This window comes from Spinacia oleracea, chromosome 4 (genome assembly GCF_020520425.1).
Source record: "Spinacia oleracea cultivar Varoflay chromosome 4, BTI_SOV_V1, whole genome shotgun sequence".
Taxonomy (NCBI): Eukaryota; Viridiplantae; Streptophyta; class Magnoliopsida; order Caryophyllales; family Amaranthaceae; genus Spinacia; species Spinacia oleracea.
In genome coordinates this window covers 148,308,631-148,380,719 of record NC_079490.1, presented here as the reverse complement: position 1 = coordinate 148,380,719, position 72,089 = coordinate 148,308,631, and the positions used below count along the sequence as shown (strand labels likewise).

The 72,089-nt window shown below is 34.0% G+C and overlaps 2 protein-coding genes across 2 annotated transcripts; one reads left to right on the top strand and one right to left on the bottom strand.

The window, feature by feature from the left end:
• The first annotated feature begins 26,641 nt into the window (after positions 1-26,641).
• LOC110776027 (uncharacterized) lies at positions 26,642-29,058 on the top strand. The gene is made up of 2 exons (XM_021980605.2): positions 26,642-26,737; positions 28,525-29,058. The coding sequence occupies exons 1-2, from the start codon at positions 26,642-26,644 to the stop codon at positions 29,056-29,058; spliced, it is 630 nt and encodes a 209-aa protein (XP_021836297.2).
• A 15,715-nt stretch (positions 29,059-44,773) lies between these two features.
• Positions 44,774-47,198, bottom strand: LOC110776026 (protein FAR1-RELATED SEQUENCE 5-like). Its single transcript, XM_021980604.2, has 2 exons — positions 47,192-47,198; positions 44,774-46,026 (listed from the first exon to the last, which is right to left on the bottom strand). The coding sequence occupies exons 1-2, from the start codon at positions 47,196-47,198 to the stop codon at positions 44,774-44,776; spliced, it is 1,260 nt and encodes a 419-aa protein (XP_021836296.2).
• Between the last annotated feature and the right edge of the window lie 24,891 nt (positions 47,199-72,089).

The following is a 72,089-nucleotide window of genomic DNA, read 5'->3' as shown; positions in this document are numbered from 1 at the left end:
AGTTACATATGTTACCCATAAAAATTACTCCGTTGCCCTGGTCCACGCTAAGTTAGCATGGACCAGGTTTATATTAGTGTAAATATTTGAACATACCTCCATACACTTTTTCTACTTTTTCATAAATCATGATTATTTTTTCTTACACGTTTTACACTTTTTCATTTTTCAATCCCCATATCCACTTTTATTTATACTTTATCAATAAATAATTATCTACTTTTTTCTTTAAAAAAAACGTTTTCAATCATTCCTCTTACACACTTCTCATTTTTATAATTACGGCTTCACCCTCCATAAGTGACACTCATTTAGAAATGGAGGGAGTATTATACTTAACTTTCTTTTTTTGTCTGATTGAGTCATCGGACCATCATAAATTGCAGTTGGGAAATGAGTTCGAACATCCGTAATGTTTTTTAATTTTTGCGGTCAAGTGAACCTAAATTAGGCATAGGAAACTCAGTTTACTGAGGATTACAGATTTACAGTCTCGCAAATCAGCTGATGAAGTAATCAAAATAATACCATCAGCATAAAAAATAGAAAAAGGAAACTAAAATAAAAATAAAAATAAAAAGAGATAAGTCGATTGTCATCTTAGAAAGGCTTATATAGTTTAATGTGATAATGCCGGTGTAATCTATCTTTACTCATAGCTAGACCTGGGAATACTGACCCGGTCTGAATGATCCGATCTGTTACCCGATTTTGACCTGAAATTGCTACCAAAATCAACTCGAAATCCAAACTTACCCGAACTGAAACCAATCCGGAAATAATTTAACCCAAAATGACCCGATACCTGAATCGATCCAAACCGATCTTCATCCTTAACCGAAGTAACCTAACTGAAAATAACTATAAATTTTGAATCAACCCGCAATCCAAATCGAAGATCGTAAACCAATCCGAACCAAAGAACAACTCAAATGTATCAATTGTTCAAACTAAATAACACAAGTTTTTAAACTATTATTATTATTATTATTATTGGGAAAATTTGCCAAATACAACCTAATAAAGTTCTTTATTTGCCAATTACAACCTCAAATTTCTAATTTTGTCAATTAACACCTTAAACTTGTACATCTATTTTAAATTACAACCCGAAATCATTTTCCAGCAAAAATCACCTGAAGATGATGTCATAACATTATTAAAAAAAAACATACGAAATACTTAATATCTATAAAAAAAATTGTTACTCCCTCCGTCCCAGATTAAGTGTTACACTTTCTTTTTTCGTCTGTTCCAGATTAGTTGTTACACTTCTAAATAAGGAATGACCCCACAATTATTATATTGTCTCTCTCTTCCCACTAAATTTTTTTTGTCCCCACCCCCTCTCTCATTCAATTAAAAAAATACCCCACTAACTCCTATCACATCCACTTTTTCAATAAAATAACAATTGATAACTAAACAATCACTTATCACCTAAAACTTTGTGCAAAGATAAGTGTAACGACTATTATAGGACGGAGGGAGTATAATAACTTCGGGTGGTAATTTAAAATGGATGTATAAGTTTAAGGTTGTAATTGACAAAATTAGAAATTTGAGGTTGTAATTGACAAATAGATAACTTTATTAGGTTGTATTTGACCAATTTCCCTTATTATTGTTGTTATCATTATTAACATTAATAACCACATATTATCTATGAAGTAATCCAAGAGTTTGGTCTCGAATACTAGTCGATCACTTTACAAAATCATGATAATCGTTTATTAATTAATCACTAATATACATTGTTATATTTTTCCATATTTCATGTTTCATCTTCTGGACCATACATTAGTAGAAGTAAGACTAGAGTCCCTAAATTATCACTTGCAACAATGTGAAAATGTAATCCTTATTGTTTACTAAAATTCTCATAGAGTAAACCAGTAATCTCGAACATTATATGCTAGCTTATCCCTTAATTATTTTGTAAGAAATATAGTTACATGATGATAATTAATACCCCGTATTAAAAATAATTGAATATTTTATGAATGATGATCCAATCTAAAGAGAAATTACCAAATAAAACTCAAAACCTGAAAAGTCCAAAATATAACCCGAAAATATCCGATATAATCCGGAAAAACTGTTCTAATATGATGCGATCCAATATGAACCGAACCGCTAACGATCTGATCCGATATTGACCCGAAATCCTGACCCAAACATTTCCTAATCCGGCCATAAAAACTGAATTAAACTTGAAACCCGAATAGACCCGACCAATATTCGCACCCAATCCGAATAAAAAGTGACTCAAATGACCCGACCCGACCCGATGGACCAAATCTAAATCCGATCCAAACGACCAATTTTCCAAGTCTACTCACAACCTATATACATATTAAGGATAAATGGATGAAAGTTGTGTTATGCCAAGTACGTGTGCTTAGGTTCCTTCCTAGTGTCAGTTTCAAACATAGGTTTTCCGTGACAAGTACTTTCAAATTTTAGAAACAATCTTATAATGTATAACCTCCTTCGTAGAGGTGTCAATTCGGAAAAACATATTGCGTTCGGATGAGGTTTATCGCTTCGAGTTTAAACGGGTTCATTTGACTATCTAGTCGGATCGGGTCGGGTTGAAAAATTAATGGTTCGGTTCGAGTTGGTTGATACGGGTTCATATCGGATCGGGTTCATGTCGGTTGGGGTTAATATCGGATCGCGCCGCAAGGGTATAATAGGTGTTTATGCTAATTTCGTCTAGGGGCGACACTTGGCTTGGGTCGACACTAACTAAGTAAAGAATGCAAAAAACGATAAAAAGAGAGACGACACAAGGAGGTGTTGACGCGGAAAACCCAGGAATAAGGTAAAAAACCGCGGATAGCTATGAGGCTATCAATCCACTAAGTATCCTAAGAAATACTAAGTAAATGAACGTGCTTTGTAAAAGAAATAAACAATTACAATGATTGCTTTAATGGTTAAAATATAATGCTACTGTATTGCTTGAATGCTTGAGTTAACTTGTTCCTTTTAGAGTCGCTGCTCCTTGCTTATATAGGTAAAGTCCAACGGCACGATTAGTTGAGAGGATCTCCGGAAAATAGGAACCAATTGATGATCGTTGTCCTCACGTTCTCTGCTCGTCTTCAACAGATTCCGAGATCTTTGGAGGTTTCCTTGACCTATTCTATTTACTTGACGGCGCTGTAAATCTTCATCCGACACGACGCTACCTGTGACACGACAGTACCTGGTCGACACGACATGATTAAATACCAAAGCAGTTATATCGTCAGTCCAAAAAGTTGGATAACAATAGGGATAGGTCATATCAGGTTGGGTTGTAAACGAGTTTAGTCGGGTTGTATTGGGTCGAATTTATGTCCGGTCGAATTCATATCGTGTCGGGTCGGGACGGGTCAGATGGGTCGGATTATAGTTGGGGTCAGGTCGGAGCACGTCGGGTTGTAAACGAGTTTAGTGAGTTATAACAGGTTCATAACATATCATATCGGGTCGGCTCATGTCTAGTGAGGTCGATTCGGATACAAATTATAAACAATATCGGGTTATTACTATAATCACAATTTTCAATAGTTTATAATATAATATGGATGTCTCAATTAAGAGACAAGGGCGATAACTAAATTTTAAAAGTGTTAAAATTTTAGGACCAATAGAGTTAGTGAGTGTATAGTATATTATTTAGTTTTATCATAGATAAGATGAACTAATGCCTAATAGAATTTATCACTTTGTATTCATGAAATATTTATTGATGGATCAATAACCAATAACGTAGTAATTAATAATAGATAATGATAAACTAATACCTAACGAATTTGTAAAGTTTGTAAATACAAGTTTATCATATATTCATATTGGTTTAAACAACAACGAGACTAACATGTTCAACAACAAAACAAGACAAACAATTCAATTGTTAATGAATTAAGTCGGTTCAGTTAAAACAACGTAGTTTTTCTGATTAGTTCTTTGGTTATACTTATAATAAGGTATAACGTATTGGATTAGATCAATTTGGTTTAGTAATCGATTAATCAGTTGAATATAAGTCAATAAATGAGTGCAAGGCTAATAAAATAATACAAATTCATAATTAAGTTTTATAACATTGTCAAGAATTAACGAATATAACATTCTACATTTGATTACTCTAATAAACGGATTACGGGTTGTAAACGGTTCGGGTAATAAACGGTCCAGGTTGAAATAGTTCGGGTTGTAAACGGTCCGGGTTGAAACATTTCGGGTTGAAAACAGTATGGGTTGAATCAGTTAGGAATGTAAACGGGTTATTCCCGGGTTGAAACGGTTCTGATTGAAATAAATCGGGTCATTGATGTTTTTTCTGTCCATTCGTTTCGGGTAGATCGAAACGGTTCGGGTTATCGCATGAAGATTTGTTATCGGGTATCGGATCTTAATCGGGCTAATATTTACGTGACGGTTCTTGTTTTGGTTGAATATTATCGGATCGGATCGAGTTTTGGGTTCCAGCTCACGGGTTATCAACGGTTCGGGTTCTTAACGATCGGATTAATCCAACGGATTCAATGGTTCAGGTTGAGAATTGACAGAGGATTCACTGCCATGATATTGGGACATATGATAGGGGCTTCTTGTGATCCAAGAGGTGTGTTTAGAGTAGAAATAATCCATTTAGATAAATTTTAGCAAAGTAGAAAAATAGAATAATGTCATGCATGCGCAGTAGCGATGTAGCCCTTATTATCTTAAAACAATACTCCGCTTCATATCTAATTTCTAGATGTACTATAATGTTTGCTTTGTGGACTATCTAATTTCATATCTAATTTCTAGATGTACTAGATCTCATTTATAATGAAATTCAAAGAGTATTAATAATACTTTTAAAATATAAATTTGTTAATAGCAGTACATTAAAAATACACTTAGCTTAAAAGTTCATATACCAAGTATATATTTTCATCAAAGCTTTTTCTTATTTAGAGTAAAATGTTTATTTTAACTTTGGTATTACCATTCAATTCCACTTGTATGGACCCGGTCCACCATAAGATTACCATGGACTAGGGTAATTAGGTAATTTTAACAGTGAGTAATTATAGAAACTGTAGGTTCTGTAAAGTAACTATATCTCCATAATAATAACTATGAACATAATAATGATAAGAATAACTATTCTATCCAAAGAGTAACTATATCATATAGAAAAGTAATTTTAACTGTAAAACAATTACTACTATACATTCATTCTTGCAGACAAAAAGTGTAAATTATAGAAACTATAGGTTCTGTAAAGTAACTACATTTTCAGAATAGTAACTATGAAATAAATAATAATAATAATATAGTAATTTCGATGAGAACAATTATTCTATCCAAAGATTAACTATATTATATAGAAAAATAACTTTAGCTGTAAAACAATTACTATATTATAAAAATAAACAATATGATATAGATGGTTTAGAGGTCATATAGTAACTTTTTTTATTATATATCACATAATTACTGAAATATAAAAGAGTAACTATATCAAAAGTAACAGTAATTATAACTCTTGAACAATAATAAAGAAAACATTAACTACTTGGTTAGTTGTTTTAGCTACGACATTCTAATTCTTTGCATCTATTAAATAAACCATGTTAAACTCAAATGTAGACCTGATCAAATTGCGGGCCGGGCCGGGTTCGGGCGTAAAAAATCAACCCGTTATGCCGGGCCGGGTCGGGCCAAGATTCGGGCCAAAATTTTGTGCCCAAACCCGTTATTTCGGGCCGGGCCTACCGGGCTTTTCGGGCCCATTTTCGGGCCGGGCCAAATTTATAACTAAAAAGTGTATTTTTGTGTTTTCCAAACCCGCCCAAAAAAATAAAATTTTCGGGCCGGGCCCGGAAACCGGACCGGAAAATTCTGCCCAAACCCGCAAAAATTTCGGGCGGGCCGGGCTCATCTTGATCTGGTCTACTCAAATGTTTTTTGAACTAAAAAATACTAATCGACACGTCCACGTGGACCACGTCTCTTTTCTCCACCAACACATCATGTGTTTCCTCTACCACGTTCTTGGTTTCCATTGTTGTCAGGATTTTCTTCTTCTCCTCCTGCTTTTGTTTTCCTTGCAGAATTTATTCTTTGCACGATTTTAATTTTGGGTGCATCATCTTTGTATTTCTGAATCAATAATATTTAAACTAAGTTAATAATTTAACCTTTAAATATGAAAAAATAACATAGTAACTATGTAAAACGTGTAGTTTCTATTATGCATCATATAGTAACTCTTACAATTAACGATGATAAAATACTTGCAGAATTGCATATATAGTTATTGTTATTGTTATAGTCATATAGTTACTGTCAAAATAATATAGTCACTTTTATTAATAATAATATGGAGTACAAAGAAAGATCATTAAAAGAACATAATGATAAGATAATAACTATTAAAAATATATAGTTATTATTATACATGATATATGAACTCTTAATATTAATGATAGTCATATACGAGCAAGGTTGTAGATGTAGTTATTGTTATGATAATATAGTTGTTGTGATCATAACATAGTAACTCTTATTACTAATAACATAGAAGACAACAAAGAACATAAAAAGAACATTATAATATACACAAAAAACTATACCAAACATATAGTTACTATAATACAAGATATAATACCTATAAATATTATTGATGGTCATTTAATGACAGAGTTGCAGACATAGTTGATGTGATAATAATATAGTAACTCTATCCATAATACAGTAACTATATCATTAAAAATATAGAATAACATAAAAACATGCACATCACATAATAAACTAACATAGTACTTATTTCAAAAATATAGTAACTATATAAAACGTACAATAACTATTAAAGAAAATAAACATATGGTAACAAGTCATGATAAAATAAACATAATATCTATTTCAAACATATAGTAACTATTGAAGAAAATAAACATATGGTAACAAATCATGATAAAATAAACATATATATAGTACCTATTTCAAACATATAGTAACTAATATAATAATATAGTGACTATTGTACACATATAGTAACCATTATAATCACACAACAACTAGCTTAACATATAGTGACTATTATTATAATATAGTAACTATTGTACAAATATAGTAACCATTATAATCATATAGTCACTATCTAAGAAGCAGACAAAAATATAATCGAAATAACATAGTACATAATGTAATCGTATAGTAACTATTATTTATCAAAAAGTCACTACAAACTGTTCTTAACATAATAACTATCTTAAACACATAATTATTGTTTTAAATTTATAATAACTTTCTAAAAATATAGTAACTATTTTAAACACATAGTTACTGTTTTAAAGTTATAGTAACTTTTTAAAAAATATAGTTACTCTAAAAACTACTACTAACATAAACACAACGAATATTCCAATGACTATTAAAAACATTATTTCGCAACATAAATTAAAGGTAACTATATCATTTATATACTAACTATATGAAACACTAACCCTAATTTCACCCAAACAACAAACACTATTTCTACCTCTTGTGCTTTGTTGCATCAATTCTTAAAGTTCACAGCCTTTGTCTCTTTTTTCTAAATTTAAGGCATTATTTCTTCTTATACAAATGATATTGTAAAGTATTTTTGGAGATTCGTCACTAGATAGTGCAACTTTAGGACCTGGAATAACATGTGATTGATACTTCGTATTATTTTCTTATACAAATATCAAATATATAGTAACTATATAAACCATATAGTAACTATTATTAAAATATAGTAACTATTATTAAAATATAGTAACTATTGAACACATATAGTAACCATTATAATCATATAGTCACTTTCTAAGAAGCGGACAAATACATACTCTAAATAACATAGTACATAATGTAATCGTATAGTAACTATTATTTATCAAAAAGTCACTATAAACTGTTCATAACATAATAACTATCTTAAACACATAGTTACTGTTTTAAACTTATAATAACTTTCTAAAAAATATAGTGACTATGTTAAACACATAGTTACTGTTTTAAAGTTATAATAACTTTAAAAAAAAAAATAGTTACTCTAAAAACTACTACTAACATAAACATAACGAATATTCCAGTGACTATTAAAAACACTATTTCGCAACATAAATTAAAGGTGACTATATCATTTATATACTAACATATGTGAAACACTAACCCTAATTTCAACAAAACAACAAACATTTCGAATCACTCAACAAAATAATAACTATTGTACACATATAATAACTGTTGTGCACATATAGTAACCATTAAAATAATATAGTAACTATTGTACACATATAGTAACCATTAAAATTACATAGTACCTCTTTAAACCATTAGTTACTGTATTACTCATATAGTTACTATTTAAAATCGTGAAGTCACTGATCGAATTCGCGAAGTGAAAACGATACTTCGGTAAAACACAAACATTAATTTCTTCAAAACAACAAATATTTTCAATTTTAAGTAAAAATAGACTTAAAATTCTTTTAAAAACAACAAACCGAGATGTGATCTCTAAAAATTCTTGCGAAGATTTGTAGGCGAGCGCAAATACTTCGATTCGATTTCGGTAACGACGAACCTCCTTCTTGATCTACTACTTCCTCCAACTTTTCCTCATCTAATAGATCCAATCATAAGAATTATAAGATAATTACGAAGAAAATCGAACAAAACCTAGAAATTTGGGCTAAATTTTGAAAACCATAGAGAGAAAATGAAGAGAGAGAAAATGAAAGAGAATGAACAGATTGTAGATCTGAAATTTTGAAAAATAAAAAAGTTTAAAACGTATATAAAGTGGGCTAAACACAAATCGCATTAAAACTCTTCAAAACACATAGTTACTCTTTAAAACACATAGTTACTGTAATACGCATATAGTTACTATTTAAAATTACAAAATAACTGTCACGTGACAGTTACATATGTTACCCATACAAATTACTCCGTTGCCCTGATCCACGCTAAGTTAGCATGGACCAGGTTTATATTAGTGTAAATAATTACCAATTAGGTCAATTAAAAATACAATTACCTCGTATAAAATATAAATCATTGTATTTTAACTAATTGTATTTTGCCGTGCAACTCAAACAAGTCCGGATAAATGCGCAGTTGTAATCCACTATAAAATATCGTCAATGAAAAAAGTTTCACAAAATCTAACGGATTGAACGATATTATGGATTGTGGGTGGTCCATGGAGATAAGGTTTGTTGTACTATTATCGTATAAATGTATGTCTATATCCTCCTACATTTTTCTCTTCTAGACGCTATTGTGATAGGTGCATCCTTTTTTATCCTATATGAACTTTAATTTCCCTATCATTATCATTTTGTCCAAGGAAAAAATAACTGAGGAAGACGTCCTTGTCTTATGAAGAAGTTCTTAATCAGAACTTCGAATTTAGAAAGGGAGAGAGAATTTTATTGAGAGAATTAACTCTTATTACAAGCTACAAAAGCTATCAATCAGCTTTGCTTTTATACTAGATGTATAGCATACATGAGGCTTTGATCAGAATGATCAAAGTTAGTTATAACTAACTACTGCTTGTAACAAACTACTTAGTACATGTCAGCAATCCATGTACAATGATTACATGTCAGAAATCTGTGTGCATCGATCTTCAAGATAGAGCAGTTGAGTCACCAAAGCAGCAAGCAATGCACTGCTGTGTTTGTTGTGTTTGTTGATGCTCGATGCAGCTGCATCATGTGTTAGTGTATCCATGCTTGCATCTGCATCATGTTCTCCAATAGAAACAAACACTCCTGATCAATCTGCTTCTCATTCTTCTATACCTCAAACTGTTACAAATCCTATACCAACAAGACAATCCACTAGAAATCACAAATCTCCAGCTTGGCAAAATGACTATATCTGTGTAGCCTCACACAACAGTTGGTGCAATGTTGTGGCTTACAATGATTTACCAGCTTTGCACAAAGCTTTAGTAAATCAGATTGTTAAAGAAATTGAACCAGTTAGCTATTTTGAAGCTTCTCAATCTGATGATTGGATGTTATCCATGGATAAGGAGCTTGAAGCTCTTACTTCTAATCATACCTGGGAAATCTGTGTTCTTCCCAAAGGCAAGAAACCAATTGGTTGCAAGTGGGTCTACAGAGTAAAAATGAAGAAAGATGGGTCTTTTGAAAGGTACAAAGCTCGACTTGTGGCTAAGGGTTTTACACAAAAGTATGGAGTGGATTATGAGGAGACTTTTTCTCCTGTGGTTAAAATGGCTACAGTAAGGTGTCTCATTGCTTTAGCTGTAACTAATGCCTGGACAGTACATCAACTTGACATCAACAATTCTTTTCTACATGGTGATTTAACTGAAGAAGTGTATATGAAGGTTCCAGAAGGTATTCCTAACCCAGATAACAAAGTGTGTAGACTTAAGAAGTCACTGTATGGGTTAAAACAAGCCAGCATGCAATGGTTTGCCAAACTCACTTCTGAACTGCTCATTCTTGGTTTTCTTCAATCAAAGAATGACTATTCTTTGTTTATCAAAAGAACACATAACACTCAGACCTTGGTGGCTGTATATGTTGATGACTTTTTAATCACTGGTCCAAATGATGCAGAGATTACAGCTTTGAAAACTCATTTACACCAGAAGTTCAGTATCAAGGATTTGGGAGAACTGAACTATTTTCTAGGCATTGAAATTTCAAGGGTTCAGAATGGTGTTATTCTCACTCAGTCAAAATTTACAAGAGAACTTCTCTCGGATTGTGGCTTGGATGTCTCAAAAATAGCCAAAACACCACTTCCAGTTAAGCTAAAGTTGACTGCATTAGAGGATGAACCTTATACAGACCCTACTCAGTACAGATGTTTGGTTGGTAAGCTCAACTTCTTAACACACACCAGACCTGATTTATCTTTTGCAGTACAAACACTAAGTCAATTTATGCAGTCTCCTAAGGTATCTCATCAGCAAGCATTACATCATCTGCTTAGGTATGTTGCACATACAGTGGGACAAGGCATCACTATTACTTCTTCTTCACAGTTAACTCTGCAGGGTTATTGTGACTCTGACTGGCTGCTTGCCCTGACACCAGAAAATCAGTCACAGGCTATATCATGCTTCTAGGAAATAGTCCAATATCATGGAAGCCAAAGAAGCAAAGTACCATATCCAGATCATCTTCTGAAGCTGAATACAGAGCCATGGCTGCAACAGCTTCAGAAATTACATGGCTGGTCAGGTTGTTACAAGAAATGGGGTTATCTAACCTTGCTCCTATACAATTTAAGTGTGACAATCATTCTGCCATACACATTGCTAAGAATCCTGTTCACCATGAGAGAACAAAACACATAGAGTTGGACTGTCATTTCACAAGAGATAAGGTTCTTGAAGGCCTTATTGAACTAACTTATGTTCCTACTAGTGCAATCAAGAATAAGGTTGGTTTCATTGATGGTAGCTTGCCTAGGCCTTCAGTTGGTCATGCTGATTACCAAGCCTGGGAAAGATGCAATATCATGGTTGTATCATATCTGTTAAGGTCTTTAAGCCCAACACTAGCTAAGAGTGTAGTGTTTTTGTCTACTGCAAATGAAATTTGGAAGGATCTGGAGGAACAATTTTCAATAACTTCAGGGCCACAATTCTATGGGTTACAGCAAAACTTGAGTGAAGTTTCCCAAGGTGATAGCAGTATTACTGAATTTTTTTACCAAGATTAAGATGATTTGGGATGAATTGAGCAGTGCAAAGGCAATTCCAGCATGTACTTGTTCTGGTTGTTACAAGGGTTTTCAACCAAGAGTCCTGCAAGGTCCTGGTAATCACAAATTTGCAGTGTCAAACAAGAGAAACACTTACAGCTATAGTCATTGCAACATGACTGGACACACAGTTGATAAGTGCTGGAAGCTTCATGGCTATCCACCTCATATCAAGAACAAAAAGTTTGCTGGAGTAATGCAGAGTAATGATGAGATGGAACAAGATGAAAATGTCACTCACATTTCAGAAGAACAATACCAACAATTTTTGAGTTTGATTAATAATCCAGACAAGCCATCTGATTCCAGAGTAAACATGGCAGCAGGTACTTGTTTGATTACTTCTTTTAATTCAAAGTGGATTATTGATAGTGGAGCCACTGACCACATATGTTCAAACCTAGATTTATTTCTTTCTCACACTGCTGTTAGCAAAGGCACAAAAACCATTACTGCAGCTGATGGTAAGAAAGTTTGTGTCACACACATTGGAGATGTTAAAATTGGTAGTGGTATCATCCTTCAAAATGTTCTTCATGTTCCTAGTTGTCATTTCAATCTGATATCAACCCATAAGCTATGCAAAGACTTATCTTGTGATATTGTTTTCACTCATGACAAGTGTTTAATCCAGGGTCCTTCTCAGAACAGTACAATGGTTCTTTGTGAGATTGAATCAGGGTTGTATGCAGTTGTTGAAGAAGGCTTGGAACATGGAAAAATACAGAATAAAGCCACCTCTGAAGTTCTAGCAGCAGTTAGTGAAGATGCTAAGCTGTGGCATCTAAGAATGGGTCACTTACCTTTTGACAAATTGCACCTAGTTAATAAGAATTTGCCATCTATTAGCAAACATTGTGACACTCTTTGTCTGATCTGTCCCAAGGCAAAACAGTGTAGACAATGTTTTACAATTAGCCAAACTAAGTCAGTCAAGTGTTTTGATCTGCTTCACATAGATGTTTGGGGATCTTACAAGGCACAAACACATGACAATTGTACTTTCTTTCTTACAATTATAGATGATTTCTCAAGAAATACATGGACTTTTCTCATGAAACACAAGTCAGATTCTGTTGATATTTTGAGCAATTTCTTGAACTATATTCATACCCAATATGGTACCAAAGTTAAGTGTTTTAGGACTGATAATGCCAAAGAATTATGTGAAGGAAGAATTCTTTCTTTATATCACAGTCAAGGCATTAAACACCAGAAAAGTTGCACAGACACTCCACAGCAGAATGGAGTGGTTGAAAGGAAACACAGACATCTTTTAGAGACTGCCAGAGCTCTTTACTTTCAATCTAGACTACCAGTGAGGTTTTGGGGGGAGTGTTTGCTTACAGCAACACATCTTATTAATAGGATGCCTCTGAGTAGTATTCAGTTTGAGATTCCTTTTGAAAGATTAAACAATACATCAGTTAGTCTAGATCATTTAAGAGTCTATGGCTGTCTTGGTTATGTGTCTACAATTAAAGCACATAGATCAAAGTTTGACCCTAGATCAACACCTTGTGTTCTGATTGGTTATCCACCAGATCAAAAGGGATACAAAATGCTGAACTTAGAAACAAAACAGATTACTATTTCCAGAGATGTTGTTTTTCATGAAAAACATCTTCCATTTCATGCTTGGTCAGATACACTAATTTCGTGGTGGATTGTTATAATAATTTTTAACATGTTTCACTAATAATGTGTCTGTGACATTGATATATGTTACCATGTAAAAATATAGACATATTAAGATATATGCCATATGCCATATTCAATTATAAATCCTTCTAAAAGCAAGAAGTTCCTCTTTGGAACAGTGCATTTACTGCGTTGTTAGTTGTTACTCAAATCCTTTTTATTAAAAAACCTAGATTTCTCTTAAGAGTTAAGAACATTGTAATGGTTGATTTACCTTTATACACTAATAGTTTAGTACCCTTCCTTCTCTTTCTTAATTTCCAGTTTCTCGACTTTCATCTGCAATCTTTTACCAAGAAAACATGTACATGTATTTGTATTAATTAAAATGTTTGATATCTTTCTCTTTTTGTATTATGCATTTTTATAAACGGAAAACATAGGATGATTCTCTTATAGTTATTATAGTTGTGTTTGCATGAATTCCGGTTAGAGTAGTTGCATTAGAAATGCTTAATAAGTCCAATTATAGTGCATAATTACCATACGACAAAGTTTGAACAACAATTCCAATTTACATATTAATGCCTAATGAAATTTATAAATAATCGTTAATCAAATGGATGAGTACAAAAAATAATTTTTAATATATTTTAAAAGTATTTTTTACCTCAAGATACCGTACGCAAACGACACTAGTTCTTTAAAAATAAGGTGATTCCGATTTTAAATCTGGTAATTTACTTTTCAAGTCAGATGATGATTTAGAAATTGAGTAATTACTGATTCATATACTTCATATAAAAGACAATTGAAAGTTTGGGTCTAAAACCCTTTTGAACAGTGTTGTCTTTTTATAAAATCCCTTCCAGGTCCCTCCAGCTGTCATTCTGCCATTCCACCATTTTTGTTTCTCACCAAGACAAACAGCCCCTTCCATCTCCTTCCCTGTTACCAACCTACACCGCCACTGAAACTTGCCCACCAGTCATCCCACCGTACTCCCTCTCCTTTCCACGTTGCTCAACAACACAGCAACAGATCCAGAATCCTTCACCATCGTCATCAACAACAAATACAACTCCTAAGCAACATCACGCAACAACAAGACAAATACCAGCCTTAAACAGTAGATGAGAAATAGAGTAAAAAGAAGAGTATTTATGTTAAGTTCCTCCCTAAGTTGGGTCTGACCGAACCTCGATTGGGTTCGACCTAACCTGTTCTACACTCAAATGGTACGGATTAATGAAGGCTCGTGGCTGTCACGTAGTTGCGGGAGAAGATCGACTGCCGACGTACAATCTCGATTAATGTTGAGTAGCGAGAAAAGATCAAGAAGCCACGATTGATTGAAGAGGAAGGCGAAAGAGATCATACGGGCACGATGATGATGATCATTGATGATGGCTGATGGTTAATGATGGAGATGATGATGATGATGCGCGGAGGCGGAGGCGGAGGCGGAGGCGAAAGCTGCGGGAACAAAAAGGAAAACAAAGGGTCTGATGTTCTTTGGGGGGTGTTTATCTCTTTATTTCCCTTTTTCCTTTTTTCTTTTTCTCAATTTTAATTTCTTTTCATTTTATTTTACTTATTTCCAATTGCCCTCTTTTATTTATTTAAATTAGTTTAATTAGCTTGTAATATTTATACCCCGTTTTGGGTCATGAGTTCATGACCAACCTATGTACATAATTAGACAATTTTTAAGGTTCTTCATTAGTTTAGTTTATAGAGAGAAAGCTTGTGGTCTTCGCATGTCTCTTCACACACTATTATTTAATCTAACTAAAAACGAATTTACTTACCCATTTGCTTTTGATTATAAACAATTCTTAATAAATTTTTTCCATTGTATAGGTATGACCAATGGCGGAGCCAGGAATTCAACGTTGAGGGGGCGAGAAAAAAAAATGGAACTAAAAAATAAGGGGGGGCGAGGAAAGAAAATGAAACTTAAAAAAAAAGGTATGGTATTAGGATTCAAACTCTAAACCAAGGAGTACACATGAATTAAACTAGAAATAACCATTGAGACAAGTACCATTTAGTGATATATTTTAGTACTTCGTATTTATTACTATATATAACTGTTTTTTTAAAATTGTTGGGGGGCGGCCGCCCCCACCCGTCCCCCCTATCTCCGCCTCTGGGTATGACAATCTCACCTCTCACTCTTGTGAATTGAAATTTCTTCATATAATGTAACGTAAAATAATATACATAATCTTAAGAGTTGTATATAAAAGTTATAGGTATAAACATTATACATTAACTTATCATCCTTAATAATCGACCAGCTAAATTGGGATTTTTGTCTAAAAATGGAAAATCTCTTATTGACTTCTACGTTAATTTGAGAAATAAAATAACTAGAGTATCTGTGACTCCCTCCATATTTAGAAGATTTCCTTCCGGCAGATTTTTGCTTTGTTATGTTTTGGTTGTTTGTAATTGAGAAGAGACAAAAGTGGTGGTAGCATGTGTGTATTTTATATAAGAGTAAAGTTGTAATTTTCATCATCATTTTTATTTTGTAGTATTGAGAAATTCTTTTATTAATGGCCCAAAACGGAAAATTTAAAATAGGCTAAACATGCAAAAATGGACGATGGGAATATTTAAGTGCGGTCTTATGGATATTTTTCCTAAATATATTTTACAAAAAAACATACAATGAGTTGAGAAATAAATAGTCATAAGTTAAAATATAAACTTTTAATTTGATCGACTTATGAATATATGACTTCAGTTACACATTATAATGAAACGGTATAAAATTTATAATTAGAAAGCTACACTTTTTAAACAGTTATACTTTATGATAAAATTGTTCTGCTTTATATATAAGTAGAAAGTTATATCCTTTTTGTACGGGATCTTGTTTAAATTGACTCAATCTCATGAAAATACTACTTTTTCAACAAAAAAATATATTTTTTATTTCACGAACATTATAAAAGTTGATAACCCTTGAATCTTAATATAATTAACTTTGAATTGAACACTTTCCCTTTTAGTTTTAATTGACATATTTCTTTAGTTATGCTTTTAATGCATAAATATTAATATCTTAAATTATCAATAACCAAAATTTATGAAACTAACTTCTTATTTAAAAATAAAATCGAGTTTTATTAGAATACCATGTTATTTACAGCCTGCGTGATACTCGAAATAAAATTTCCAATACAACTAATAAATATTTGCATCCCTAAAAGAAAAAGGCACCAATTGCAAGGAGAACAACTCTAATTTTGTACATGGGTGTTTTTATATACAAATTTATGCACATTGCAACATTGATCAAGCTCATAATGAAAATGCGGCAATAAATATTCAAATAGAGGTATATATTGTACTGCCATTTTTGTCAACCAACTCTTAAGGTGAATGATTGATGAAGTGTACGTAGTTATTCATAAACTTATACCATCTCCGTTTCAAAATGATCTTTACACTTTCCGTTTTAGTTTGTTTCATAATGTTCTTTACACTTTGCTTTATTCTATTTTGGACATGAAAATTTACTACCTTACCCTTCTTACCCCAAAATATTTACATTTTCCCACTCACTTTTTCTTACCTTATTAATTTGGTTTTCTTACATCCACCACCTTTTTACACATTTTTCTTACGTTATCCATATTTTATTATATTCAACCAACTTTTGTACTTTTGTCTTAATATTTGTGCAAACAGTAACCGTAAAAATATTTATGAAACAGAGGTAGTATATTTATTCAATATACCGTCCATGTAGATTTCAATGAAGTTTGTTCTCTTGAAATGTCAATACCATGTTAGTTTATAATGTTGCCAAGTATTAAGTTAATACTCTTAACCAAATAAAATACCAAGTGCTTTACCGTCAATTAAGCTTCATACTTTAGGAAAAAATAACTCCAAAGTTAAAATCCTTTATGATTATGAACTTCGTAATTCACAAGAGCGTAATACAAATATTCATAACTCTTTGTGTACGTGTTGCAAACTATAAATATCGTCTTGCTATAAAGTCAATATGTCATGCTCATGGAACTTTATTTGACTTACGATCAAAATTCATTAATATTCACCTTAAAAATGTAAATAATATTTCCTTTGTTCTTTATTTAACACATAATTGAACTTATACTTTTTTCAATGCACAAATTTGATCTTTAATATCTTTAATTATAATTTTATTAATATATAAAATAATTACTATTTTAAAATTATACATTGTAACGAATCTAATAAAATCATGTAGAAAATAATTTATGCTAAAATCATAATGCATGGTCAAAAGATAATGTGAAAATAAGACAAACCCGAATTGTTGTAATAAATTAAGAACAATATTAGAAGTATCTTTAATTAAATTGGGATGATAAGAGTAATAATTTAGCTCATAGAAATGTGTTATTACATATGTAACACTTGAGTTTGCACGTAGTTATATGAATATTTATGGATAATACATAATAATGAATAAATTAATAAATAATCGAGTAATAAAATATCAAGTTGACTGACGCGTGCGGTAGCACGCGACGATTCAACTAGTTATAAAAAAAATGAAGGAATATTTGGGCACTAGAGCTCATCTAGATGGAAAAGAGCAAAGCAAAGACAATTTTAAAGAAACTAGTGAAAAGCACGTGCCATGCACGTGTTGGAGCTACGCACATTTATTAATTTTACTATTCATATTAATTAAGTTGTTTTCTATAACATAAAAAACATTGTTATAATGTAATTAGACAACATGTTTGTGTGAAATTTCTAAATTTGTCACTGCATGCATATTAGCATATGTTTAAATAATCAAGATTACAAGTCCATTTAAATTTGCTAATTAGGCAACACGCTTGAAATAATGCCTCAAAATTATCTTAATAACTCCCTACATTACATTGATACTTAATTAATTACAACGTCATGAACTTTTTTGGATGAACTCTTATCTAATACAGATTACACTACTACAATATCTCAGAATCTATCACAACCCTCCGTATATTTTTAGTAGTCACAATTAATATTCACGGTGATACTTTTTTAGGAGTCATAATTACATCTTTGGTAACATACACTCACTCCCCAATTGTTTATTATTTTTTACTTTTCCATGACCCCACTTAAATCATAAATAATTCCATTTTTGTTAACTTTTACATACCACTTTTTTTTTTTCCTTTCTTTATTGTCAACTACTCCCTCTTATTCCATGATGTTTCTCATGTTTACTATTCACATGTTCAAAGTTTAAAAACTTTAACCGTAATTAATAGTATAACTAAGAGTAAAATATTAACTTGTGGAATATCATTGATTCGTTTCAATATAAATTTTCTAAATATCATTTTCTTACAATTTTTACTAATGCGAAATTAAAACTTTTAACGGTCAAAGTAGTGTATTGGAGACCGCACATGGAAAAGTGAGGAATATTATGGAACGAAGGGAGTACCTCAATTGCACCATTATTATACCAAATCCAACTATGATTCATTAACACTTGTGCCGATCAACATGTGGCTTATAAAAAAAATACGAATAGCATTTGACAATCATGAAAAATAATGAAATCAACTAAAAAGAGTTTGTTTTCAAAAAAAAAAAAAAAAAAAAAAAAAAAAACTAAATTGAAATTGTAATAAGCAATTGATTGAAGGGCCAAAATAGGAAAAAGAAAATTACGACAAAATCTTTCAAGCCTTTCGGCTTTTTATATAGGTAAGAGTAAGAAATAAGAGCAGCTGGGTTTGACAGAAGGTAATCAGTGTACAGTTTACGTGGGCTGATCAAAGGCAAGTTGTCCAATTTATAAAGTTCGTGTCATCATAACGTTTCATAGGATAATAGGAATCCTGTACTCCCTTATCCATATTCGTGGTGGGTGGGTCACACTTGTCACGTGATATGCCGATTTTTATCTTTAGTGAATCTAATACTTCCTCGGTCTTATTTATACTCCCTCCGTCCCTTAATATGTGTACTACTTTTCTTTTTGGACCGTCCTTAATATTTGTACCGCTTTTATAAATAAAAATCTTTATTTCTCACACTTACTTACTAATCCACCTACACCCCTACTCCCTACAAAATATCATTTAAAAATTCACCCCCCCACTTACCACTCCCTACTCTTTACACATTTCTCACTAAATATATTAAAAAAAAATACCCCACACTCAACTACTCTATCCGTCCCTTAATACTCGCATCGGTTTGACCAGTACGGAGTTTAAGACATTTGAATTGACTTATTAATTTAATAGATGTTAGTTGATAGTGGGGTATTTTTTTAATATAGTTAGTGGGAAATGTGTAAGGGGTGTGGAGTGGTGAGTGACGGTGAGGATTTTTAAATGATTTTTTATGTAGAGTAAGGGTGTAGGTGGGGTAGTAGGTGAGTGTGAGAAATAATATAATATTGATAAAGATTTCCATTTATAGAAGCGGTGCAAGTATTAAGGGACGACCTAAAAAGAAAAACGGTGCGAGTATTAAGGGACGGAGGGAGTAACACCCATTAAATTAATAAATCACTAATTTCACGAGCATTCATGTTTATATTTATGTTTATGCGGTTATTTGCCAAAAGAATAAAGGACCGTCTTGAATGGATCTCTCAAAATTGTTCATGGTGGTCTCCTGAGATACGTAATGGGCCTCACAAGAGTTGGTAATGGTCTGCAATTACAGTAACACATGTTTGGCCCATCAGATTCGAACTGGACATTTTCTTTCTCCTAAAGAATAAATATACATTGTAAATTTGGAAATTACAACCTGATAAAGTTATCTATATTTGCCAATTATAATCTGAAATTTCAAAATTTTCAATTACAATCTTAAATTTATACATTTATTTTAAATTATAACCTGGAGTTATTAACTAGCAAAAATCATCGGAAGATGATGTTATAATGTTATTAAAAAAAATTACATAATATCTATAAAAGAAATTATTTTTTGATTTTTTTGAATTTTTATTTTTTGGTTTTTTTTGTATTAATTCTTATTTTTCAATTTATTTTTATAGAAATTATGTAATTGCTTTTTTTTAATAACATCATCATCTTCTTGTGATTTTATGTATGGTCTAGAGTTTCAGGAGCGTGCTCATACTCAAGGTGGGGTTTTAATTACATACTACGTATGTGAGACACTTTTTAGTCTTTAAACTCTACTTTGTTTAATTTCGATGTGCTTAATCATCATTAGCATACAAATAATACAATTATTCAAGTCATATTCAAAGCATTTCATCATAATCACATATACTACTCCGACACTCCGCGCCTGGACTATAGGTCCTTAGGCCCATAGATAGATGAATGCCTCCACCAGGATCAACCAGCTATATGACTAGTTAGCTTGCAAACCTATGTATTTTTAGCGCGAGCTATCGCATAATGTTACGGTACTTTTAAGTTATACTTCCTCCGTTTCGTAATAGATGCATCATTTCTTTTTTTTTACGTATCCCAACATGTTTCTTTGAACATTAATATCTCTAATTGCGTGTAAATAAAAATTATAAAAAATTGATATTTGGAATCCTCGAATTGATGTGAATTTAACAAGATCTCTCTTAACTATGTTTGTTTTTACATAATGTGAAAAAAATTATTATCAAAGTTAGTTAATAAATAGTGTCTAAAAGAGAAACGATGCGTCTATTGTGGAACAGAGGAAGTACGTAGTACGTACTTGAATGTAAACTACGTATCAAAATTTTAATATTTAGAGCTTCATATTGAGAAATATGAGTGATGAACTTAATTATTGATAATGGAAAAGGCTGGTATTGAAGGGTTTCGGTTAAGAACACAATTTACATGTGAGTATTGGACAAGCTAATCCACATTGAAGAAATAGAGAGAGATTAACTAACATAAAGTATATAATTGGTGATTTATTCCACATATCATCAATTGGTTTTATGATGAAAACCCATTAGGCTTATATGTGGTTAATCTCTTCTTTTGTATTGGCTTGTGTTATACCCGATGAATTTATCAGTTTCCAATTAGAATGAAGGAGGCAGACCCAACTATAAAGAGGTCCTTCATGTCCCCAACTTTTTTGAGACCAAAAAATAAAATATGTCATGTATTTTTTTTAGATGATACAATTCTTTAAGCACGTTTGTGAGTGTACGATTTCAAACATTAATATATTCAATAATAGATAAGAAAAAATTATAAAAAGTTGACATTTAATAAATATTCATTTAAACGAATATAATAAGACCCTACATGAGTATGTTTTTTCTTAAGTATAAATCACAAAAGCAAGTCAAATGAACTTGTATGAATAGTGTCAAAATCAAATTGTGTCATCTAATAAGAAACGGAACCAATTGCCTGTTGGTTCAGTGGTGATTGGGGTTGAACTTGGTCGGGAGGGCCCCGTGTTCGATCTCCCACAACAACAATTGGGAGGGGAGTGGAACATATGTTGGAAATAATGCAAAGAAAGAGTATTACCATATTGTGAAAATGTCCCACATTGGTAGAAATGAAAAGGAGTCTTTTCAAGTGGAATATTTAAAGAAAATGACTTTGTCCCACATGGAAAGAAAACAAGCTTTTCCCTTTGTTTAAATATAGGGAAGTAATGTTTATACTTTGAAGTACTTCCCCAAGTGTTGTGGGCTAGAAGGGGGAATCCCCGCGCGCCGCCGCCGTCCGGCCGGTTCGTGTTCGTGGCACGTGCGCGGTGTGGTGGGGCCTCCTTTTTGGGCCAAGTCGTAGCTGACGGTCCAGTCTTTATGAGGCCGGTCAGTTACGTAGCTCACTCCACAATCGTAACGGTCGTATTTATTACGTCCCTTGATTTTCGCTTCCGTTTTAATTACTCAAATCAATTCTGATTTTCAGTTATCAAAAGTTTTATTACATGATCAATTCTGATCAGCGGTTACAGGTGCTTTAATTACCCAATTAAATGTTAATTTTCGGTTACAAAATCTTAGTGGCTTTATAATCAGTTTGGGGATCAGTTTTGAAAGTACACCGAAAATCAAACTCTCTCTACTCCTATTCTGAGCATTATTGTGAGTTCCATGTTTCTCCTTAGTTGAGTGCACATTTTGGAGAGACGCTGTGTAAAATCTTGGGGGGCAACGCCTTTTCCGATTGCACCATAGTCGGGGCGAATTTTGCTTCTAAGACAGTGTTTCGTAACACGTCACAGCTTTATTTACATCAAATATTCGGCCCACATTTTATTAACATTTTCGGATTTTACAGTCTTATTTCCTACAACATATATATCCACTCAGAACTCGCCCCGAATCCGGATTATCCATAAGGGGTGAATCGGGTGGTACACCAAAAAGAAAAAAAAATCTAATAAGAAACGGAAGAAACATATAGTAAATCGTGCAGGAATAGAAGACACTAAATTATCTCTTGATCAACGGACACTCTTATTATTTTGTAGGTTGCGCGATTGAGTCCTTGCTTATATACAATAACTACATTAAAATGGTAGCTATTGTCTTTTCTTAGGTTGCGAAATTGAATCCTTGCTTGTGTACAACATCTACATTAAAATTTTAGGGGATTATAAATGAGAGTACTCAATCGTGTAACCTATTATACTCAAAATTGCAATATTTATTATCAAGCAAGACCTCATTAGTATGTAAAGAATAAAGACAGATTCAAGGAAAATAAGAAATTATATATTTATATAAAGTTACATAAATTCAGGCTCAAATATAAGCATTGTGATGTAAATCGTGATATTTGCGTGACTCATTTGGCTCCAAAAGTAACATACGAGTAACATGATGATCACGATCACCATTCACCATTCACCAAAGAGTTACTCCCTCTATTTTCCTGAGTCCTTTTACCATTTAAGTGTTCAAAGTTAAAAAGATTTGACCATCTATATTTATATGAATACTACGTATAAGATAAAATATTATCTTATGATCTGGTTAGAGTTATTGTGTTAATTTATTCTTTAAATATCCCATTTTATTTTTGTTTGTCCATTCGTTTTCAGTCCTTTTCTTAGACGGGAGTAGAGCAGTTTGGTAGCTCGCTTTTTAAATTATTTATTAACACTCAATTAAAATTGTTAATAGCTAAAGTAATGTTTTGGAAATCGCTTAAAATACAAACGAGTATTCGAGTATTCGAGTAGAACTGTGGAAATGGAAAACAGAGGGAGTATATTAATCTAGTCCAACTTCATCATATAGGCTACAGCTAGGAGGTTGGCTAGGATCGATGTTTCCGTAGAAAGCAGCCGTTATTTATGGAAGTTTAACAACGTGGGATTTATCCCAAAATAAAATTGAATAATCAAAGTCTATGTAAAATGTAAAATCGTCAAATGAAGCTCACTTTGGTGCGTGGGCAGAACAATGAATCTTGAGATTCTTGACGGCTTTCTTACTTTTGTTTTAAAAAGCTAACAGCACACTTTTTTTTTTTTTTTAAGCACCCGATTCACCCTTAGGGCTAATCCGGATTCGGAGCGAGTTCTGTGTGGATAGGTTACAGTCCCCTCCCAATTGTTGTTGCGGGAGATCGAACACGAGTTATCCCTACCAAGTTCAGCCTCAATCACCACTGAACCAACAAGCAATTGGTAAACAACAGCGCACTTTGACTATATTTTACTTCTTTAAGTTACGTCAGTAATAATCAACACTTCAATCCTAGTTTGCTATCGGAGTACCCATAATTAAATTATACTCCTTCCGTCCCAAAATTATAGTCTTGTTTTCCAAATCGAACGTCCCATAATTATAGATCTATTTTCTTATTTGAACACAAAAAAATTTCCATATTACCCTCATTTGGGACCACAAAAAAAAAAGGTACTTTATTCATTTTTACATGTACTATTTTCTCTTCCCCATGTACTTTATTCTTTTTTACATGTACTATATTTTACTTTTTCATCATCAATGTACTATATTTCAATTTCTCACACACTTAATTTCACTATTCTTAAAATCCGTGTTTTAGTCAAACAAGACTATAAATTTGGAACGGAGGGAGTACTCGGATACTCCGTCCTTAATTGTTCGCCGTAGATATATTTTATTTTTCTATCATCATTTAACCGTAACATTTGGACTTTCATGCTTGTGAATGTCAAAAATCTAGCCTTGTAACTAAGGGAATGTTTGTGAATTTATTTTTGGGTTATGATAAAGGTCGCAAGTTGCGATAATATTTAGTTGTCGCAATCATATCATGTGTCGGATTCTAAATGATACACATGGGCACCATGTAAACCAAGCGTCATCAAAATATTTTACTATCAATGCAATAATTTTACTATGAAAATATGTAAATAACGTAGTCAATACAAAGAAGAAAACAAATATTTTGTATATAAATCATAAATATTTTTTTGAAATAAAAAATTATATTATTCAATTTGTAATTAGAATATTACGATTTTCCTACATTTTTTGTAACGTGTATAATACGTTATATAAGTTAAATATTTTAGTTTCCAATTTAAATCATGACACATAAACATGTCATGTCATCATTGTAGCGCAACTTAAAGGTCGCATGTTGCGACCTTTACCATTTTCGTTTATTTTGACCCAATTCAGCAAAAATAAGTTCAAATAATATTATACATTTTCAATAAGTTCAACAAAAATAAGTTTTTTCATACAATAACTAAGCACACGAATAAGTTATTTTCAACAAAAATAAGTTTTTTTTCCGACAATTGTATGGTTTGATAATTTTAGATAAGTTCATGAAAGATTAGATAAGTCAATTCAAACAAGGCTGCCTTTGGATACTATTTCATTCGAAATAGTGGAATTCAATTTCTGAATTTGAAATGATGGAATACAATTCCAAATTTTATGTTTGGGAAACACTAGAATTTCAAATTCTAGTATATTATTGTTTGAATAGAATTGGAATTCAAATCCAGAATTTTAAATATGACATCCAATAAAACATAATAGGATCCAATCTAATACACCTAAAATACTAAAATGCTACCCGTCAATACATAATAAGATCCAATCTAATTTTTGATCATCCGGTAGGCTTTAAGCATGTCGAATTTATCATTTATGCCATTAACGAACCGCTTGACCGCCCTTAAGACTTGATGACGAGACAAACGTAGATCGTATATCTCTTGGCTGGTACTTCCTGTCCAAATTAACAACATTACACATTAATTTCTTCAGAAGCTAAACAGGGACTGCTACACACCAAAAAAAAAAGACCGGTGACCCGGAATATTAAATTTTTTTTATATATAAGAGCCCAACTTGTGGCCCACGTACATTAATCTCCCTAGCACGAAAAAAGACTTTGGATAATTTTTTATATGTCATTGGCCTTCATCCCCTTTATATTAAGTTTATGATGTGATGTATGAGATACTTAAAGAGAAATATAGGTTGTAAAAAGATAAATTGTAAAAATAAATTGAGTTTAAGATTGTAAATCAAAAAAATAAAAAATATCGGTCCAAGCTGGTAAAAACCCGGACCAAACCTGAATTTTTCGGTCCTTGGTCCGTGAATTCTGAAAATTCCGGTCCAACCGGTTACGGTCCGGTCCGATTTTGGACCTGTGCACACCCCTACCCATCAGAGTTACATCCACCATTCAAATTGGTGATATGGAAGTGAAGATTCTATTGTGATTCATGAACGACTGATAATATTGAGCCTCTATCTGCACCCCCACCACTTCCTGTTGAGTTTGATAAAAATCAATTGGACAATCTGAGCGAGCTAGGTCTAGACCTTCCGTAACGAACAACAAGGGCGTAATCAGAAATTCTTCTTGATGCACCGGATGCGGAGTTGGGTTTCTGAAACCTTGTTGCTGCTGACAGGACATCCTCCTTAGGATTAACGGTGTTGGTCGTCAAATTTGATCCACATCCCTTCTCCTCAATGATTCCACATTGTTCAACATTTGGAATGGATTTCTGGACATCTGCATGGCATCCCTCTCCATCGAGCATAGATTCATTGTTGGTGTTGTTGGAAATAAATTTAGCAATTGTGATTGACGTTGGTGTTGTTGCACTTGACCATGTTCTCCTCCATTGCTTGATTCCACTTGAAAAAATGAAGCCCCCTTTGCACGCATTCGTGTCGATTCCTTCGCTGGTAAGTGATCGGTGACTTGGGACTTTGCATGTCCTGAGATTGATTCTGATTGTCCTCCATTGTTAAGAACAGTGGTACTCGAAGATATAAATGAAGGAATTTCAGAGGAGAGAGAGTTTGAACATAGAGGAAGTTGAGAAGATGGAGTGTGGTAGTGGTTTACTTCAGTGTTATTTATTACTGAAGGTAAAATGAGAATAGCTTGTTGATTCAATGCCAACTACCAAGTGTTTAATGAGACTTGGCACGTGTCCCGCTGCTTGATTGTGACCGTCCGATTTTTTGCTTGCTGAACCATTCGTTTTATATTCATCATTTACTTTATCTTGAGACCTTGAACTAGCCGGTTAGTTAATTTTCTCCCATTGGGTAGTGGAATGGCCTCTCGCATTAGAACTAGCAATTTGCTTTGATAATTCCATAGGCATGATAAGGCTTCCCATATACTCATTAATTCTTGAATTACTTCCTTTGTAGTTGGAATTATGGATTATGTAAACATCCGTTCTTCCTCTAACTGACCTATTATTTGTAACCAAAGTCCAAGGCCCATAATCATCTAGCCCATTTATAACTTTTCCATTTTGATCCAAATTTTCCTTGCCTTCCAAACCTGGATTTGAACTCTCCTGTCTAATATCTTCATTGGGTTTAATTACCTGTTGACCCTCTTAATCCATTTCCTTAATCACTGACCCATCTTCCTGAAAAATAACTTGTCCACAAAATTTTGCTTAACATGATTTTCCGCATGCAAAACACAAGGCACTTATATTCTCATACGTGATCTGCTGTCAAGCCCCACCAACCCACACTTTTGTAACCAAATATCGATTAAGTCGGTTAATCTCAATACACACCCGTGCATATGTTGCCCTTGTTAATTTATCCGTAGTGTAATCAACCCTTATTGGAGCGCTTCCCGGCCACCCTAACAATATCGAACAAGGCATCTTTATCATAATAGCCCCCGGGAAGTTCTGAAAATCTAATCCAAATCGACATATGATCAAACAAATTTATCGAAGGCCTAAAATTCGGCTTTCATCTTGAAATCATAAGGTAGTGGTCTAACACAAACCATGGCCCGCCGAACAACGCCCTTTCATAATCATCTTGAATCGTAAATCTAAATAAGAAAACATTTTTTCCAAGATCAATCACTTCCAGATTTCCTTTGCATCTCCACAAGGCTCTTACTCGTGCTTCGATATAACTTGATCTAACATTCAAACCCATGCACTTGCCCATGAATGATAACTTCCATGGCGATCTTAATCTTTCCAACGTTACCTTACTAAATCGGACTGCTAAATCTCCATCAGGCGGTATTTCCTCCACATCTTCCCATTATGTTGATGATGAAACTATTTTCCTAGCCCCATCGAACCATTGAGACGAAGCAGCCACCGCTTCCGTAAAACTTTGATGCTTCTTAACCTGATTAGTGAAATTCTCCTTGCTAATTTCATGCTCCTCTTGTTCCCGATCTAACATAGTAGTGTCATCAGGAGGTCTTGATGAATCCATTTCATCACCCTCCATCGGACTTGACAAGAAAAAGAGGAAGACAAACTCAAAATGAACTTCTTTCTCTCTAACTTTCTCTCTCTAGTTGGGATGTTAATTATTTGATGAGTTGATATGAGTAACTTTCTTTAAATTTTGAAACGTGGCCGGTATTAGTCCAAAGTCCGAGTCCTTATCATTGCATGGATTCAACCAAACCCGAACCAAGGAATTTTTAGAATATAGTATCTTTATTTTATATATATATATATATATATATATATATATATATATATATATATATATATATATATATATATATATATAAAAGTGAAGAGGTGAGGTTATTTTAGTAAATCCGCTTTTGATGTCCCCCTTGGATTACTAAAATACCCTCGACACTTCCTAATGGTTTAACTTGGTCATTGAGGAAAATTTGGCATAATAGAGAAGTGTTTCTGCAGGCAAATGGAGTGGATCAGTTTGTGCAGGCTGGTAAATTCAGAATTCAGAAAATGTATAAGTTTCTTCATCCAGTTGGAGCTCAGGTGGGATGGAAGAGATTGATTTGTAATAGCCATGCTAGTCCAAAGAGTACCTTCATTATGTGGCTAGCAGTGCAGAACAGACTAGCTACAAAAGACAAATTGATAAGATGGCAACTGAGTATTGATGGTACTTGTGGTCTGTGTCAGTTGGAAAGTGAAAGCTTGGAGCACTTGTTCTTCTCTTGCTCTTATTCTCAGGAGATTTGGAAACAGGTTCTGCTCTCTCTAGGCGTGACTAGAGCTGTGTTGCCTTGGCATGAGGAGGTTCAGATTGCAGTGAAGAAAAGCAGAAATAAACAGAAGCAAGCTTGCAAGTATAGTATAGCTTTCATTGAGTCAGTTTACTGTGTTTGGTTGCAAAGAAACTCTAAGGTTTTTAGGGATCATGTTGATCCAGTCAAAACTGTTGTTAGCAACATTATGTTTAATGTTGAGTGTAGATGTCAGTAGTGGCTTATGTGTGCTTTAGCTAGCTTGTGTTGGTTAGCTGGGTGCTTTGTTGTTTCTGTTGGACAGTTGGTGTTTTCAGAGTTTGTTAACACTCTGATTACTTGGTAAATAAAGCTCATTATTATTTGCCAAAAAAAAAAAAAAAATACCCTCAACACTTAAAGAATAGAGAACCAATCATCTCCTACTAATCGACCTTCAATGAAGTAACTATTTCTGCAACAAGTTGTGCAGCACAAATGTAACGGGTTCTGTAAAAACTACGCAATTAAGCGTGTTTTGGCGACATTAGTGTTAGGATGAGTAATCTTATGAGAAGTCCTCGAATTTCGTCCAACCTCATTTATCCGCGAAAAAAGAAATAGATAAGCAAGAGCCCATTTCAAGAATACGGAGTATCATGACCGTACGTACCCCTAAAAAATCAAGATCCAACGAACTTTCTCTCTCCTTTCTTTTTGTTTCGTACTTACCCGTCCCATGTGTAATCTGAGAAGTACGGACACTTCCTTCTGACACTTACCAGCTCACCCCTAAATTATTTCTTCAACAAAACGATGTCGCAGCCTGACTCTTTCGTCTTGTTCTCCATACATGTTTTAAATCATGTGAAGAGCTTGGTCAGCAGCTCTTTTTGTGCGGGGCCCACCTCTGTTTCTCTGTTTGTCAAGTCCACATTTTAATTAATGGCAAAACATTCGACCGATTGATTCGATCGATCTCCTCTAACATCAAGTTCGTAACCTATTTCACTCCCCCAAGAGTTGAAGTATATTCTCCATCCACACATTGTTCTACATTTTACAGTGGAAAATAAAACTATAAATTACCGACTACTTATTAAAACAACCCTCTAATAAAAGATCGACAAAGCAAGGTTTCTCCCTATGCAATCATATGTACACTTTCTATTATTAATTACTACATTCGTTCTTTAATACTCGCATCGTTTTCTTTTTCGGGTCATCCCTTAATACTTGTACCGCTTTTAAAAATTGAATATTTTTAACCAATATTACCTCCGTCCCTTAATACTTGGCCTGTTTCCCTTATCGGGTCGTCCCTTAATACTTGACCTGTTTCTAAAAATGGAAATACTTAACAATATTATATTATTTCTCACTCCCCTCTATTAACCCACCTACCCCCTACTCCATACAAAAAATAATAAAAAATTCAACCCATACTCTACCCATTTACACATTTTCCACTAACTACATTAAAATAATACCCCACTATTTATTAAACTAATAAGTCAATTCAAATCCCTTAAACTCTGTGCCGGTCAAACCGGGTCGAGTATTAAGGGACGGAGGGAGTATATTATTATTTTTCACACTTACCTACTAACCCACCTATAGTCTTACTTCCTACAAAAAAAATCATTTAAAAATTCACACCTCCACTCCCCACTCTTCACACATTTTCCACTAACTATATTAAAAAAATACCCCATAATCAACTAACACCCATTAAATTAATAAGTCAATTCATGTGTCTTAAACTCCGCACCGATCTGTTATTCCAAAGTCCGAGTCCTTATCATTTATAGCTTGGATCTAAAAAATAGTTGTTTAATATATTGATATCAAGAAGAAATTTCCCAGCAAATGGAACTCTTACTCCCTCCCCTTCAACTCACCTAATTCCCCGTCAACAGCGCCATTTTGATCGAGGGGAAAACTAGGTCGTTACTAGTCTCTCATAATCAAACAAAAAACCTAAACTAATCACTAAAAACAAGTAAAGCAATAAGTAAGGGTCAAAATCCAAAAGGACTAATTAAGATGCACTAGATTATGCTAATCGAACAATAAGCTAGGTCAAAAAGGGGTCGGGAAAGGCACTAATCGACTAAAACTAATCTAACTAAACTAACTACCAAAGGAAAAACAAGGTTAAGGAATGGGGTCGAACACCAACAACTGTGAAACAAGTATATGAGCAATAATTAAGAAAGATGATTCACAAACAAAGCATGAATGAGGCGTTGGTTAGAGATAGATCCCCAAATGACTCATGCCTTGGATCAATTCTTAGAATAGTCAAATGCGAACTCCGATCCCGTCCTACACACAATTACCATTAGGTCAAGATTAGGCACAACTCAAACAATAGTCAACTTAGGTCACGATCCCTCGACATTCCTAAAGTCAACTACCCCAAAATCAAAGTCATACACAAGTAGGAAATTTGCATACAACAAAGTTTGAGTATGCTCAAACAAACAATAATTTAATCATGCAATATCTCTAAATTCAAACTCAATTACCCAAATCAACCATTGTAAGGTTTTCACCCAAACCCTAACCAATACACTACTCAATCAACATAAAAATACAAAATTTATAGAAATTAACAACTATTAACATGAAACTAAGCAATAACAAAAAGTAATTTAAACATGGATAATAAAACTAAACATGAACAATTAAACCAATTAAAACAATAAATAAAACAATAAATAAAGAAATAAATGAGGAGAAAGTAAGAAATTTCTCATTGATTTATGGTGGAAATCTTCAACAATTTGTCACCCTTGATTAACAAAACCCCTAATTTCATTGATAATTTCTCACTTTCCTCCCTCTAAAAACCTAAGTTAAAACCCTAAAAAAGAGAGAACTAAACTAAATTTGTACATTCCCCTAAAAATGGTCTCTAAAATGATTATTTATACTCTAAGTCTAAAAAGAAAATAAAAGAAGGAAAAAATAAAAATGAAAAAAAAAATCTGAAAAGAAAAAGAAGAATTAAGAGAAGAAAATAAAAGGAAAAAGAATATATATATATATATATATATATATATATATATATATATATATATATATATATATATTTGCACTCAAATGAGAAGGGAGCTTATAATGAGAATAATGAGAAGCGATCTCAGGCTTTCGAATCAGATCAATCCAACGTACCACGATTCACCCGACCAAATGAAACAATTAAGGGTAAATTGGTCCTTTTACCGCGCTGAATGACCTCCTCTCTCAACATCTATTTTCAGAATTCTTTCTCTCTCTTCTTTCAATTTTCTCTCTCTTCCTGCGATCTCTCTCTCGATCTCTCTCGCGATTTTCGCCATTTATTTCTCTACTCTCATTGTTTGAAGATCCAATCCTTCATTGTTCTAGAAAATTGGTGGTTTTGTAAGTTCATTTTACTCGTTTTTATCTTGTTTTGTTGTTAATTTTGATTGACTTTTACGAATTAGGTTTTCGTTTTTTTAGATCGACCTTTTCGTTATTTTTTTGTTTGATTTGTTTGATCTTTTTCTTGAATTATGTCTTTACTAGTTTCAATTTTGCTTGAATTAGTTTCGTTAGGTCATTATTTGATTTTTGCTCATTAATTTGGTCTTTACTAGTTTCAATTTTTCTTGAATTAGTTTCGTTAGGTCATTATTTGATTTTTGCTCATTAATTTGGTCTGAAAAATGTGCTCATTTGTGAAACTGTGCACATTTCATATTTTCCTGAAAATTTTGCTCATTTGTTTGGTCTGGAAAACTTGCTCATTATTTTGTCTGGAAGTTTGTTGATATGTTATAGTTTTAATTTGCTCATTTTTTCTAAATGAGTAAATATTATACTTTCTATCCAAAATATTTGCTCATTTGTTTCTAATGGGCATATATTAACTATCAGATCTCAATTTTTGCTCATTGTTTCAAAATGAGCAAATTTTAGTGATTGAATCTTAAACATTTTCTCATTGTTTGTAAATGAGCAAAATTCACTGCTCCGGCAACTCTTCGCCGACGGAGCAAATAATTGATCAAATTGAGCAATTACTATTTAAAATTAGCCATTTATATTTAATTTTGCTCATTTTTCTGGTTTTGGAAAATGTGTTCATTTATGAAAATGACCATTTTTCATATTGTTCCGAAAATCATGCTCGTTTATTTTGTTTTATAATTTGCTCATTTAATTTGTCTGGAAAAGTGCTCATTCTTGTAAATCTTGCTCATTTTATTAATGTTTGAATTGAAACATTTGCTCATTGTTTGTAAATGAGTAAAAATTATAGTTTCGGGTTTTAGAAATTTGCTCATTTATTAAAAATGAGCAAATAAATAACTACTCATTTGCTTCCATTTTGCTCATTTCTGAATCAACAACTATGCCTACTCTGAAATTCCATTTTATTGACTTTTTTTGATATTTTTTTTAACAGTATACATGTAAATGACTGACATTACTTCAACACTGAAGTTGCCTAAAGATGAAAATGCCACTGCTTCAAAAGCTGCTAAACCGAGGTACTAAACTTTTCATTCTCTGCATTTTGAGACAATGAGCAACATAACTTATACGAGAAACTTTCTTCTTCTATTAAAATTTGCTCATTTGACCAAATGAGCAAAATTATATTTTCCAGGCAGTTACTGCTTGTTGCAAAATTTGCTCATTTGTCCAAATGAGCAAAATTACATATTCCAGGCAGTTACTGCTTCTGCCAAAGTTTGCTCATTTGACCAAATGAGCAAAATTTAATATTCCAGGTAGTTATATTGTGACAATGAGCACATGTTATTTATTTCACCGCATTAAGAAATTGATCACTTGATTAGTCTGTTAATAAAATCAACAATCAGGTTAGCACCAAAGTTATATTGTGTAGCAAATATGTAACTGATATGATGAATTTTTTTACGGTAGGCTATCTTTTGGTTTTCTTCGTTGTGAGCAATGCTTTTTGCAGCATGTTTTTGTTCTTTCTAATCTCAGTGCATTATTATCCCTTGGAGAATGCCTCATAGTTTATTCATTTTAACTATTTCATTATGATACACTACCAACTGGAGGTTGGGAGCTCCAGAGCTTTCACTGTCCCGGCATTGAGGTGTGGGGTGCTTAGCTCCCACCTTTTTGTTTTGTGTATATCTTTCTTATTGATAATTGATTATGAATGTGTTTTTTTTTTTAATTTTAATGTAGCTTGCGAAAAGTATCCTTCAAACATATTGCAAGCAAACCTACAATACCTACAAAGAAAGATCTACCCAAGTTGTTGACAAGGATGTCCCCGAATAGTATTGCTCAACTGAACAAGACGATTTCTGCTTCTCAACGAAGTGCAATCGAGAATGTAGGCTTTGGGGACCTCTTATCTTTGAAAATCTCCAAACTGCCACCACATCTAGGTTTGTTTCTTGTGGAGAGTTGTGATGCTAATACTTGTTGTTTAAGAATTCATGGAAATGAATTCTTCATCACTGACAAGGATGTGCACGAGGTGTTGGGGCTTCCTCTAGGGGTTGAAGAGATCAACTTGGATAATGATTGTAAGGACGTAAAACTCTTGGATTGTTGGAATAAACAATTCAAGAAGTTCATGAAGGAGAAAGCAGCGATAAAAGCAAAAAAAGTTAAGGTAGTTAAAGGTGAAACTGTGAAGGTGAAGGAGACTTTCACTCAACTGATTCCTGTTGGGGTTCTTACTGATCATTTGAAGTCAAGTAAATCATCTTCGGATATGTGGTTGAGGAATTACGTCGTTCTTGTTACTTCGACTCTTATTCATGGAGGGCAGAACCAATTTGTTAACTGCTGGATTTTGCGTTATTTGAAGGAAATGAGTCAAATCAAAAATCTGAATTGGTGTAATTTTGTGCTTCAATGCTTGGTTAACAGTAAGATGTACTGGGAAGAGGTAGAGGGAAGATGGTTTGCTGGATCTTTGGTATTTCTTATGGTAATTACTGATTTTTTTTTTTTGTATATAAATTTCATTCACATTCTCTTATTTATCATCTAATCTTTTTTTTTTGTAGCACTTCTATGTGGATAAAGTTGCCTTAGAGGAAGTGCGTATTGAAAGATCACTGCCTATAATAAAAGGATGGAATTGTAATATGCTATCCACACGAGAAAAACTTGAGATCGAATTGGGTAGGATTGCATTCCACGGGATGAATGATGCAGTAGATAAGGGTGAAACATTTGGAACTCGAAAGGTATTCAATTCAATACTTTTTAACTACTTTTCCTTTTTTTTTTTAATTATTTTGAGTTTGAATAGTATTAACTTTTTATCACTTTTTTTAGCAACAAGAAGAGGTTATTGAAAATGAGAATCCCGAACAAAATGTACCGACTGAACAAGAAGTTCCTGAAGATCAATCAAAGGTTAATTTTTGTATATTTGTATTTCATATTGTTTAAGCACTTTATACCACTATATTAACACGGATTGTGTTTTTTTTTTCTTGAAGGAAAACGCTTCTGCTTGTCCTGAAGAGAATGAAGCCCCTCAAATTGTAGAAAATGTCAACCCTCCTGTTGAGAAGAACAAGTTTCAGTTGAAACAAGTAAGTAACATTTGTTAAAATGAGCATTCTGAAACTTGCTCATTTGTTCAAATGAGCAAAATGTAACTTGCTCATTTTGACAAATGAGCAAAATTTGAATTGTTCAATTGTCCAAATGAGAAAAATATAACTTGCTCATTTGTCCAAATGAGCAAAATGTAAGTTGTTCATTTGTCCAAATGAGCAAAATGTAACTTGCTCATTTTAACAAATGACCAAAATTTGAATTGCTCATTTGTCCAAATGAGCAAAATATAACTTGCTCATTTGCACAAATGAGCAAAATTTGAATGTAATTTACTCATTTATGCATCCCTGATTAAAATTCGTATTAATCCTCTAGGGACTCGTGTACCCAATTTCCCACTCCCTCGATTTATGCTGATCTCATGTATACGTGCTTATTGATTTCTCAATCGTTCAAACGAGCAATGAAAAAATACAGAGGTTTGAGTCAAAAATAAGAAATCAACAATCCTCAAACTTCCTCAATTCTATCACATTGATTTCACCACCATCATAGGATTTGAGTTGAATTCACTAAGCCTGTTTTAGTTCCTCAATCAGAATATTCTCATTTAAAGTTCGAGTTTAAAGTTTTGCTTATTGTGTCATGTTTGTAGGATTGTATTTTGGAGTTGGCTGTTGCTGCTAATGAACTTGCAATGGCAATGGAGAAGTTTCAGCTAAAGGCGCAACAGGCATATTCTGATTTCCTAGATGATCAAAGAATTCAGTCCTTGAGAGATTCAGCTTCAGTTGTGTGGGACAACTGTTCTTCTACAAACAACGTCAACCAAACAGAGAATGTTGTTACTCCCAATCCAAATATAACAAAGAATCAATCTGAGGTATGATTACGACTTTGTATAATTTTTATCGATCACCTTAATTACTTTTGCTGTTGCAAATGGTTTTGATCACTTGAAGACATATTTTTACTAAACCAGGAAAATGAACGTTCAATATATAGTCTTCCCAGTTAATAGCTTTGGGATCAAAGTAGAATATATCTGTTTCCAACCCTCTTTCTTTCGCTGCCATCCTTAACTTGTCGGTGATATGTCTTTGTGAATATTAGAAATGAGCTAGTAATTTTTAATTGAGTTATTACATTTTTTTGTGTGGAATTTGGGATTGATTAAATTGAGGATTTTTGGTAGAGTTTCTGGGTGGTCTGGGAGGAGAGAGGGGAAGGAGGAGGAAGAAGAAGATATTAGAAAAATTACTCATATTTCATGTAAATGAAAAAAAAAAATTACTCATTTTGTTCAAATGAGCAAAAACAAAATTAAAATGAGCAAAAAAAATTTGCTTATTGGTTCAAATGACAAAAAAAAAATCAAAATGAGCAAAAAAATCTGCTTATTTATTCAAATGAGCAAAACAATCTGCTCATTTGTTCAAATGAGCAAAAACATCTGCTCATTTGTTCAAATGAGCAACAAAAAAACATCAAATGAGCAAATTTCAGAAAATGGGCAATAAAAGACCCATGCTTTTCATTCTCTCTCCTCCATCTTTCACTTCTCTCTAATGGCTACTTTCTCTCTGCTCCATGTCTCAATTTAATTTCCACACTTATTGTAGAAGAAAATCAACAAGAACGCACAATTTAAAATCGGACTCAAGATTAATAACGTTCTTGGTTGTTAAACTAAGGAAAGTAGCCTATTGTTAAGTATCTTACTTCAACTTCTGGAGAAATTAAGATGGGAAAGCTAAGGTAGGAGAGAGAAAGGATGGGAAGAAAAAGAAATGGAAAAAGAAATTAGTTTTTTCATCTTCATCTTGGCTGAATCTTAGAGAGACTTACAATCCCTTGAAGAATAAATAGGGTCTGTAAATTTCTATCCGACGCATCACCTTGATGAAATGAGCAAAGATAATGAGTGATTCATAGAGCCTGCTCAGATTTCTGATTCTTTTTTGTGTGCAGATTCCTCGTGAAGAGCCTGCTGAAATTCCTCGTGAAGAGTCTGTTCTAAGATTCAGCCAAGATGAAGATGATGAGTTTTGGAGGAATTCGATTGTGATTAAAGCTTGGGATGATATTGTTGAAAAAGGGATACGAAACAAAAAGCAAGATGTGCAGAGGAGCTGGTACCCCCGTCCTTTAGCCTTGGTCTTGACTCACCGATTACTGAAACTGTTTCTGAAATTGCTGCTGATGTTTTACAAAAAATTTTGAAGGATAACGAGCTTGAGGTGGATGATACTCTGCCAGGGATAGACACTGTTATTAAATTCCATGAAAATGCAATGTTTGAAGAAGCGGTGTTTTTAGAGAAAGAAGTGGCTGAAAGAGAACTGAGGTTGGATAGAAGGAGGAATCAGAAAAAGAGGGATTCACCAACAAAAGGAAAAGGAACCTGTGAAGTAAACAAAAGGCAGAAGGTGGAGAATAGGGAAGTTACTCTGTCGAAGTCTTTGTGCTCACCATATAAGGATCGAATGGTGAACATAAAAAGTGCGCTAACACCTGCACAAAAAGCCATTGTGGATTATGTGATAAACCCTCAGGAACCTGCTGAGTATGTTTCTTATCATTTTTTTTTTAAAGTCTTTTTAACTTACATTCTGATTTATTACTTACTTGATTTTTTTTTTTTCAGTGAAAAACTTTTTCTGTGGAAAGTTGGTGAACGTGATGAATTTTCTTTGACAAGGCTTCATTTTCAGTCATTCAAACAAGGCAATGGAATGTTCTCTCCCATAATTGACGCTTGGTCGTTGATTCTAAATTCCAAAGAACAATACAAATCTGATTCCTCACCAGCTCGTTTCTTTTTCAGTTGTCTACCAGCAGTAAGTTTTTATTTCTTGTTAAAAATTCTTCAATTATTTTGGTTGCATTTAAGTTTCTCATTTAGGGCATTGGCTATATCATCTCCTGAATTATCAGAATGATTAGTCCCCCTCCCCTGTCTTAAGGCCAAGGGATGGACATTCAGTTATTTGAACAAAACATTGGCACATTGCTACAAATATCCTAAACGAATTAGTTTCTGCCTCTCTGGTGAGAAACTGTTTGAGTATGCTACTCCTGTAGTCTCCCAACCCCCTATTTGACTCGGAGTTTTCATTTTAACTCAAGTACTAGTGTCGGGATCTTGGCAGTCCGACCTGGATGACACTTCAGTGCTTTAATTTGTACCATAAAATCATAGAAATTGTTCACTAAGTAGCCATGTCAGTTAGTGCTTGTGCCAGAAAGTTACTTCTTTTATTTAAATTTGCTCATTTGACCAAATGAGCAAAATTAAAATTTCTAGGCGGCTAGTGCTTGTTGCAAAATTTGCTCATTTGACCAAATGAGCAAATTTTCATATTCCAGGCAGTTACTGCTTGTGGCAAAATTTGCTCATTTGTCCAAATGAGCAAAATTACATATTCCAGGTAGTTACTTCTTGTGCCAAAGTTTGCTCATTTGACCAAATGAGAAAAATTTGCTAAGTTTATTGCATCCAAACTGAACAAGGCATATCCAATTTTTGTATTAATTTGCCAGAGAAAGGTGTCTGTTTCCAATTGCTCATTTATGCAAAACATGAGCAAATTGGATAAATCTGATCATTTGCTCAATATTCTTATTGTTTAAACATAAACACATATCGTCTTTTATTTATTTCTTACATCTATTTCTTATCATTTTAGGAAATGATTTTGGAATTTAGCAAGGAATCTGTTAAACTTAGGAATGCAAAGTTTTTAGAAGCAGCAGACAAAGAATTGAAGAGAAGTCGGTTTGAAATCAAGGATATTGCGTTGTATTTCTTCCCTGTTTGTCGGGCTGCCCATTATTTTCTTGTCTGCTTCAACACTCTCCTAAATTCAATGGATTTGATTGATTGGGTTGAAGGTTTTCCAAGTTATTGTAACTTTATGAAGAACCTGGTATACAATTATAATCTCTTACATTTATTTATCTTAGCTATTGATATTTACTAATACACGTGTTATATTTTATACAGAGGTATGCATTTGCCCACGTGATGGGAAATCAGCGCTCGGTACAAGGTAACTTGTTGAAGAAAGATATCATGAATATGACTTCTTGTTTGCTGCCTTTTGATTGGAAATCCACTGATGCTGCGCACGAATACTGTGGAATTTCTCTTATGCGGCACATGGAGGCCTATATGGGAGTGAAAAAGTGGGATTGTGGTTTGAAGAAAAACGATGTAAGTATTTTAATATTGATAGTATTTTTAGTAGAAAATTGTTGCTTTCTACTGTTTTCTTCCAGTGATGTATTTCTTGTTCAAAATTATTCTTAAATCAATCTCTACTCTTCTACTGTAAGGGCTGCACCATAATTTTACCAACCATAATCATCAACTCCAATTTTAGATATTGTTTAAATTTCCTCCAAATAATCTGCAGTTTTTGGATCAGAATTCTGGAATTTTTTTATAAAGTAATTCCTTTTGTTTCAAGTACTCAAGTTCATCGCAACATGGAAGGGTGTTTGCTGTTTACTGGGTCAACGCCACTAAATTTTGATTAACGGATGTTTTTTTTTGCAGCTATTGACAATGGACAGACTTGCTTCCAAATATTGTGTGGATATAATCAAAAGTGATATCAATGAAGCATCAGTCATCATAGACAAGAAAATCAAAGGCAAAACCAGAGTTAGCTAAAGACGATCTCATATTCCTCTAATTTCTGCAAAGCAGGGGTTTATTGGTTTTCTGTATTCTTCTAACTTCGTGGATATGTGTTTTACACCTAATGAATTTAATACATGTTATCTAGTAGTCTTGGATATTTTGGAGCTGTGCTAGTAATTCTTTTGCTACGTTAATTCATACCTTGTTTAAGTGTTGAGCACAATGAATTTTGTACTTGTTGGTTCAAATTTTAATGTAGTAATCTTGGATATTTGGTGTTTGATTTCAAAGTTCGGTTGTTTTTCAGTAATATTAGATATTTGGTGTTTGATTGCTCATTTGTTTCTAAATGAGTAAATTTTAAATTTCAAACTTAAATACTTGCTAATTGTATGTAAATGAGCAAAATTTGAAGTTCAAAGTTAAACATTCGGTCATTGTTTGTAAATGAGCAATTTTTAAAGTTCGGAATTCAAATATTTGCTCATTATTACTAAATGAGCAAATATTAAAGTTTCGTATTTTAAAGTTTCGTTCATTGTTACTAAATGAGCAAATAGGAGTCTAAACATTTGCTCATTATTTATAAATGAGCAAATATCAAAGTTCGAATTGATATTTGGTGTTTGATAGCTCATTTGGTTTTATATGAGCAATTTTTTAATTTCGGAATTTAAACATTTGCTCATTATTACTAAATGAGCAATTTTTAAAGTTCAGAATTTAAACATTTGCTCATTATCACTACATGAGCAAATATTAAAGTTTCGGAGTCTAAACATTTGCTCATTATTTATAAATGAGCAAATATCAAAGTTCAAATTTAAAATTTTTGCTCATTGTTTATAAATGAGCAAATATTAAAGTATCAATTCTAAAATATTTGCGCATTGTTTTTAAATGAGCAAAAATATTTAAAACTTTTGCTCATTGTATTTAAATGAGCAAATATTAAAGTTCGAATTTTAAATTTTTGCTCATTGTTACTAAATGAGCAAATATTAAAGTTCGGAATTTAAACATTTGCTCATTATTACTAAATGAGAAATTTTTAAACTTTGGAATTTAAACATTTGCTCATTAATACTACATGAGAAAATATTAAAGTTTCGGAGTCTAAACATTTGCTCATTAATACTACATGAGCAAATATTAAAGTTTCGGAGTTTTAATTTTAAACGTTTGCTCATTTGTCTCTAATTGAGCAAATTTTAAATTTCGAACTTCGATATTTGCTCATTGATTGTAAATGATCAACATTTGAAGTTCGGTTTTTTCTTTTGCTCATTGTTCCTAAATGAGCAAATATTACAGTTGCGAAGTGTAAACATTTGCTCATTATTTATAAATGTGAAAATATCAAAGTTCGAATTGATATTTGGTGTTTGATAGCTCATTTGGTTTTATATGAGCAATTTTTTAATTTCGGAATTTAAACATTTGCTCATTATTACTAAATGAGCAATTTTTAAAAGTTCAGAATTTAAATATTTGCTCATTATTACTACATGAGCAAATATTAAAGTTTCGGAGTCTAAACATTTGCTCATTATTTATAAATGAGCAAATATCAAAGTTCAAATTTAAAATTTTTGCTCATTGTTTATAAATGAGCAAATATTAAAGTATCAATTCTAAAATATTTTCTCATTGTATTTAAATGAGCAAAAATATTAAAGTATCAATTCTAAAATATTAAATTTTGAAGTTCAATTTAATATTTGCTCATTGTATTTAAATGAACAAAAATTATAGATTAGATTCTAAATATTTTCTCATTATTCTAAATGAGCAAATATTTAAGTTTCGAATCCAAATATTTGCTCATTTGTTTATAAATGAGCAAATTTTAAAATTCCTTCTGTTTTGCACTCCTCTACTGAACAATACAGTTCAGATCATCAATGCAGTTCACAAGAAATAAATAGAGCACTGAACTTTATTCAACACATTACACAAAACAGTGCAAGATGTAACACAAGAAATAAACACAGCAAATTTTTTGGAGTCCAAATATTTTCTCATTTGTTTCCAATGCCAATTGTATTCCACAATAATTAGTTGTTACACTTAAATAGGTTCCAAAATGTACAAAATTGTACTCAAAAAGAATAACTAAGCAGGAAATGTTGCTTTTGCTCATTCTTCCCAAAGCTTCCCTTGCTAAGCATTCAACAGCTTCTTGACGATCATCTACGTGCCTAAATATGTCCACTACTTCTAGATTCCTAGTTACCTGAGAGAGCCAAAGAGAATGTTTCTAGTAAATAATGTTTGGTTTATTTCGTAATCGAATTAAAACATCCAGTATGATATAGAATATGTAATGTGAGTAGACACATTTCTCCAAGTTTGCAGCCTTGCAGTAACAAGTGCATCCAAAGACCTTGTAAAATCCCAACAAAACAACAACAGAGCAGAACTGTTTTGTTTTCAGTTCTGTTATGTACAACAAAACTGAAAACAAAACAATTGCACCCAACAACATACAACAACAGTCCATATATTGGTGAATATATTTCAGTAAATGTGATTCATATGCTTGCGATGATATCCACCAATTATGTGATTTTGCTTGCGATATGGATCGCTTAGCTAAATTTTAATAACAGCCAAGAAAATGATCAGACTCTCAGGTTTCACAATGTCAAAAGACTCAAAACCATAAGGCGGGATACAGGAAGATTTCAAAAATGTGAATGCAGGACGTAACTGATCTGGAAAGAGCATTACAGCAACTCAGCAAGTTAATCTTAAGCTAGAATTTATGTAAACACCATACATCAAAACTTAACTGGTGAAAAGGTGCCAAAAACACAGATTGACATAAAGTAAATAAGTTGAATTTAATTTGGCAGTTACCTTGCTTAGGTTGTAGTTTTGTTCGGGCAGTTACGACTGTCGTGATAATCATATGCCCCACAAGCTTTACATTTTCTTTTGGGTTTCTGACTTTGCTCAATTGCTGCCTCCTTTTCTCCTACTATTCTATGTCTCTTGCCTTTATTCTTTGATGGTATTGGATTTTGGATATTGAGGTTAGAAGACGCACTAGGACCAACAAAAAGCTCCATCTCTTGAGTTTTTGTCATTGGCACACACTTCCCTTTTTCTACCAAATTCTTACTAAAATCTCTAAGATTATCGAGAAATTGTTGCAAATTTTCCTTATTTCCCTCTGCAAGGCCTACATAGTTAAAAATCTCTGACCAGACTTCCCCTAACATTTTAGTTGTTGTGTTCATCTTCCTACATTCTTCAAGGAAGTTACCATGCATATCAAAAATTGGCCTTTTGGTTGCCTCTTTTGTCCATCGATCAAGAATGTAGTACTCTGGAATCTTTGTAACTTGTCTTGCATTTAAAACACATATTGCATGTTTACATAAAATCCCCAATCTCTCAAACAATTGCAAGAACATGATGTCACGAGATTTCCAGAATTAAATGTTACCTCACTTGTTTTCTGTCGAGAATGGTCCATGACTTGTGCGATTTCAATATTTTCTTCCATTCTAATAGAACTAATCCCACATCTGAAACAAGCCTTGTACACCTCATCCTGGAACATGTAGAACATTTTTCTGGTATACACCTCAACTGCATGTTTCTCCAAAGGCAATGGAGTTATAAATTGAGGAACAGAGTGAATGGATTCCGTATTTAGCTTATCTTGCTTGTGCCTTTGTGCATCCATTGCACTTTCAAAACGCATGTAGAATTCTACAAGTGTCACATGCGGATTGGTGAAATTGTTGAAAAAACTATTCTCACTTTCTGATCTAGAGGTAGTTCTTAAAATGCCTCCTAACCTGCATTCAATAGCTTAACATATGAAATTTATGACATTTAAAACAAAAAAAGTAATCAAAAAGTTTTCTGCTCATTTGCACAAATGAGTAATATTTTTGCTCATTTAGACAAATGAGTAAATTTTCTACACAAGTAACTATTATGGTTTGGACAGTTTTCTGCTCATTTGCAAAAATGAGTACCTTTTTTTCTCATTTAGCCAAATGAGTAAATTTATTTTGCTCATTTGTCTAAATGAGTAAATTTATTTTACTCATTTAGACAAATGAGCAAAATAAATTTTGCTCATTTGCAGAAATTAAAGTTTCTGATTTTAAATGAGTAAATTTATTTTGCTCATTTGTCTAAATGAGTAAATTTATTTTACTCATTTAGACAAATGAGTAATGAATTTTGCTCATTTGCAGAAATTAAAGTTTCTGATTTTGAATGAGTAAATTTATTTTGCTCATTTATCTAAATGAGTAAATTTATTTTACTCATTTAGAGAAATGAGTAAATGAATTTTGCTCATTTGCAGAAATTAAAGTTTCTGATTTTAAAGGCAACAACTGATCTGGAAAGAGCATTCTCAGCAAGTTAATCTTAAGCTAGACTTCAAGTAAACACCATACATCACAACTTAACTGGTGAAAGGTGCCAAAAACACAGATTGACAGAAAGTAAATAAGCAGAAATGATATCAAATTTTTGATGAGATTAAATTAGATTAACAAAATAACAAAATTTGACATCAAAGCATATTAATAAAAAGAGAAAATGCTGCCTAACCTGAGATCTCTAAAGTAGCACGGTATCCAATGTTCTCTTAGTGAAAACATATGTTGGAACCAACCATTCTCCACAAGGTTATATTGAACCATAAGCGAGTTCCAAGTAGCTTCAAATTCCTCGGATTCTTGTTCCATGTCCCACACACACTCATTTAACAACTTAAGAAAATCTTCATCTTGTTTGAGCTCGGGGCCTACTTTTTCATGAACTTTTTTTTTATTATATGCCACAAACAAAGTCGGTGGCGAGTGTTAACAAACACCTTATTTAGGGCAACTTTCATTGCCGGGTCTTGATCGGTTATCAAATATCTAGGATCACAATTTCCCATAGCATTAAGGAAAGTCCTAAAAAGCCATTCAAATGATTGAGCATCTTCTTTAGAAAGTAAACCAACCCCAAATGTTATGCAAGACTTGTGATGGTCTACTCCGGTGAAAGGAGCTAAAACCATTGAGTATGTGTTGGAGTCATAGGTGCAATCAAAGGATATCATCTCTCCAAACAATGAATAATTTTTACGGCTAGTTGCATCCGCCCAAAACAGATGGGAAACATGATCATGTTCATCTAGGGCATAATCAAAGTAGAACCCATTGAAAACATCTCTTTTTCGTATAAAATTCTCAATTAACATCTTAGCATCATCACCCTTGATGTGCTCCTTCAAATCTCTATGAAAGTTCATAAAGTCTTTCATTGTGGCCCCAACATTGTCGTAACTACCTACATTTTCCTTAAATAGCCGAAAAGATTTCGTTGGTCCAATGTTCATTCTTGTATTATTATTCACAAAATTCTCGTGAACCATCGTCATTTTTCTTGAACTTCTCAAATATGGCATGGATGTAGGAGAGGCTAGGCAATGGTTATGAGGCTCAAAAAATTTGGTAACTTTGTATTCTCCATCTTCATTGTTAAGATTACAAATGATTCTAGCCTTGCAACCAACTCGCTTTGAGTTTCTTTTACGGCGTCGCTTCCCTTTCTCATCATAATTACCTTCGGATTCTAAGATACCTTCTCTACTACAAAGATAATACTTTTGAATGATACCTTTGCTATTCTTGTATACTGTAGCTGAACAAACGTCAAAACCACATATTACAGCATACTCCTTATAAAGATCGATAGCCTTTTCTAAAGTTTTGAATACCATTCCTTCACGTGGTTTCTTATCTTCAACACAATATGGAATCCATTCCCTAGTTCCATCTTGAGTCAGATATGTTTCTGCTCTAGGACTTCGAATATATTCGATTGGTGTAGGTTGTTCTGTAGGCACTGTAGAGACTGGTGTAGGCGCCGTAGGTACTGTTCTGTGCTCCATAGGTTCTGTTGTAGACTCCATAGGGATTGTCGTAGGCACTGTAGATACTCTTGTAGGATTTGCAGGCCCCTCCTTTGCAGGCTCTGTAGGCTTTGTTGTAGGAACTGCAGTAGGAACTGAAATAGGCAATGCACAAACCAAAAATAATTACATATATTAAATGAAAGCAGTAACAATCAGATTCAAGCAAAACAAAATTAATTTGCTCATTTGACCAAATGAGCAAAATTAATTTCCTCATTTGACCAAATGAGCAAAATTAATTTCCTCATTTGACCAAATGAGCAAAATTAAAATGAGCAAAATTAAAAATAAAATTAAAATGACCAAATGAGAAAAATTAAAATTTGCTCATTTGACCAAATGAGCAAATTTACATATTTCAGGCTTTTACTGCTTGTGGAAAAGTTTGCTCATTTGACTAAATGAACAAAATTTAATATTCCAGGCAGTTACTGCTTGTGCTAAAATTTGCTCATTTGACCAAATGAGCAAAATAATTTCTTCCACACATTTACTGATTTTGTCCATATTTGCTAATTTGAACAAATGAGCAAATAATTTCCAAAAAATCAGTTTTGCTTCCGTAATTTTGCTCATTCTCAAAAATTAGCATAAATGAGCAAAATTGATTCACACCCTAAATAGTTGTAACAACTTTGCTCATTTGCTCAATTGGGGGTTCACACCCTAAACAGTTGCAACAATTTTGCTCATTTGCTCAATTGGTTCACACCCTAAATAGTTGCAACAATTTTGCGCATTTGCTCAATTGGTTCACACCATAAACAGTTGAAACAATTTTGCTCATTTGCTCAATTGGTTCACACCCTAAATAGTTGAAACAATTTTGCTCATTTGCTCAATTGATTATCAGTTGCACTCTCTTTTTTGTTTCTTCAAAAACCAAACAGCAGGGACTTTAAACCCCTCCTAAAACTCAACATGAATAATTAAAAATTTATGCAATTTACATACCTAATTCTCGCAATTTTCATTCAAAATTACTAATCAACTCTATTCACTATAAATTAATTATTGTTTCATTTATTTTAATATTTTCGCAATTAAAAACAGGGGTTTACTCTCCCTTTCGATTTCTCATGAACAACCAAAGACACAATCAAAATTTATGCAAACTTCATTCAAAATTAACGCAATTTTCAATCAAAAATATCAATCAATTCATGTTCACAATCAATTTGTAATTTGTTCAATAATTTCGAAAGTTTAGTTTTAAAATTAAAGCTAATTAATTTCAACTAAAAATTAAAAAAGTACCTTCCATTATGGACGAATTTGAATAGCTTAGCAAGAAGGATGATAAAAACGAGTTGGAAGAATTAATTCTTGGTTTCAGCCATGGACGAATTGCTCATGATTTCTTTAATTCTTGTTTCTTGGATTTCCTAGATTTCCGCCATTGAAGGATTTTAGAAAGAAGAAAGAGAATGTCGGGGTTTGGGGGGAAATTATGTGGCGTTGTTTTCTTTGTTTGGGGGTTTTTGTCGCGTTGTTTTCACGCGCGAGATCAACGGCTCACGATTTCGCGAGATTGACGACTACGATGGCTTCCTATTCTTCCTATTTTAATGTCCTTCTCATTGGAGGGGGACCCTATATATATATATATATATATATATATAAAAGAATAAAGGAGGAAAACCCCCTTTTCAAAACCAAATATGTCAGACCCCTTTCATTCTTCTTCGTGTTTTCTTTCGCTGCGGCGCTTGGCTGCCTTCCTTTCATCATCTCGCGCATCATCATCAGTCATCATCGCCAATCGATCATCACCGTTCATCTTCAACGGCCACAATCAATCATCATTGGCCCATCATCCACATCAACGGCCATCACCGCCGTCCATACCCAATCATCAACGATCATGATCATCTTAACCGTCGATCACTCAACTGACATCACAGCCCTCCTTTGAACCATGTACGGCGGCAATCGAATTTCCTAACACCACCATCGTCACGTGGAATTCACGATTGGGTGTGGGCGCACCGTTTTGTGAAGACAAAGCTAGCATTTCGAGTTTGCTAATATTAAAAGAGTTTGCTCCAAGCTTTCCATTCAGTCATTGCATCATGCGGCTCAAATGAGCATTACAGCAGCATATATATGATAACCCTAGGTATTCTTACACCAATAGAAACTAGGACACCTATCACTATTCTAGAATCAACCTTGAATGAAACAAAGTCATTGTTAAGCTTATAAACAGATGACATCAAGGCAAAGTAAAATGGCTACATAGTACAGAATCACATGTTCTGATTAGGAGCTGCTGAGTTGGCTTAGGAGCACACCAAATTTCACCTGATACCATGTATACTGTCCTCAATACTCCCCCTCAAGCTGAGAGTGAAGAAGCAGACTGAACTCCTAGCTTGCTGAGAAGTTGTTGGTGTTGATGAGAAGGAAGCAGTTTGGTGAATATGTCAGCTATCTGTTGAGAGGATGGGACATAGACAGGCTTGATTAAACCTTCAGAAGCTTTTTCTCTGATGAAGTGACAGTCAATGTCAACATGCTTTGTCTTTTCATGATGCACAGGATTGGCTGCAATAGCTATTGCTGCTTGATTGTCACACTTGATTGTAGTGGTGTTGAGATTCTTAATGCATAGGTCTCTTAAAAGTTGTTTTAGCCACATGACTTCACACACAGTGAGAGCCATAGACCTGTACTCAGCTTCTGCACTGCTTCTAGCTACAACAGATTGTCTTTTTGATTTCCATGTGTAATACTCCGAATTTTTAAAACTTGATTAATTATGCCTAATTATTTTTATTTAGCTTAAAATCGTTTTAAATCCTAAATTCGAACTTTATTTTAATTAACGAAGTTTTATTTCGCTTGAATTTTTAATATTGTTACGCGATTTATATTTTTATTTCGTTTTTTTTATCAGATTTTATAATTTAATTTCAGATTTACGAGCTCAAGCTACTTTTTTTTAAATCTTAATTACTTCATAATTTCGGATTTTAATAATAATTTCGAAACGTTCTTCATATATTTGAAAACTAAATTTATTTTATGTTGTCGATATTTTAAGGAATTATTTCAAAATTAAGGATTTCTATTTTTGTTTACCAATTCCTAAAATAGCAACTAAAATTCTGAAATTACCTATTCTAAGATTTACAAAAAGAATATTCATGCACACTCAAAGCCAAAATAAATACTGCTCTTCTACTCTTCTCTCTCGTGTCAACCAAGTCAAGGTGGAGACAAAAATTTTCTTACTTTCGTGACTCCTCTTTCTCCCTAATTCAGTCCAAGTTCATTTCCTTGGGCTCCAAGTACTACAGCTTCTTCATCACTCTACATGTCTTCAAAAACCAAAAATTCAGATGGAATTTCAACAACAAAAACAACAAAAATCAATTTCAATCATCCCTTCCTTGTTGTCTTCTCTGTCGAACCACCACCACCGTTAACCACCACCTACTGCCACCATCATTCCCAGCCACCGCACCCACACCAACTCCCAAACCTGTCGCCACCTCGATCATCACCACCGTGCAACATCACCACAACCATTCACCACCACCGCAACAACCCCTTATTTTCTCTCCTCTCCTCACAACTCCGCACTCCTCTGCCCTTTTAGCCTCCCTGCCGCACCACCGAGTGCCGCGACGCCACTCGCCAGCCACCCCCGCCGATTCCCACACCATCCCCATCCACCTTCACTGTCTGACTGCCTTCCCTCCGCCCAGAATCGACCAGAAAACACCCCTTCCCTTGCTTTCCCCTGTTCGCGCGACCATCCTCCCCCTCTTCCTTGCTGTTTCGCCGCCGCGAAACCACACCACCACCACCGTCTCTCCGGCGCGTCCCTGCTGCGCCGCCTCCCAGACCGCCGCCCACCATCTCCCCTCTCCTTCCTCTTCGTGCTTCTCTCCTCCTTCGTGCCCTGCTCCCCTCTGTTCCTCGTGCAAAAATAAGGAAAACAAAATCCCAAATTTGTGTTGCTGCTTTTCATTCTTTAAGTCAAGCCCAAATTTCCTTGGCCCAAATTACTAAGTGTGTTTTCACTACTACAGAAAATACTTTTAATAGCGCTTATTTTTGCCTTTTAAAGCGCTTCTTGAAGCGTTGTTGATGGCTCCGCTATTAAAAGTAAAAGGTGCTTTTAATAGCGCTTTGCAAAAGCGCTGTCAAAAGAACTATTAGGATAATTCAAATGTTTCTTTTATAGCACATTATAAGCGCTATTATAGGTGTGCTGTTAAAGATAATGCCGCCAACTTTTAAATTATTTTCTAATAGCGTTTGTATATAAAGCGTTATTAAAGTAATTTTTTGAAAGTTTTTTTTTATAATTTTTTTGGCTACGATATATATTTCATTTTATACTACAAAACTATAAATATTTCATAATAACACCATATATTGAAGAGTTATAGTAAATAGTTTAATATTAATTTCCAAACTTCAATAAAAAGAAGAAACTGTCACTACAATAAAACCAATTACATAGATATGTTCTAAAATAAGACCAAACATATTGAACTTCGAATAAAATAAAATAATAGAGGTGTATATTTGTTGGTTCCTTTAACGTAGCCTAGCTAATGTACATCTGTTGAACAACATAGCGCATCCAGTGAGTTTTTACTTTGTCCATCTACTCTTGGTCATAAATTGGAAACTGCCAATCTGAAAAGTATTGCGAAACAACAGGGTATAAGATACTCATACAAATATAGGAGGAGAAAAAAAATAAACACAAAGGATTTAGCATTAATATAAGAACTCTATTGAAAAATAAATTAACAAAAGTTCGTCTAGGTTAATTCACTCTCGCCGCCTGAAACCTTCATTAGCCAAAGTTCCCCAAAGTCCCCCAACCACAGGAAAAAAAAAGAGGCTTTACCACCGGTCAATCGGTCGTAATGCATACAAAGAATCAGTATAAAAGAAGGTAGAAAAGGAGAAACACAAACAAAATAAGAATGCAGCAGCAGTAGGAGAGATTGGACAGTTGAAGATGTTAAGTGTAGATTAGACAGTTGAAGTTGTTAAGAGTTTAATTTTAATAGAGAATTGAACAATGTTCTTGAGCACCAAGTTCCGCGAATTAACGAGCAGCAGCAACAACAATGTAGAGAGATATTACAAGGTTGGTTTAATACCACATGCTTAGATAAAATATTGAAAATGTATCCTCATATTTTACTATCTAAAAAGAAAAGCTGCGGAACGATGATATGTTGACCTAAAATAATAAGAAGCATACTCAATGCCCATAAATCTCAATTTTTCAGCCGACAAAGCACTGACAACCATATAAAACCAATCACACAAATACATGAAAAAAAAAAGAGTACAATGCAGACAACTAAAAAAATCTTATCATGACTTGGAATTGTAAAATGCAAGTTAGGGAAGTGAATAATCAATACCAGGAAGGCATGAAGTATATTATATTTCCTGCTTGGGGTACTCAGAGTTTAAATAGTATGTAAGCAAACTTAACTCAGTTGTAATACAAATGTAAGAGCACTTGGAGTTTAAAGAGTATGTACGCAAACATAACTCAGTTGCAACACAAATATCATGGTAGAGTTTAAAGAGTATGTGAGCAAACATACCTCATTCCATCACAATCTCTGACTGTTTCTGAGATATTCGTTGTCATTTAGTAGCTTCTGACCACGATAAGACAAGCAAAATTGTGTCCATACATGTCGCCTATCAATAGGAAAAGATAAAACAAAATATATTAATTAGAGAAAGTTGAAAAGAAAATAACAAAACCAAAATCAAAACCTGAGTATTGGACTGTCTGATACTCTCAAGCCGCCTCCAAAATAAAGATATCTTAGTCAAAGTAAGAGAGTGGCTTAGCTTCTCTTTCTCTGTGGAAGAGACTATGTTTCTTACTAGTACACTTTGACCTTTTTTCCAACATAAACCACCTGAAGTTGTGTAACTAAGCTTTTAGTGTTTTAATCTCAGCGTTGAACTCTCTTACCGACTCAAGTTTAATACTTCCGTAAATGCAAAGTGTTCTTCCCTTTTCTACCTGACATTATTGTGAGATAATGACCAGTGCACAAGTTTATTGCAACTATAACATAGAAGATTTTAAAATTCTAGAACAAAGATCATACCTACATGGGAAAAAGAGGTTGATACTGTCAAGTAAGAGTCTCAGATTCCATTTTTCTATTCTCCGCAACTCCTTTTCTCTTGAACCTGCGAAGGGGTATGCTTACCCTAGATCCATATCATATCAGTTGCATTTATATTGGTTATTGTTCCTGTAGGGTCTAAGACAACCATACTGGGAATTTTATCGATTTGCCATTCCTTTTTTGTATAGTTAACCGTCTTTGAGCTGACTGACCATGGTTGTCGAATTGAGTACCTCGACAAGGAGTTTGATAAAATATTGAAGATAGTAACTACATTATTGCTCCATTTTCCAAAAGTTGAGATGGGGATCCACAAGATATCATAGCTTCTATCTAGCTTTATCCTAATGTGAAGAGGATGATAGTATGTCTACCAAACCAGTGAAAGAAATTCATCTACAGCAGCAGTTCTAGTTTTGAAATCAACACGACAACCATTCCAAATCATTACACAAGGTCAACACACTAAGGTTTGAATAGAAATTTCCTGATAAAATAGTTCTGATAAAACAGCAGTTCTGGTTCGATATTAATAGTTCATGATAAAAGTTAATTGGCATATCCGATTAAAGTTCCTGATAAAATCTCTCTTAATCCTATGATCTACTTTTTAAGGCAGAAAGTGGAGCTAACTTCCATTAATTAAGCCCTCACTAACCGTAAATCTATATCTCTCTCCGCCTAATTCCAATTCCTTTAAATAAAATCAGAATTAGTCAAAATTGGTTACTTGTTGACCGAATTGAATCATACTCAATCAACCAAACAATCAAAAACATATTGAAGATTGCAACTACATTATTGCTCCATTTTCCAAAATTTGGGATGGGGATCCACAAGATATCATAGCTTCTATCTAGCTCTAGCCTACTAAGAGGATGATCATATGTCTACTAAACCAGTGAAAGAAATTCATCTACACCAGCAGTTCTGGTTTAAATAAACAGGACAACCATTCCATAATCATTACACAAGGTTAAAAACAGTAAAATTTGAATAGAAATTTCCTGATAAAATAGTTCTGATAAAACAGCAGTTCTGGTTCGATATTAATAGTTCCTGATAAAAGTTAATTGGCATATCCAATTAAAGTTCTTGATGAAATCTTTCTCTGAATCCTATAATCTACTTTTTAAGGCAAAAAGTGGAGCAAACTTCCATTAATTAAGCTCTAACTAACCGAAAACCTATATCTATCTCCGCCTAATTCCAATTCCTTTAAATACAACCAGAATCAGTCAAAATTGGCCACTTGTTTACCGAATTGAATCATACTCATTCGACCAAACAATCAAAAACATATTTACTCGACAAAATAGCATTGAATCACATAATCAGATAAGTTTAAAACCAAATTACTAACCCATCAAGTTTAACTAAAATTAAAATCAGATCAAATTAATTTTAAGTTTTTAACCAAAAATAAATAAATTACAATCTCAGAACATAGTAGAAAAAAATTTAACTAACCTGAAAAGTAGCCTTCAGTTATTCATCAAATGTAACAAAGAAGCCACATTTGAAGAAATTATGCAGTGTAGATCCAAGATCAAAACAAAATATTCTTGAAACACTTGAAATACAATTGTGCATCAAGAGTCGTCTAAGGAGAATTGAGACTAGTAAGATAAAGTGATAAGCATCCTAAACAAATATATATCCCACTTCCAGTTGGTATAATGTTTTCTTACAAATGAAATAGTCACATTTGAAGTTAAAGTGATAAGTATCCTACTGTAGTTTTCCAAAATTCCAGCAAATGTAATACTCTAGTGCAATAATGAAATCCAAATAATCCAACAACCTATTATCAAAATAGAGAATCAAAACCCAATTACAATCTAAATACTCACTACATACGTGAACCAATTCAGAGGAACAAAACCCTAAAACACAAATTAAACCAATCCTAATCGAATGCAAACCCCTTTCACCACAAAACCATTCAAGAAAACTAATTAACAATAATCCAACACTTAAAACGCAAATTACGAACAACCAAACATAAAATCAACAGAAATCGCACATTTTAAGGATGGATTACCTTGAAATTCTCTTTCGCCGTGAGAAGAAGAACCGTTGGGCGGAGGAAAGGCCGCCACCTAAAGGACATCGCCACCACCGTAATCGCCGCCGTGTGATTGATTTAGGCTGGTCTCGCTCAATTAGGGTCTTGAGGCTTAGAGTGAAGAGAACAGGGAAGGATAAAAATGCGGTTTTTTTTTCCTTATGTTTTTTTTTTCTCCTATACATTTTAATAGCATTGTTTTTAGAAGCCTTATAATAGCAATAGTTTGAGAGAGCATATGACTTAAGCGTTGTAATATTGTGTACATATGATGGCGCTTTTTATATAAGCTCTATAATATGTGTACGTAAGACAGTGGTTTTTATATAAGCGCTATAATATGTTATTTTTTATACTTTTGATAGCGGAAGAGGTAAAAGCGCTGTTAAAAAAACGCTATTAAATAATATTTCTGTAGTAGTGTTTGTTATTTTTCCCAATTATTTACCAATCTAATTATTTTGTAAAAATAAACGGTTACTTAAACATTTCAATTAAATAAATTCTTAATGATAATATTATAAATATATTTCGACAGAGTTTTGGTTTAAATAATATTCGTATAAAATCGATTTATGAAATATTAATTTAGATTGAAATTTTGATTAATAATAACATTTTCGTTAAAACTATGAAATTATAATTCGTAAATTCAATTATTTATAAACTTATTATAAAGTATTAATTTTAAAATATTAATCGTTTAATAACTAATTGAATGATTTAATATTGTGAAAGAAATCGAACTCGGAGCTCAGGAAGAACGGTCCATCGAACAGGGAATATAAACTACGGTTGAGGTAACATCTATTGCTAACACCCACAGTCCCCTTATGAAATGTGTTTTATGAGATTATAAAATGTGTTTATAATGATATGTTTTTATTTGATTGTGGGATATGAAATGTGTTTATAAGCATGTTTTATGAATGAATATACTCAAATGTGTTTATTAATGATTTTATAAAGATGATGTTTATGAGTTATTAATAAGATACGAAACATGATAAATACAAGTGTAACCGGTTCTGGCAGTTAGTGGGGTTACTATTACTAGGTCGTGCACGTACCTCCGTACCGCGGGACACCCAACAAGGGAGAGTGCTCCTTGAGGGTTACCGCAAGCTAAAAAAAAGAAACTAATTAGGTATGGGCGTATGTCCAACAAGGGAGAGTGCTCCTTGAGGACTATCGCAAAGTGGGAGACGTCCCGCAAGGCTAACTTGTCAGTTACCAAGTAAAATGAAGGTTTTATGAAAGATAATGGGAACTACTAAAGTTTCAAGTTATAAATGATGTTTTATTATTATGCTTTTGTGAAAGTGATTTACTATATTCTATTCTCCCTGTTTGCAAATTAAGTAAAATGAATTGAAATGAATTTACGTTGTTAGGGTAGTATGTTATTGGGCCTCGGCTCACGATGTTGCTTTTGTTTTAGGTACGAAGAAGATCATGGGATGCCTTAGAGTGAGGATGCAACCATCAAATTCACGATCGATGTTTAATAAAGATAATCATGTATCACTAGTAATAATGGATGAACTAATTAAACTCTAAGTCAAATTTCAATTATTGAGTTGGATTTTAATATTTATATTTAATCAATGTTAGGAATATTTATTAAATTTCATTTAGATTTCGATGTAAATATTAAAAAATTAATCGAAGTGAAGTATAATTACTGTTGCTCAACAGTAGTCAGTAAATGTAAAAAGGTTATGTCGCCTTGTATTTCCCACGAGGGAGATACGGCATGTGACGCTCCGACTAAATTAGGGTTTCCGCTGCTAATTAAAGATAATTAACCTAATTAATGGTGTTTAGAAGTCGGGGTGTTACACCATGATATAGGAGAGTCATCCAAAGGTATGCAGAAACCAGATGTGGATCTCCTAGTTGATGCACAACCAGCCCAATCACTATCACAGTATGCAGTGAGATGAGTATTAGACTTGCTTGCTAAAAGGATCCCTTGATCAGTGTTGTTTGCTAGGTACCTGAGAACTCTTTTTGTTGCTTGCATATGCACAGTGGTTGGCTTGTGCATGAGCTGACTAAGAACATGAACAGTATAGGCAACATCTGGTCTAGTCAGAGTGAGATAGATCAGTTTTCTAACCAATTTCTGGTACATTTCTGGATTTATGAGAGGGTCTCCACAATCTGCAGTGAGTTTTATATGGCTATCCATAGGAAGTATTAGTGGTCTGCACTGCTTCATTTTATACTCTTCAAGAAGATCCATGACATACTTTTTCTGAGATAGGAAAATTTCCTGTTGAGTTCTATCAACCTCTATTCCAAGGAAATGTCTGAGTTCTCCCATATCTTTCATGTGGAATTGAGATGATAAGAACTCTTTTGTGTCATTGATGGCTTTCATATTGTTCCTAGCTAGGACAAGATCATCAACATAGACTAGAAGGACAGTGAAAGTGTTTCCATTTTCCTTAGTGAAGAGAAAGTAATCTAACTTAAATTGGATGAAGTCAAAGGCTTTTAGAGCTTGACTCAGCTTGGAAAACCATTGCTTGGGTGCTTGCTTGAGTCCATACGGTGACTTGATTAGCATGCATACCTTGTTTGAGGTGTTCATAGGGCATTGCTCCCCCTCACTTTGAACTACAATTCTGCTGCCTTTTTCTGTGTAGCCTGTTGGGAGTTTCATATAGACAGTTTCCTGCAAATCACCATGTAGAAATGCATTTTTAACATCCATTTGGTGAACAAACCAGTTTTCTAGAGAGGCAATAGCAGGTAGAGATCTAACAGTAGCCATTTTTGCTACTGGGGAAAATATCTCATCATAGTCAATTCCATATTTCTGTCTATTCCCTAGAACTACAAGTCTACACTTGTCTCTCTCAACTCTACCATCTCCGTGATATTTTGTTCTGTACAACCATTTACACCCTATAGCTTTTTTTCCAGGTGGTAGATTAGTAATTTTCCAAGTGTGGTTTTCTTCTAGGCCATCTAGCTCTTCATTCATAGCATTGACCCATCTTTGTTGTTTCACAGCTTCTCTATATGACTAAGTTTTTTATAAGTTTGGCTAGAAAGCATATGAATTCAGCAGTGGCTTGGTTTTGCGCAATTGTTTGGATTTTTTCGGGTTTGATGAGGCAAGCATAGTAGGCTACATGGTAGTCACTTTGCCAGCTAGGTTTTTTGTGTGGTCTAGTGGATTTTCTGGCTATAGGAGATATGGGAGTAGGTGGTGAGGTGGGTAAAATAGGAACAGTTGTGGTATTGGTTTCAGAGTGAGGAGGTTCAGTGGCAGTTTCAATCCAGTCATTGTGGTCCATAGTAGTAGAGTCCACTTCATCAGTTTCAGGTTTAAACACTTTGTAGGGGTAAATGTGTTCAAAGAACTTTACATCCCTACTGACAAATGTTGCATTATTGGTGAGGTTCAACAATTTGTACCCCTTTTGAGTAAGAGGGTATCCTAACATCAAACAAGGTACCCCTCTTGCCTTAAACGTGTCACTGACTCTATCTGGATTAATATACTTATCCACAATCACAATTTAGAAGGTGCACCATGGTGCACATAGAGCATGGTGCACCTTAAGAACATTAGTATATAATTAAAAGAACATCTGGTTAGGTAAAAAGAACATGGACATATATTTTTTTTATATTTTTAATAAATTGTGATTTTTTATAACAAAAAAGTAAAACATTATATTGCATGTTCTTTTGTCGTAGTGTCATGTTCTTTTGTTTGTGCACATGTGTTCTTTTGGTGCACATGGTGCACCATGCTCTATGTACACCATGGTCCATACTCTACGGATTGATCCACAATGAGTTATCTTATCATACCTTAAGCTATCTTATCTAGCTTAAATTGGCAAATCCACAATGAGTTGGTATCTTGTCAAGTTTACTTAGACTACAATCTTCTCGCTGCCATGCATCCTTTCATGTATTAGTGGTTTCTATTTGTGGATTCTATTTTGAGTACGAACATAATATACTTAATTTACTTTAGGCAACCAACTCAACCTTAATTATATAATTTCATTACTAAATCAAATTTTACAATCTTGGGGACTACACGGTAACAACTTCGTTATACTAAAACGCATTAAACAACAACTCCAATCTTCAACAAAGATATGCATAGTTAATTGTTCTTTGAAGCTAACAATATAATGGATACCCCGATCATTAATTACACAATTAAACTATAATAGTTATTCATATTATTCAACATAATTATTTCTACCTTCGAAAACCGCGTGTGTAGCGCGCGGTCAAACTACACTAGTAAAAATAAACACGATGGAGAAATAGAAAATAGAATAAAACATAATAATAATAATAATAATGATAATAATGATAATAATAATGATAAAAATAAATAGATATAGAAGTAAATTTAGAAAAAATAATAACGAAAACTAAAATAATTAAAATATAAATTTATCGAAACAAAGAAAAATAAATAAATTAAGAAAATAAGTCCTAAAAGCTAATAAAAATGCTATTTATACTAAACTAAGTTATAAACACTAAATTAATCATACAATGCAGGAAAAAACCCTAGCCGTCCTCCTCCTTTTTTTTTCTCTCTAGGGTTTACAAATTTCAAAGGGTTTTTAGACAGAAAATAGTCAAATTTCTTCGAAAATTTGGCTATTTCCGGCCCTTTTGATTTAATTATTCATGTGTTTGTCTTCAGATTCAATAAAACTACATCGTTTGAGTGTAGTAAGTTCCTCTATATTGGGATTAGTGAGTGTAGTAAGTTCCCCTATGGTGGGATTAGTTGAGTATTTGGGTTTTAGTATTAGTATAGTTTTAGTGGAGTATCATCGTGAATTCGGTTCGTTGATAAAGAATTATACGAGATTGAACCAGTTATCAAAATTTCAAATTGACTTAGATGAATCGGATGGAAACCGTTCTTGTGGCTACAACAAATCGTTAGACCGTCTCTCCGAAAAGGCTGTATGTTCCAGCGACATGTGCGAGAGATGTCCCACAGTGCAAGATCTTCCCAACGCTGGTAGTTTTGATGAAGGAATGCCTCTTTTGATTCAATTTGTTATGTATTTGTTAAATTTGATTTCTTTTGTAGATGTCGTATGACTTTTTATTAATGAATTGATTTTACATTAAAAAAAAGGTTATAAACACTCAAAATAAGAAATCAAGGTAAATAAAGATTAAAAATAGAATAAAACATCTCAAATTATGCCTAAATTACTACCCCATGAGCGACATAAATGTCATTAATCACTTATATAATTGAGACTCTCCTCATTTTTGTTTAATTTCTACCTAAATTAAAATGAGTTGCGCGAATTTATCACTTGGATCTAAAAACTAGTTGTTTAATATATTGATATCGAGAAGAAATTTCCCAGCAAATGGAACTCTCACTCCTTCCCCTTCAACCCACCTAATTCCTAACCAACAATTCTTCTCTCTATTCACGCATACAATTGAGAATTCCTGGAAGAAAAGACAAATGCGTACTAAGAGTTAAGTTACATAAATAATTTGCTTTATCTGTTTATTCTCACTAACTAACTAGATTAATTGAATCCAGCGATATATATTAATATCTTATGAATAATGTGCAGTTTGGAATCTGGTATATTCTTTAATTTCCAAAAACTGACAAGTCAAGGTCTATATTTTCAACTGTACCTTGTTGATGAAATGGCAAAGAAATGTCACATTTTACTTTCCAATACTTCTAAATTAAATGTGTTCTTATGATTGAAGATTACTCAAAAATAACGGATGACGATAAAGGTCACAAGTTGCGATAATATTTAGTTGTCACAATTCTACGTGTCGAATTTTAAAAGATATATATGGGCGCCATGTAGACCATGCGTTATCAAAATATTTTTTACTATCAATACAATATTTTTACTATGAAAATATGTAAATAAGGTAGTCGATACAAAGAAGGAAACAAATATTTTGAATACAATCATAAATATTCTTTTGAAATAAAAAATTATAATTCAATTTGTAATTAGAATATTAAGATTTTCCTACTTTTTTTTGTAACATGTATAATAGATTATATAAGTTGTATTGATCCAGACTAATTCAAAAGTAAAATAGAGGCTAGAGAGAGAGAGGGAGAGAGGAGGACTAGTGAGAGAAACCCGAATCAATGGATAATGGTACGACGGAAGAATGCCAGGAATAAAAAAAAACACCCAGCCCGTAAAACTTACTTCGTAGATTTCCTACTCGTGGACATCTCCGAAATTTTCAAACACCGTGGAGAAATTATGAGCATTGCCATCCCGCAGACCATTCGCCAGAACAAGAGACACAAATACGCTTTCATCAAATTCGCATCCCAAGCAGCCCCCCACACAACAATCAGACATGAAAATGGTCGGATGCTTGGTCTGAACCGCATCAGGGTCCACCTCGCGAAGAAGGACATGAACATCAATCACCCACAGCCACCGTTCCACGGAACCAACCACCACCGCCAACCATCAAGACCCACACCTCCAAGACGAGACCCACCCTCCCTTAGGGACCAGCGCTCCTACAAGGAGGTTGTCCTCATTCCCCAGCCTATGCAAACTAATCACACCCACAACCAGACGCCAACCAAACCAGCTCCAAAAACAAACCCTAACACCCAGTACCGAAAATCACCCCTGAAATCTGAAAAACCCTAACACTAAACAAATCCTCCCGGAACATGAACCCCAACCAGATTGTTTTCTCCTTAAACCGTGCTTAGTTAAAAGAATGAGTTCGCGCGCTCTTGGGGAGGACACTGAGAGGATAAGGGACGAACTTACATTGAGAAAAATAGATGGAGAAGAACTTATTACCATTAAAGGGGGTAAAGTCATACTCACGAAGACTTATTCGAAAGAAGCTTAATTGGTACAACTCAATCATCCTTATCCTCTAACCAATTGCTCGATCATATCCTTGCTGAAGGGGTAACATGTCTCCAAATCAAACCAATGGGAGGGATGCTTCACCTTAGTTCTTTCGAAAGTATGGAGGACAAACACGCCAGGCTTGACAGTAAGTGGTTAGAAAGATGGTTCGACAATCATCGGAACGTGAACGAAGTCTGTGCTCCTATATGGAGGAAAACACAACTGAAGATCTATGGAGTACCCATAAGTGGATGGGGTTACGAAGATTTCTACCACATAGGTTGCATCTTTGGAAGAGTATTGTCAGTGGACTACTTAGAATTCGATCACGCAAAAGTCCTTATCCTAATCGATTGCCTTTTCCTGGTAAATTGCAAGACGATGATTAAAATCTCCGGGAAACACTACAAAATATGCATCTCCGAGGACTATAACTATCACCATGAGACGGTCTTCTCAAACCATACAAAAAACGCTGATGATAGTTCCGGCGACTCTAACAGTGACGAATCAGGCTCCCCACGCGCTCAAAAGGCGAGTCAGTTACCCCAAACCGTTTCATTGACCATGAGAATTCCTATAAAGATTGTCTTGAAAACAGACCTAATCACATCCTCATCATTAATTCCTCATCCTCTAACATTCCCCCTGCCAAAAAATTCCCCCTGGACACTGTCACATCGCCCCCTCTATAAACCATACCCCACACCAACAACCATCATTCAACCCCTCCATACTGTCACCCAAATCACCACCCAACCCGCCAATTTCCACCTTCAACATGTTTGGGCCACTAATCAGGCCCAAATCCAATTCTGACCAATCCTCTTCCTCCACTAGGACCATATTCCCACCTGGATACGAGGAATACATTCCTCAAAACATAAAGCAGTTCCATGTGAAAAGAAGATCCAACAAAGAAAAAGCAAAAGCACAAAACAAGAAACAGAAGCACAAGGCCTCATTACCCCCTCCCTACCCATCTCCTAACACGGATCCCATTAGTGCACAAAACACCATAGCTTTGGCAAACCACTTTAACATGAATTTTTATGGTCCGGAATCTACCCTTCAGAGAATTGATGCGGTTCTTTCCCGTCAGCAAAGCGACTGGTTGGCCGCGCAATCCTAAATGAGTCGTTCCCAACACCCATCAATAGTGACCCATGTCTGTCCTATCCTAGAATGTTTGTGGCCTTGGGGCCAAAGCTAAACGCAACACTGTAAGAAAGTTAATCAATAAGAATGATCCATTCTTGGTGTGCATCCAAGAAACAAAGATCGAATCATTCAACTCCAAGATCATCAATACGATCTGGAATGACCCTAGCGTATAATGGGTAGCCAACCCTTCGCAATGGAACTCCGGGGTCTCCTCTCCCTGTGGAACAGAAAATATTTGACATGATCTCAGTTACATATGACAGAAACTGGATTTCTTTAATCGGGAAATTACACCCCACCAATCTCAATTGCTCGATTATCAATATATACTGCCCATGTACCGCCGGAGAGCGATCAGCAGTATGGCAAAGCCTCACCGATTTTGGCATTCTTCCAAGTTACCATGTCTTTTGATCGGGGACTTAAACGAAGTATTGGAGTCAAATGAAGAGGTAGTCAAATTTTCTCACCTAACGGCTCGAATTGTTTCAAGTCTCTTTTGCAGGAAATACAGGTTCTCGAAATCCTGGAATCAAACGGGAAGTTCACTTGGTTTCGTGGCCAATCGAAAAGAAAGCTAGACAGAGTTTTTGTCTTGGTGGAATGGGTCGCAACATACCCACTTATGAAACTCTCCCAACTCAAAGGGAGCATATCGGATCACTACCCATTATTATTAGATGCCCGTAATAAATATTGGGGACCATGGCCCTTCCGGTTCCTTAACTGTTGGCTCTCTCACTCCGGTTGTTTGAAGATTATTAAGGAATCATGGGTAGAATCATAGGGACATACCATCACAGAAAAAGTCACGGCAGTCAAAAATAATCTCAAGAAGTGGAACACTAAGGAGTTTGGGATGATTGAAGAACGAATTTCAGGCCTTGAAAACAAAATACAAAACCTTGACTCTCTTGCCAGTGATAAACACTTGACTGAATTGGAGCTATCGGACAGGAAAGCTCCACAATTGGAGCTATGATAATGGCTCAAGCGTAAGGAGATGTACTGGGGTTAACAATCACGCACAAAGGGGCTTAAAGAAGGCGACAAAAATACCAGATACTTACACACAATGACGTAGGCGGAAAAACTCCATTGACTTCACTATGGTGGGAGAGGAAAGAGTGGGTGATCCGCTGACAATCAAAGCACAGGCAGTTGAATACTTCACATCTATATTTAAAGAAGAGCATCATATGAGACCTACCTTTCAAGGTCTGGAGGTCAAAAAGGTCTCTTTAGAGCAACAGACAAATCTCACAAAGAAATAGATAAAGCAGTAGCCTCATGTGACCCATCAAAGGCCCCAAGCCCGGATTAGTTTAATTTCAAGTTCATTAAAAATGCATGGGAAGTAATTAAAAACGAAATGTATGATATTGTTGGCGAGTTTTGGGCCTCCTTTCGCCTACCTCGTGGCTGCAACAACGCTTTCATCGCACTTATCCCAAAAATTGACGAGCCTCAAAAGTTCAAGGACTACTGTCCCATAAGTATGGTAGGGTGCGTATATAAAATCATCACCAAATTACTCGCAAGAAGAATGAAGCTAGTAACGGGCTCTATCATTGGCCATCATCAATCCTCCTTCATTAAAGGGAGGCATATATTGGATGGAGCCCTTATTGCGGGAGAAATTGTTGACAGTAAGAGAAACAATACGAAAGCCACATTACTTAAATTGGACTTCCATAAAGCCTTTGACAGTGTATCCTGGAATTAGCTAGATTGGGTGTCGGAACAAATGGACTTCCCTCCTAAGTGGAGGGGCTGGATACGAACGTGTGTAATCACAACCTCAACTTATGTGCTCATAAACGGCTCGCCAACCGTTCCCTTCAAGCTACAACGTGGGTTATGTCAAGGAGACCCACTCTCATCCTTTCTATTTGACATCGTGGTGGAACCACTTAGCCTCGTGATACAAAAAGCGGTTGCACTAAGTCTATAGGAAGGAATCGAGGTATGTCCACTTGGACCTAAAATAACTCATTTACAGTATGCGGATGATATAATAATGTTCTGTTCTCCTAGTATTGAATATCGCCTGAACATCAAGAGGACCATCATCCTATTTAATCTTTGCATCTGGGCTACAAATAAACTTCCATAAAAGCTCCATAATTGGAATTAATGTCGAGAATGCGTGGCTACAATCTACATCACAAGCACTCCTTTGCAAGATCGGCACATTACCTTTCACATACCTTGGCCTCCCAATTGGAAGTAGTGCATCCCGTATCAATATGTGAGATCCAATAATAGATCGTATGGGGAAGAAATTGGCCTCATGGAAAGGAAGTATACTATCGATCGGGGGTCACTTAACCCTTCTCAAAGCATCCCTCTCAAGTTTTTCCCTTTACTACATATCTTTGTTCCCTATTCTAAGGGGTGTAATCAAAAAAATTGTCAAGCTCCAAAGAAAGTTCTTATGGTGCAGAACCCAGGGACAGAAGAGCCTCGCACCAATCACATGGGAAACAATTATTCTTCCTAAAACTCTTGTGGGTCTAAGTGTTGGAAATCTACTTCACAGAAATCTCAGTTGGCTCTTCAAATGGGTATGGGGACTCCTAAGCGATCAAGACTCCTTGTGGAGCCGAATAGTGAAACAGAAATATAGTTACGGGACGGTGTTTGTTGCCAAAGACTTATTCACACCGGCCCATGGTGGGCCTTGGAGGGGCATATGTGCAACAATTTTGAAACACCAACATACGAGATCGTTTCCCTTGGCTAAAATCAGGAAAAGAGTTGGAAACGGTACAAATACCTTCTTTTGGTATGATACATGGGTAGGGGATGCTCCACTAAAATGCGTATGCCCCAGACTCTTCATACTTAGCACAGACCAACAAAGCATAGTTGCATCAAATGGGTTTTGGGATGGATTGTTTTGGAGGTGGTGCCCAACATTGAGGCGCTCCCTAAGGCCTAGAGACACTGTCAAACATCAGCATCTTCGGTAACTACTAGACCGCGTTGCCCTCTCACCAAGTGACCCGGACAGGCTAGTATGGACCCCGCACCCTTCGGGTCAGTTTTCAGTCAAGTCATGCTCCATGGAGATAGCGAAAATGGAGTCCACTCCAGGCCCATGTGGTGATTAAAGGTCTCTAGCGGGGGCTAGTACCGCATCGTATCGAAATATTTTCGTGGCTTGCTCTACTAGGGTAGATCAATTCCAAAGAGAAATTATTGCGCCTAGGAATCATTCTGGGAACGGATATATATTGTGTAATATGCGACAGTGCTCCGAAGGACTGCAATCATCTCTTCCTCCACTGTACGGTGGCATGGCAGCTATGGAATTGGTGGATAGACATTTGGGGTCTCTCATGGGCCATGACGGAAACACTACGAGAAGCCTTCGATCAATGGACTTTTCCTAAGGGTGGTGCTTTCTTCAAGAAAGTATGGGCTGCATCCTTCTTCATTCTCATCTGGACAATGTGGAAATAATGAACTACAAGGTGTTTTGAGGGACCTTCATGCTCATTGGCTCAGCTACAAGAATTGGTTCTACTCCGTCACCAGTTGGTGGATTAAAGTTTGGGGTGATCCATTCCCATGTAATTCTGAGGGTATTATTCGTAATCCCACTGCCTTAAATGGCTTTACCGCATTACCTCAAAATGGGGACTTAAGGCAGCAAAAACACCAACTCCATGGTCCCTTCCGCCCCCCTTACTTGAAATGGAATGTAGATGCATCTTTTGACCCATCGGAATGCAGGTCTGCAATTGGAGGAGTCATAAGAAACCATGAAGGTGAGTTCATGTGCTTATTCTCAAGCCCGATTCCATATGTTGAGATTAATCACGCGTAAATCCTAGCAATACGCAGGGCAATCCGGATTTTCAAATCATATGAGCATCTCCAGCAATACAAGTTATTAGTGGAATCGGACTCGGTTAACGCAGTAAACTGGTGCACAAAGGGGAAACCGAGCCCATGGAATCTCACTTTCATCATTAATTTCATCCGCAATGCTATGAACATGGGGAATGGAATCGACATCATTCATAAGGGCAGGGAGTCAACCATGGTAGCAGACGCTCTAGCCAAAAAACGCCTCACAAGGAGAGATGACTCCGTGCCCTGGGTTCAAAGCCATAACCCATGAACTAGTACTTTTATCATTGCTTAGTCACTGTTTCCATAAACTAATGTACTTGAATTCTTGTTGAATATCTAGTTGGTGCCCTTCCTCATTCAATAAAACCCAAACGTATCAAAAAGAAAAAATATATATATATATATATATATAAGTTAAATATTTTAGTTTTAAATTTAAATTATGACACATAAGCATGTCATGTTATCATTGTGACACTACTTAATTTGATGTCATGTTGCGACCTTTATCATTTTTGAAAGATAACTACAAAATTTACTGCTTAATTTGATAAGGAGATTGAATCGACATGTTTCGTGCTTAAGGTAGAATTAATGTGACATAAACCTAACAATAGCATGCAATATATAATAAAAAAACAGATTTGATTCCAATGTTGGAGGCCTCTCACTCTTCGTCTCTTCTCGTGTGAGAATCACATTATTGTGTAGCGAGTTCAAATGGTTAAAGTCGTACGAATAGTACCTAAAATTTGAAATCAGATCCCTACTAGACGATAACAAGCTAGTTTGTTTTTTTTTTTTGTTTTTTTTTTTTTGTTTTTTTTATATTATTTATTATTAATTATTTATTTTTATGTTCATGTATTAAAAAAAATCTATGAATATTCGGAAGATCTCCAATTTATTTAAGGATCCAATTTATTACGAAGTATTATAATAGATCTACATAAACCCATGAGGTAAATTGTCAACCCACCCCACCAAACCAACTTCTACTTCAGATTTTATATCTTTTTAGTTTTTCTTTTTTCTTTCAAGGTTTTGATTAACTCAATTTGTTAATTTTGTTTTGTTGGTTGAGTTTTGTTTAGTTTATAGTTGATAGCTAGATTATGGCCCGTGCATGCAAGGATATTAAAAAATGATTACTTGACTATCCTATAAAATATTTAACTGAAATATTTATTCCTTAAAGCTAATGCGAACTTAATAAATGTTTAACATACTAATTTAATCATCTAATATGAAATTTTCTCCCTAATACGCGTTATGTATTTGAGCAAAATATTTGATATGCTTAATATGTTAATTTGACCAAAATATTGAGTAAACATATTTTCTATAATTGATACTCCGTATGTTGACTTGACTAAAATATTACTAAAAATCTATAATAGTCTAATATTGTAATATTCTATAATCTTATACTCCTTTTTTTTCCCGGACAAAGCAGTTTATACAAAAGAAGAAAAATAAAAAAATAAAAAAAGTATATATGTTTTTTAGGAAAGAGTTTTTTGGCGAAAAAAATTTACATCGGAAAATGACACGTGTCATCCTGGTGTCTGTTTTAGTATAATGTAATAGATCGATAGTAAGTCACGTTAATATTTTATTCATTTGTTTATACTTCAGATTTTATCAGCTTGTGGAGGGAATTAATTACTTTTTAAAGACTGATCAAGGTACGTATAAATTTTATTTTATTTTGGTGTTAGCACCCGGTTCACCCTTAGGGCTAATCCGGATTCGGGGCGAGTTCTGGGTGGATAGGTTACATTCCCCTCTCAATTGTTATTGCGGGGGATCGAACACGAGTTCTCCCTACCAAGTTCAGCCCCAATCACCACTGAACCAACAGACAATTTGTTAGGTACGTATAAATACGGTTTTTTCACGAAATACCCCCGAGGTTTGCAAAAACGCACCAAATACCCTCGCGTCTTTTGAATCACATAATATACCCCTATTTTTTCCCAAGTTTGCACCAAATACCCCTAAAACGACCTTCCGTTAGTCCCCGTTAAGTCGTGTTTATAATTCACAGAATACCCCTATTTATAACTTATTGCACAATATACACCTATTTTGAAACTAAGTTGCACCAAATACTCAAACTGCTTTTAAACTGCAGAATTTAATTTTCACAAATCGTTCACCTAATTAATCAAATTAATCAACCTAAAAGTTAAACCTAAAACAAAAATAGAAGTAATAATCAAAGAAATTGAATTACTCCAAGTTTGTGTACTGCATAGCCGTCTAAGGATGGATCAGAGACAATTTGAGGGGATTGGTTAATCGCAATTTGTTCCTCAAATTCAAATTTCACAGTGGGGGATGCTTTTTCACGCCTGATCGGAGATGGTTGGCTGCGGTTATCCTGTAGATCTTCCTCCTCCTTAGTATCCCTAAAATATAAATTTGGTGTCAGTTCAACCATTACCTAGGTTTGATGCAATACATTGATGTCATTAAAAAGAATCTAACACAATATACTTTAACCAAAAATGTTAAAAGATAATACTTCGCAATAAACTTTGGCAAACGTACAAGTAAAGGAAATAAGATATAAAAGAACAACATCCAATTCCCTATTGTACTATGTCATCAACACAAATTTCTGCAATCATGTGGAACCATGGAAGTTTGACTAGGTATTCAAAAGTGTAATGCACTAATGGTTTATTTGGAGCTACTAACACATGAAAACAATTAAACTTCTTGAAGGCTTGCACAGTTCACAGAAGGTATTTCACTCAAACCTTTCTTCACAACACAAATTCCCATCCTCAAATCAACCTCTCACTCAGATAACATACAAGAATCCAAATATCCAATACACAAAAACAATCAACATACGTAAAACTCAAATTTCCTAATTACCGAAAACAACCATAGAGTACAACCTGCCATTATGTCCAAGCAACCTGCCATTATGCTCCATAACAAAGTCTCAATCATTGAATCCACTACAACATTTATCTACTGACTAAATCAAAAGCTTCCTACTTCACTACTCCCAAAAGACAACAACTTTCACAAAATATCAAGACAAATTGTAAACATGATACGAATCATGACAGACTATAATAAGCTAATAACACCCATATGTAATTCAGACAGTACATAAAAGGTACACTATTCATGATCCTAACCCAAAATTGCAAAAGATGAAGTACAAGGTTCTGGGGAAAACAATCACAAACAATTCTTATCAGTTCTCAATTTTTAAACAATTCTAATTCATAGTTATCCATGAAAAAGAATCTATCAAATTCCACATTTCAAGCAACCAAATTCAAATCATATTTACAACACTCCTTAACGTTAAGACCTCGAATCGAATTTTCAACCATAAATCAAAAATCATTTAACAATAAACCAACTGAAATCAGAAAATAAACCCCTCACCTCAATGCCTGAACCCTCATTAGATCCTCCACCCGGTGACGATTCCCCCAAGAAACCGGCATCAGGCGGTCGAACCACTATACTTCCCAAAAGTAAACTAATCCGGCGACCTTTAGCTAGATCCCGGGCTCGATCTGGTTTAGTATCTTTGTAATTCGATGGCGATCGAGCCACTATACTTCAAAATCGTGATTTAGGCTTGCCGATGACAAGAGATCGGCCTCCGCCGGCGACAAGAGAGCGGAGATCGGACGCCGCCGGCGACCACAAAGCAGGAGGAAGAACATCTGAGAGGAGAGAGAAAGAGAAAGAAGTTAGATTTTTTGTTTTTAGGAATTTATGTAAAAAAACATGTATTAAGGGTAAAATAGTAAAATGTCACTAACGGCAGACTAACGTCTGTTAACGAATGTGCATCTCATGAACAGTACGGAAAAATAGGGGTATATTATGTGATTCAAAAGACGCGAGGGTCTTTGGTGCGTTTTTGCAAACCTCAGGGGCATTTCATGAAAAAACCGTAAATTTTATGATATTTCTTTAAAAATTATTAAAATTTTAGTAATAAATATTTTGTTCTTTGTTTCATAATAAATTAATAACGTATAGGTATGATACTCCAGATTGTTATTTGTACTCATGTAATCTTCCAATATTAACACTCAAATTAGTAATTCGATACATTCCTATTTTATTCATCAACGTTCACTTGAATATGCTCATTGTAGTTAGAGCAAATTAAGAACCTCAAGTCTCATATGTAGCAAGCCACACCATCAAGTAGATGGTATGACATGTTCACATCTATACTAATATATTAAAAGGCGTTGATAAACAAGCCTATGTGCCACGTGGTACTCGCACTAATATCATTTCAATGTTCCATGTCATACACAATTATTTAAAAATGATAAATATGTGTGGTACAAGTCTTGAACCCGTAACCTCTAATTATAAACCAAACAATTAACCACTACTCCAAATCAAATTATATGTTTTCATAACAAAATATAATAAATGACAATTTAATAATAGAAAGTATTGAATTTATTTTAAATTTTTATATGTGTATCAACCCGGGGTATCGCCCAGGCCCAAATACTAGTTGACAATTAAACCAAGTAGTTACTTCGGCTATTGGAATCGAAATAAAACCCATAAAATTTTGCAAACATATGATCAATGGTGAAATTAAAATTTTTGTGGCAATAGAGGCATCTTTCATCACAAATGATGATGGTCTGAAGTTACAGATGAAGATTCAGGATTTACCCTTTTGCATTATATATACTAATCGAAGATGTTGGTGGTATGCATGAGAGAGAAAGTAAGAGGAATATATAGTTCATAGAAGATGTGGCGGTGGTTGTGGTCTCCAAGGTGGATGTTTTGTGGAGTTTAGAGAAATAAAGCATGGATGTCAGGTGTATTGTTGTTAGAGGGAGTAAAAATCAGAGGATACCCAATTTGATAGTTTTTAGTTTTAAGTTCTCTTCATTATATTGTTGGAAATACATGAAGTCATGATTTTCCCCCTTTAACTTAGTAATATTAGTAGTAATTGTACATTAATATTTAAAAATAACACCAGTAAAATATAAAAAATAACATTTATTACTATTAGACTATTAGTAGTAATTGTGCATAATATTTAAAAGTAACATCAGTAACATACAAAAAGTAACCCTATAAAATATTAAAATAACATTCTAATATTTTAAGTGAATAAGTAGTTTGTTAAAAAAGTAACTCTTCTAAAACTATAAAAGTAACTAAAATTATAAATAGAAGTAACCAATTACAATCAGAAGTAACTTTTAGTAACATTAGTAGTAATTGTGCCTATATTTAAAGTAACACCATTAACGTACAAAAAGTAACCATAAAGTAACATTCTAATGTTCTAAGTGAATATGTAGCTTGAAAAAAAATAACTTTTCTAAAACTATAGAAGTAACTGGAATTGTTAATAGAAGTAACCATTCGCAATATTAGTAGTAACTGGAATTGTTAATAGAAGTAACCCTTAGTAATATTAGTAGTAATTGCGTGTATGTTTAAAAGGAACACCATTCACACACAAAAAGTGACCTTAGTAAAATATTAAAGTAACATCTTACTACATCCGTTCCTTAATGTTCTTTATGCTTTGGAATATGTGTCCAAAGTATGAAAACTTTGACCGTGAATTCTTACTGTTATATACATCAAAATGTTATCATGTAAGATCTTGTTAGATTGGTCTCGTTATGTATTTTCAAAATATCAAATTTAATTTTTTCACAAACGTACGTAAATGGATATATAAGTGGATAAATATTGCATTGGAGTCTGCGTAAATATTTATATTTATATTATAAACCGTGTATCACACTGATACAATTAAAACCTCCGATTAAAACAAGTAGAATGTTACATGAAGGCTAACAATTGACAAAACCATGATGTATTGTTTCTCTTAAATTAGTTTTGGGATCTCTAAGTTGTTAGTGTTATGTGCCTATTGTTACCATAATTAGTTATGGATGACATGTCTTAATTGGTACTCCAAGTTCGGAAGTTTCTATTAAAAAAGGAACATAAATGGTACTCTAAAAGTAGCTTATTTTATT

Bases quoted from the DNA above. Each gene is read 5' to 3' on its own strand.
- LOC110776027 (XM_021980605.2), top strand. From the start codon at position 26,642: ATGAAGGAATTTCAGAGGAGAGAGAGTTTGAACATAGAGGAAGTTGAG. The intron at 26,738-28,524 runs GTAAAATGAGAA...GTGTTTCTGCAG, and splicing joins AGTGTTATTTATTACTGAAG to GCAAATGGAGTGGATCAGTT.